We start from the raw sequence: 70,407 nt of genomic DNA on the forward strand, positions 1-70,407 counted from the left end.
AAGGTTAACTGTATCACACATTGCCATGTAGGCCCCAGAATACTTGGGTGCAGTCTCATGTTTTTCCTTAAAGACATTTTGGCTGGCCTTTAGGCCTTTCTTATGACCCAGTAGCTCAGGCCCATTGCCAGAAACCTGATGGGAAACAAACGTTGCACCATATCACCCCCTAATTTTTCTCAAAGTACAAGTGACCCCTACCTCTATGAAACCCCCCTCTTCTCTTCTGTTCCTCAGTTTCCCTGTGAGACCTCCCAGCAATCCTATACGATCATTCAGTTTGGATTCTGGGAATGGAGGCAGTTGTCTGCACCCCAGGCCAGCTAACCCCCACTGAGATCTTGCTTTGTCATGTCCATACCTGCATAATCAAAGACTGGACAGCATCTATGAGCCATTGCATTGCAACACTATAATGAAGCAAGAGAATGGCCCTTTGGAATCATATTTCCTGGATTTTATGGTCTTGACAGGTCTAAGTAAGCACACCTGGTTAGGACCTATGTTCTGAACTCTCTCCTGTAATGATGGGAAATTCACCCCTTCCCTAATAGCAGACAGAATCCTGGGTGGAAAGACAAGACCCTAAAATTTCAGAGAGGGAAAACAAGGGACAGAAAAACAATCATTAGCAAGAGTTCTCACAAGAAAGTCTGGAAGCTGGTGAACAATGGAATACTGACTCCAAAATTCTGAAGAAATCAAGTGGCCAACTCAGAATTCTATAGTATTCCAACCCTTACTCTAGAGGCAGCTTTCAGATACACTCTATTTCATAATTCCACTTTTGGGGGGCAGTGGGGGTGGGTTGAGGGGTTCGGCCACACCTGGTGGAGCTCGGGGGCTGCTCCAGGCTCTGCTCAGGGATCACTACTGGCAGTGCTCAGGGGCCACGCAATGCTAGCGGTCAAATTGGTTAACCACACTCAAGGCAAACCCCTTAACCCCTGTGCTAGTTCTCTGGCCTCCACAACTTCAGTTCTCGTGCCAGCTTGCTTCCCTGCCCCTCCATATCCACTCTCTCTGCTTCACCTTGTGGAGTGTCCCCCGTGGCCCCACAGTGCACAGGCTGCAGCAAACTTCGTCCCCTGCACACTGTCGCAAGTGGGAAACCAGAGGGTCGGAGTGCAGAGAAGCTAAGGTACTATGTTCTCCCTCAACTGACAGTGTGATGTGGGCAACCCTCGCTCACAGCTACGTCTCACTGGGCCTGTAGGTCCCATCTCCTAGCCCGAGCGGTCTCTGCTACTGCTACCTCTGGGGATCTCATGTCCCGGTGGGGTTGTTTTTTGACCCTGCCTCTACAATGTAAAGTGGCCCCTTTTTCATCACTTGTCACTTGCTACTTTCACGTTGGCAGAATGTTCTCTATTGGAACTCTAACTCCCCACCCATGTGACTTTGTCAAAAAGACATCCCGAATTAGAAAAAAAAGAAATCGCTGATCTAGAAAACAGATCACCGACACAGCAAAAGATGAAGATGATTCCCAGTGTGGTGGTGAAGGGGTAATTCTAAGCAGCAAAATGAAATACTCAGATGAGCAGCAGACACACTGGAACAGAAAGAGCCCGGAGAAAGGAAACTTCCTGTTTAGCTGATATATTGGAACTAAGCGGAGATTCTCTTCTGTCCAGGGTGGGGGATTGGAGTCATCCTAGAAAATGAAGCAAATTTAAAAAAAACTCCAAGGAGGAAAAACAGTTTGACCAGGAGAAAAAGGCAAACAAGAAATGCCAGACTTGCGTGTCAATAATGCTTAGTAATCATTTTAAAGATATCGAGTACTCAGTAAACAAAATATTGTTTTGTAGCTATATTGGAGGGGGTAGGTGGTATGGTGTGAGAAAATATTTATCTTAAAAGGAATCTAAATTCTCTTCTTCCCTAGCAGAAAGGTAACAAGCACAGCTAAGAAGGTCAGTAACCATAATAGAAGCAAGTCCTGTGGGTAAAGTTGTCAATTCCATAGGAAGCAACTACAAGAGTTCAAAAGGGTTATTTCAGAGGAGGGGGCAGAGCAATGGGACAGCGGGTAGGATGCTGGCCTTGCACACAGCCAACCTGCATCCTGTCCCCGGCATCCAGTACGGTCCCTGAGCACCATCAGGAGTAACTACTGTAGAGCCAGGAGTAAGCCCTGAGCATTGCTGGGTGTGCCCCAAAAACTAGAGAGAGAGGGGCTGGAGTAATAGCACAGCAGGTAGGGCGTTTGCCTTGCACGCGGCTGACCCGGGTTCGATCCCCAGCATCACATATGGTTCCTTGAGAACCGCCAGGAGTAATTCCTGAGTGCAGAACCAGGAGGAACCCCTGTGCATTGCCGGGTGTGACCCAAAAAGAAAAAAAAACAAAAATGAGAGAGAGAGAGAGAGAGAGAGAGAGAATACAATCCCCTGAGCATTTCCAGGTGTGACCTAAAAACAAACAACAGCAACAACAAAATGAAAATGGTTACGTCAGAGGAACAGGATTGGGGGGAGCAGGGGTGAGACAGAGCATTGCCATTTGTCATCTTAAACCTTGTATAATAACTTGAAATTTCAAAACATGTACATTATTTATTTTGGTAAAAAAATACTTTGAATGACGCTAAATACAAAAGGAGTCTACGATTTTACTATTATTGACACCCACCGATTCCAAGAGATGAGCCAAAACATTTGGTGAGGCAGCTTTTGGTCCATCTAAGTTAGTTTAGGATAAGCCTCTCTCTAGATTTCCCCTTTAAGTAAATTCGGATTAATTTTGAATACAAGTCATAAGAACTAACCATAGTCTGCCTCACAGTGGCGTACTTTCCAGCAGAAAAAGTCCAGAGGTGCAAGAAAGAACAAGGAGAAAGAGGAAGAGGAGTGGGGGAGAGGAGGAGAAGATAAAAGGAAGAAATCCAGAGATGGGGCTGGAGAGACAGTACAGCGGGGAGGGCATTTATTTGCCTTGCACGCAGCAGACTCCGGTTCCATTCCAGCATTCCATGTGGTCCCCTGAAACCACCAGGAGTGAGCCCTGAGTGCAAAGCCCGGAGTAAACCCTACGTCTCACCTAGCAGGCCCCTCTCTCCCCCTAAAAAATGGTGATTACAGAGGCAGTGCAGTGGTTTACATAATTCAACTGCCTGGCTAGTATATCCATAATTAGATTCAATCATTCAGCTTTGCCACATCAACCTGTTGCAGTTTTATTCTTAAGTGAGTGGATTCTCAAAGTGTGGTTCCCCACAGTGGCATCTGTGTCACCTGTAATGTATTATAAAGGCACATTGCCGGGATCTGTCTAGGACCAGGAATGAGAAATCGTGGGTTTGGGCACAGCAGACTGTGTTTCAAGACCTCAGCAGATCTGTGCTGGGTCAACTCAGGGAAGTCTAATCAACATGCTTTTGGCTAGAGAGCTGCTACATCTGTCTTTAGAAGAGGAAGGCAAGAGAAAGAAAAAGAAACCGCTAGTTCAAAGTACAAATTCTGATTTTCTGAATGTAAAAATGTCCAGGCTGCTAGCAGAGTCACGTGGCTTTCAGCCTGACTCAGATGGTGGTTCTCTGTGCAGGTTGTCTCGAGGTGTTGTGCCAGCCAGCAGAAGGAACGGCCAGATTCACTGCTGTTCACTTAGAAGGAAGAAAACTAGGGCTGGAGCGATAGCACAGCAGGTAGAATGTTTGCCCTGCATGAGGCTAAACCCGGTTCTATCCCCAGCACCCCATATGCCTGCCCTGGGAGCCCTGCCAGGAATGATCCCTGGGAGCAGAGCCAGGAGGAAGTCCTGAGCATTGTCTGACCAGTTTGGCATTATTTACTTTGGTAAAAACAACAATAACAACTTTCAATTAAGCTAAATTGAAAAGGAGTCTACAATTTTACTATTATTAACATCCATCGGTTCCAAGAGGTGAGCCGAAACATTTGGGGAGGAAGCTTTAAGTCCATGCTAAGTTAGTTTAGGATAAGCCTCTCTCTGAATTTCTGTCTTTTTGCTTTCCCCTTTGAGTAAATTTGGATTGATTTTTAATACAAGTCATAAAAAACAAAGAGGAGGAGAAAGAGGAGGAGGAAAAAAAGGAGGAGGAGGAGGAGGAGGAGGAGGAGGAGGAAGAGGAGGAGGAGGCGTGGCCCAAAAATCAAGAAAGAGGAGGGGGGAGAGCAGGAAGAGGAGAAGAAAGCAAACTAATCACACAGCTTCCTAAGTTCGTGTTATAATGCAAAGGACATAATCAGGCTTCATTTTGTGGTGTATAGCAGTGCTTTTCCATCTCAGTACTACTTTTCAAAAGAGTTTTGGTTATGGGCAAAAGTTTAGTTCTGAGTCTGGAGGAGCAGTGCCATGATGCGATGGCTTAGAGCCACGTGCCCCGTGTTCCGCACACCCAGTGCAATCCCAGCGGTGCTGCTGTGTGAGCCAGCAGCTTGGCTCTCTGCAGTCTCGGGGCCAAACATTTTGTCTGATCCAGACCAGGTGTGAATAAGCACCACCTAAAGGGGTGCAAGCCCCGGTGAGCACTACAGATTGAAAAATAGAAAGTTCGAGAGGCAAGGCCAGGAAGTGTGACTCCTGGAGAGCCCCTATGTGAGCACTGCAGTGACCCCCACCATCAGTTCCATAACTGTGTGCCTCAACTAAAGGATAAGTGCGAGCACCCTGACTAAAAGGGGCCCAAAATCTTGGCGAGCACATCCAAGTATGCAACTACCAACACCTGATGTCCCAACCCTGCCCAGCACCACGGCTTAAAGCTGCCAGAGCCACAGCCAGGCATGTGTGGAATCCGGGTCGCTGCGGCAACAGCATCTGCAACAACAAAGGGGGTGGTGAGAGAGAGGAAGTAAAAGAAATAATAATGGGCGGGGAAGACCTGCGCTGTGCTCAGGGAGCACTCCCAGCTCTGTGTTCAGGGACTACCTGTGGTACTCAGGGAACCATTTGCCGGGGATTGAACTGGATCAGCTGCATGCAAGGCAAGCCCTATATCACCTCTCCCCACAAAAATAATAATTTTAGATTTAAAAAAAACCAATCAGGCTTTTCTGCTGCTGCACGAGCACGCTCCCGGAGGCAACTGAACTACTTTGGACACGAGCAGCTCGCAGAAATGCCTCCAGACTGTGATCGGAGCCGCTGGCCCATGCGGCACCAGCGGGGCAGGGTTTTTCTCTCTCAACCCTTCCTTATTGGGCACAGCGTGTTGATTGCCTGTTTTTAGAACACAGAATGCAGGTACCAGCGGGATGCCCAGGAGATCCCAGGGGGTGGGATTGCTGGAACTGCCCTTTGCCAATATTTAAGCACAGCTCCACACAGGTACCGTCTTTTCCGCTGCAGCACGAGCATGATCCCGATCTCTCTCCACGCTTCTCCATCATATGAGCAACACAAAAGGGAAGTAAAAGCTTGCAGTGATGCAATTACTGGCAGAATTTTCCCTGGACTTCATACAAAAATCCAAAACCTAATATTAAGGTTAAGACCTAATATCTCTTAATTGTCAGTAATGTGAAATGGTTCCTTTTTAGCAGGTCTGATTGTGGGGGGAAACTCCAAACAATAATACTGAGTTTTTTGTTGAAATATTGAAAGTAATCAAAGTAGTAGTCATTTCTCTAGACTGTGAACTAAGCCATAGCCCAATGCCGGCCGAGGAGAGGAAATATCCTCCTTTCTCGGTTCTTTTCCCTTTTCGGGGAGAAACGTGGTGTGGCGTCCACCATATTATGAAGTCTATTAAGCAGGCACAAACTTAGAGGCTCAGGAATGGGAGGGAAAAAAAATTATATACTTGGAACAGTGGAACGCTTGGGCAGTCTCGGGCCAATACCAGCACATGCTCCGCCGAGATTCGGCCCGGGTAGCCACACTTTTGTGTGACGCATTGCTGCTGATCAACCAGAATCCGGAGGCCAACTAGACTACTTTTGGTTCCAGAAACTGCTTGCAGCCATATCTCTAGACTGTGAACTAAGCCATAGCCCCACACAGGCCGAGGACGGGAAATATCCTTTTTTCTAGTTGGGCGGCGTGGTGTCAGCCATAGTATGAGGACTATTTATTAAGCAGGCATGAACTATTTATTAAGCAGGCACAGAAAGGAGGAAAAAAAATTCTATGTACTTGAAACAGCGGGATGTCATATCTCTCCATTCTCAGCAATGGAAAACTAATTATCAAATGCTTCCTTGGCAGTAGGGCTGTCTTTCTTGGGGGAAAACTCCAACAATAGTGAGTTTTGTGTTGAAATATGGAATGTAATCAATGTAAAGAGAAAATGAAGTGAAATTTATCAATTACGCAGGCGGGGATGGGGGTGGGGGGGGCGGGAGTTGGGAGGTATACTGGGATCTTTGGTGGTGGAATATGGGCACTGGTGAAGAGATGGGTGTTTGAGTATTGTATAACTGAGACATAAGCCTGAGAACTTTGAAACTTTCCACATGGTGATTCAATAAAATAAATAAATTAAAAAAAACAATCAGGCTGTGGAGGGCATGGTCTTGAGGAAGTGGATCCCGAGCTGGGCTGGGTGCCGACTGACACCAAAGCTGCCGGAGAATGGACAGTGAGGTACAGAGAGATGGAAGGATCTTGGGTTTGATTGACGATGCTTGGCGAGAAGACAACTGCCTTATGAGGATGCTGCAATTCCACTGAATGAGCTTCCCGAAACTGAACAGGACAACAGGGGCACCACGGTATCAGTTAAGGAACAAGAAATGAAGTGGACAAATCTAGCCTTACAGTACCTCCACGAGAATGTCTCCCCTCACCTCCCCGGGTAACTAAGAGCTGGGCTTCCTCCCCTCCATTAGCCATCTTTCAGAAAAATATGGGTACAAAAAAAAAAAAAACAATCAGGAGTCAGAGCAATAGCACAGCGGATAGGGTGCTGGCCTTGAATGCTGCCCACTGGGGTTCGATCCCCAGCATCCCATATGGTCCCCCTTGAGCACCACTAGGACTAATTTCTGAGTGCAGAGCCAAGAGTAACCCCTGAGAACCATGAGGTGTGCCCCTAAAACCAAAAATTAAAATTGTAAAAGTTTTATTATTTATAAGTAAATGAACAAGTCCCTCTGGGTGATAGTGAAGTGCTCAAGTTTGAGAATCAGTGCTCACACTTAACACCTCATGGTTACAAAATGGTCACCATGGCTCTAACCATCACATCATCATTGCAGATAGGAGAAGGGGGAAAGAGTGTCTTTAATTTGGCTACTCTTTGTATTAGAAAGGCAAAATATCTCCCAGAGTTCCCAGAAGAGTTTCCTCTAAGACTCCTTATTTTTGAGTTGCATGGTGTGTCCTGGTTTTCTAGCCACTACAGTGAGCGGCACGTGTAGTGAAGGGGGGTGGCTGTGGCTGTAGGCAGGTAACACACAACATCTGCCACGGGGTCCACGATCATCAGGACCACTGATCATCGTGGTTTACATATCGTTCATGACCCCATTCTAAGAAAACAGCAGAAGATCATGACACTCATCTGCAGAAACATCCTGGGAACATCCATATTCTTTAGCTAGGAGAACTATAAGTTATAGAAGCCTCACTCATAAACTTCACATTTGCCTCTTGTGGAATGGCAGTTCTGGTCACAATCCTTTTTCATTAAACATAGCAGGGGGAGAAACAAGATGGAACAAAGAGAACAGTAGTCCTGTCCTTTCTCACTGGCTGAATGCCTCTTCTACACTTGAATACGGAGTTTGGGCACTGGCTGCTTTCAGACCATTGACCAAATGGTCCGTCAAAATGCCTTATTTTGGCACCCATCACAAAAAGAAATGCTTACCTCTGCCTTAATGAAATCAGTTCCTGGGAAATGAAGAAAGAGAAAAACCCAGACAGGGACTGGTGTGTGTGAAAATGCAGAAGTGGGAAGAGAACTGCAAATTTTACGCAGCAAGTATTAAGAGACGTTGGAGAAGTAGCAAAGAAGTAGCAAAGGAGGTTGGGCTTTGCCTATTTTCGTATAACTAAAACGTGAAAGGGAAGGGGAGAGGTCACAGTGCCATTCAACTCCCATTTCTCTTGAAACTCCACGGCTCAGGCCCTACCTTAGGGACTGGAGTTGGCAGCTACACCTGGTTTTAGTGGGTGCAAGTTATGCCTCAATCCCAAGCTTTCCTCACGGAAAACTAGTACTGGTGAAACTTATCAGGAGCAGAATATGAGCGCTCCCTGATGTCTGCAGAAGTGATATGAACACACAGCTTGCAAATGCAGTAGAACCACAGGTGGAGCACTGTCTGGATAGCCAGGTGAGGTGTTTTTTTTTTTTTTTTTTTTGCTTTTTTGGGTCACACCCAGCGATGCACAGGGGTCACTCCTGGCTCATGCACTCAGGAATTACTCCTGGCAGTGTGCTTGGGGGACCATATGGGATGCTGGGATTCGAACCCGGGTCGGCCGCGTGCAAGGCAAACGCCCTACCCGCTGTGCTATCACTCCAGCCCCTGGGTGAGGTTTTAATAAGGTGCACTTTTGTATCAGTGATGTTGAAGAAGAGGAAGATGGGTTTGGGGGCCACACCTAGCAATTCTCGGGGATCACTTCTGGCTCTCTGCTCAGGGATCACTCCTGGCAATTCTGGGAGGACCATATGGTGTGTCTGGAATCAAACCCGGGTCAGTCACATGCAAGGCAAGCCTTCTTACCCTCTTTGACTAATATATCTCTGGCTCCCAGAAATGAAAGAAGATGAACTTTGAAGAGCACATTTTATTTATTTATTTATTTATTTTTGCTTTTTGGGTCACACCTGGCAATGCTCAGGGATTACTCCTGGCTCTGCACTCAGGAATTACCCCTGGCGGTGCTCAGGGGACCAGACAGGATGCTGGGAATTGAACCTGGGTCGGCCGCGTGCAAGGCAAACGCCCTACCCGCCATGCTATCGCTCCAGCCCCCACGAAGAGCACATTTTGTTTGGATTTACATATCCGCACAATGAAAGTGTGGTTCTCTGTGACAAGAGAGAGTATCAAAGGGGAAAAATTCTTGGCCCTAGATTATAGAAACAAAAATGCCAGAAAAGGAGAGAAATAGGGGAGCTAGGAACTAGGGGAGAAGAGGCGGTCTGGAGGAAATATAGGAGCAAAAGTCAGGGGTCTGGACTCTTCTGAGTTGCAGAGTACAAGTAGCTGTTTATGTCTAAACCCTAGAGCCAACATGTGGTAAGCATGGGACCCAAACTACAATAACTAAACTTAAAAATATGTCTAGAAAGGAGATGTGGGGGGGGGGGAGTGTGGGGCAAGAGAGAACCCAGAATGCAGACACACCTGATGGGATCGAAGTTGGAACATGTATGCTGGACCTTCATTTTCAACAATTCTAAAAATTAAGGTGCCAAAAAAAAATTTATTTGTTTTTTTTAAAAAAACTGCCTTGGAGGGCATCTTAACTTGAATCCACACATATATTTCAGCCTTGCAAAGCCTCTGAAATTTCATAACAAATTTCAACTTGTCTTGGAGCATGTGTGCTTCTCTGGGGAGTGGACAGCCAGCACCCAGATGAGCAAAGCTCATTACACCTGGCGCTCAGCCTGGAACTCAGCTGCTTCTGGGAGGGCTCCTGCCTCCTCTCACTGGTCAGAGAGTCCTGTTGACTCAGGGGTGACAGACCTTAATCCCAGCCAGCAAGAAGGATCGTGTCACCGAGCTGCGTTCCAAGCTTTCACCCTATTCTCTTCCATTGCTCACAAAGTTCCTTCTACCTAAAATAAATATCCGAAGAGTCCTGGGCACCATGTTAAGCATCTTTCTTAACACCCAGCAGTGCTCGGGAGCCATTCCTAGTACACCAGGTAGGGCCAGGGAACCATGCCAGGGCCATGGTTTCTTCTCCACTCCGCAGAGAAGCACACATGCTCCAAGACAAGTTGAAATTTATTATGAAATTTCAGAGGCTTTGCAAGGCTGAAATATATTGTGGATTCAAGTTAAGATGCCCTACAAGGTAGTTTTAAAAAAAATAAATAAAACAAGGGCTGGAGCGATAGCACAGCGGGTAAGGCCCTTGCCTTGCACGCGGCCGACCCGGGTTCGATTCCCAGCATCCCATATGGTCCCCTGAGCACTGCTAGGGGTAATTCCTGAGTGCAAAGCCAGGAGTGACCCCTGTGCATCTCGGGTGTGGCCCAAAAAGAAAAAAAATAATAATAAATTTTTTTTTGGCACCTTAACTTTTAGAGTTGTTGAAAATGAAGGTGCTCAGCCTGTAAGCAGTTTCCCTGACTGCTAAGCACGTTTGAAACATCCGAAGGAAGGAAATAAGTAGGAAGCAGAGGGCCTTCCAATCACTGCTTCCAATCACCGGGGGTGGGGGGCTTGGAGGTCCTCCAAGTATCACACATGAAGCTGGCACTCTGGACCTCTGTGCAAAACATCACCAGGACTGGCCTCTGGGTTTTTGTGGGTTTTTTTTTCAAATAGGGGAACTGAAACTCGAAAGGCAAAGGAACTTGCCTAGGGGTGACAGTTGGCATGGGGTAAAATCACAATTCAATTCTCCAATTCCAACTGATTATAATTTTTTTTTATAAAACTGGACCACGTCCAGCAGTGTCCAGGTGTTACTCCTGGCTCTGTGCTCAGGAGTGAATCCTGGTGGTGGTCAGGGGGGGCCCTCTGTGGTGGCAGGAGGGAACTGAACCAGGTCGTCAGGCAGTGAGGGAAGAGCCTTAACTCCTCTACTACTCCATTCCTATAACTCGAATTTAAGGCTACAAGACGAGGGCTGGGGTAAATGGTGGGATTCGACCCTTGCTTTGGTAGAGGGAAGGGAGTTGTGGACTGAAAACCTCAAAGAAAAGGACCTCTGCAGAAGGAAACTGCGGAGCGGCTGGTCATGGTCACAGACGTCCCCTAGAAGAGAGGTCCCAATGGAAGTGGTGGCTCCGGAGGAGGAGGGGAGGCGGAAGGGCGGGGGAGCGTCATGCATGGCCTATCGGGAGCAGTACTGGAAACCGCAGTGCCTCTCTGAGGCTGTGTGGGAGGGGAAACTGGGGGCATTGCTGTGTCCTAGTGGAAGTGGACTCTGGTGAGGGAATTGGAGCTCTCCCTCTCCAGGATTTTTTCATGGCTCTGCACTTAGGTATCACTCCTGGGGGACGGGGATCTACATGGGATATTGGGGATGGGATCAGCTGCATGCCAGGCAAGCGCCCACTGTACTACCGCTACAGCACCCTGGAACATTTAATTGATTTGGGATTCTGTGGTTTACAATACTACTAATATCGGTATCTCGTTTGGTGTTGGAGCGTTGTATACCCAAAACAGAATCATGAAAAACTCTGTAATTGACGAAATTTTAAAAAATAAAAATTTTACAGAAGTCCCATTGACAATGAAGTGTGTTGCCTCTATTGACCACTCGGTGGCGCCAGAGTACCAGCTAGTTTGACTTAGAACTGACCTCCAGTTGGCAGGTGAGCGACCAGGAGAAGCGGGTGGGGAGAGGGGTGGGCCTTTTCTTCCACCCCTTCATGCCCACCCCTCAAACTTTCCTATCTATCCGAGTTGGGAAGACGGTGTCAGGAAATAGGAAGGCTAGAGATGAGAAATTTGGGGATTGTAAAGCAGAGGGACTCAGACCTCAAGTCAAAGAGAAAACTTAAGAATTAGTCTCCAGGGGCTGGAGCAATAGAACAGCCGGTAGGGCGTTTGCCTTGCATGCGGCCGACCTGGGCTCGATTCCCAGCATCCCATATGGTCCTCTGAGCACCGCCAGGGGTGATTCCTGAGTGCAGAGCCAGGAGTAACCCCTGTGCATTGCCAGATGTGACCCATAAAGCAAAAAAAAAAGAATTAGTCTCTAAAAGCGCGGCCAGCAAATAAAAGCTTGCGTTGTGGCCTGGATTTCCATTGCACTTCCCCCACTGTTAGCCATTTTTGTGCAGATTCCAAACTGCTGCGGTCTTATTGGAAAGGGGGGATGCACATTGTTAGTATCCACCACCAACGGGAGACAGTGGAATGACTTGGGTATCTCTGGGAAAATAATTTCGTGCCTCTAAGTCTCAGTGTTGTATGGAAAATAGGGATAATCAGAGCATTTGCCCCACTGAGTGGTTGTGAAGGCTGAACTACAAAATGCACAGACCATGCTAGTACATAGGTGTCTAGAGAAAGATTTGTCTATACAAATATAGAATTATACATAATCATATAGACCAGGGCTTTGTTATTAATAAGTACTGGTTCCTAGCTTCCCTTTTCATAATTGTGCTATTCAATTACTCACCCGTTTTTAATTATTCTCTGTGTTCAGACCTGACATATATTAAGTTCTTGAGATGTATTGAAATTAAAAGTTCTCTGTAATCAGAATGACTGACGAAGAGGAGGGAGCTGCTTGGGACACCAGCAGCCCACCAGCAACCTGCAGTATGTGACTTGAGAGTTTCCGCCAGGTCCCCCGAGCGGGGGACCGGCGTTTCTCTTTTTTTTTCTTTAATCTCTCTCTCTTTCCCTCAACTTCTCCTGGGCACAGTACAGCATCTACCCCACTTCTCTGAGCACAAAATGGAGAGACTCACCCAAATGCGCAGCGCGGCTGGTGGGGGATCGAGGTCGGGGAAGTACCGGTCTCCGCCCACATCGGACACTTAAAGAGAGTGCAGCCACGTGGGCTTTCCCATTTCTCCGCGCCCGCACCCCCAGAATGACTGACGAAGAGGAGGGAGCTGCTTGGGACACCAGCAGCCCACCAGCAACCTGCAGTATGTGACTTGAGAGTTTCCGCCAGGTCCCCCGTGCGGAAATCTCTCTCTCTCTCCTTCAACTTTTTCCCTGGACTTTAGACAGAAACCCAAAACCGCGCGGCCGCTGCCGCGGCCGTGCGACCTAATGTCATCTTAATATCAGCAATATGTAATGGTTCCTTCTTAATGGGTCGGACTTTTGTGGGTGATCCTAACAAGAATAGTAAGTATTTTGTTGAAATATTGAAGGCAATCAAAATGGTAGCCATCTCTCTAGACTGAACTAAGCTATATCCCCACGCCGGCTGAGAAGAAATATCCTTCTTTCTCGGGAAGAAACGTGGTGTGGTGTCAAACATAGTGTGATGTCCATTAAGCAAACAGACCTGGTGGCGTGGGAATGGGAAATAAGGGGAAAAATTAGGTACATGGACCAGCGGGACGCTGGTGGTATCTCGAGCCGGAGCCGATATCAGCGCAAGAGCTTTGGTTCCAGAAACTGCTTCCAGACACTCTACTAGACTATCAACTAAGCCAGAGCCCCACGCCGGCTGATGACGGGAAATAATCATCCTCTTCGTTTTTTTTCCCTTTGTCAGACAGCGTGGCGATTACTAAACAGGCGTGAACTCGGTGGCGCGGGGCAAGGGGGAAAAAGAAAAGTTATGTAACAAACAGCAGGACTTAATATCTCTATATTCTTAGTAATGGAGAACTATCAAATGCCTCATTGGCAATAGGACTGTCTTTTTCTTTTTGGGGGGAAACCCCAGCAACGGTAGTGAGTTGTGTGTTGAAACATGGAATGTAATCGAGATAAGCGTAAATGAAGTGAAACTTATCACGTTCAAGGGTGGGGACTAGGGAGGTGGGAGGGGGCGGCAGATATACTGGGGGGGTTGGTGATGGAAGATGGGCACTGGTGAAGGGAAGGGTGTTTGAATATTGTATAACTGACATAATCCTGAGAACTTTGTAACCCTCCACTTGGTGATTCAATAAAAAAAAAAAAGTTCTCTGTAATGAGCTTGAGTTCTCTGGGCTATCAGTAGCAGGTGGTAGGTCCACAGTTTCTAGAAGTCTAGTCCTAAGGGCAAACCAAGAATAACTCTGCCTTAGAACAGTGTATAGGATAAAATGCGCGGTACTTTAGAAAGAAGAGAAGATCAAGAAAAGAAGGGAAGAAGAAAGCTATTAAGAGAAGACCAAGGATGGTTTTTAGCTGGGCAGAGGAGCACTGAGCAGGGTCTCTAGCAAAATACTCATTAGAAATTTTACATCAATATATCCTACATCCCCTCCCAACTCTCAATTTCCCCTAACATAGCCCTCAGCATAGATTTTTTGTTTTTTTGCTTTTTGGGTCACACCCAGCAATGCTCAGGGGTTACTCCTGGCTCTGCACTCAGGAATTACTCCTGGTGGTGCTTGGGGGACCATTATGGGATGCTGGGAATTGAACCCGGGTTGGTCTCGTGCAAGGCAAACACCCTACCCGCTGTGCTATTGCTCCAGCCCCATCAGCATAGATTTTTTTAAAAAAAATTTACACTTCATTTTTTTAATGCTCCACAAGGTAAGGACCACATATTAGACATTTTTATCCCAGAGTCTACATTTCACGTACCAGAGAGCTTTGGGCAATATTGTCTAGCAGTAACAAGAACAATCTTTCTCCATTTTCCATTAAGTACTGTATTGGATAAACGTCCCATTCTGTGAACTTACTTCTTACCTGAAGCTTCTCCTCCAAGCCAAGCTCTGTGAAGGCAGGAACTGTGTCGTTCACATTCAAAGTGGTCCAAACCTGGGATAAAGGATGTGATGCTTTGCATGCAGGAGACCTGGGTCCAATCCCCAGCCCTGCAAAAGAAAAGGAGAAAAAGATCTTTGGTATAAAGCAGTTGTTTACTGAAGAGTTTTTGCATTCCGACATTGGGCTGAGCTCTGGTGATAAATGTAGTAGATTTCCAAACTATTTCACAAAAACTGAGGCAAGGGGCCAGGGAAACACCTCAATGTACTTAAAGCACCTGCCTCGCAAATGACAGGCTAAGAGTCCCATCCCTGGTACCACTATGTGAACCAACAGCAACTCTAGCAGCTCAGCTGTCTGTGCTGCCTGGCACTGAGTCATTCCCAGCCTGGGGTCAGTGAGACCACTACTCGGGTGGTACAATCCCTGGCAAGTGCCACAATTGAAAAGGTACATGAACACATGGCCAGGGAGTGCAGGTCCTAGGGACACATCTGTGAGCCCTGCAGTAATGCCTGGGACGCAGCACAACCTGAACGTGCATGAGCACAACAAAGAGTGCAGTCCCCAGAGCGGAAGTGCGCAAGAATGAGAATATCAGGAGCACAGGCCGGAGGGCCAGGACAGGAGGGAAGACTCAGGCTTTGCACAGGGCTAGTTTGGAATCCCAGGCACCCCTCTGGTCCCCTGAAACCACTAGGGGGCACAGCTGAGCACAGAGGCAAGAATAACCCCTGAGCACTGCAAAAGTGTCGCCACCAGGCCCTCCGGGCCCCCCCCCCCCTGAAAAAAAACTAAAAGGAGTGCAAATCTCAGCCTACACCAAGTGTGGAGTGTAGCAACGTGTGGTGTGACCCCAGCAAGCAACACAGTTCCAGCGAGCAGGAGACTCAGACATGCCACCACCAGGTCACCACAGCAACACCACAATGAAAGGAACAGGAAATAATACAATAACAAAAACATGCAAATGAAGGGGAAATGCCCAGAATCAGAAAGAAAAAAAAAAGTAAAAAGTAGGCATGGCTAAAAATCTGCACACCAACACCCAGGATGGCTAAAAATCTGCACACCAACACCCAGTAAATCTTCAGCTGAATCCTGAACTGTGCAGGTCCAAACACCTCAGTACAGCTCATGGAGGAACCAATAGCTGGAGGAGCGAAAGAACTGAACAAAGATTTGAGCTGCCCACAGTAGGCAGCGTGGAGTTTCAATCCTGCCACGGCAGAATTGTTTGGTAAAGACTCAGGGTGTTCTATTAAAATCCCAGGAGCAGTACACCTTTGAAAGAAGCTTCATACTCTGAAACTAAGGGGTATCCCTAGAAATCAGAGGAAGCCAAAAGTAGACTCATACTAATGAAGAGTAAAGCCAGGCAGTCACAAGATCAAGACTATCGACCAGGAATTTAGCTGTGGATGGGGGAGAGTAGGGGGGATGACTCTTCAGAGCAACACAACAGAATTCAGCCTCTAGTATGTACATATTCAGTGGACAATCACTGTATCACTGTCATCCCATTGCTCATCGATTTGCTCGAGTGGGCACCAGTAATGTCTCCATTGTGAGACTTGTTGTTACCACTTTTGGCATATCGAATACGCCACGGGTAGCTTGCCAGGCTCTGCCATGTGGGCGGGATACCCTTGGTAGCTTGCCAGGCTCTCCGAGAGGGGCGAAGGAATTGAACCCGGGTCAGTTGAGTGCAAGGCAAACACCCTACCCGCTGTGCTATCACTCCAGCCCTTGGTGAACAATAAAAGCCAATAAACATGCAAAGCAAATAAAGGAAAATGGATCCATAACCAAAGTGAAAAATAAATAAATAGAAACAGAGTCAAAGGAGCCCAGGCATTAGACTTAGCAGTCAGGGATTTCTCTAAGTCCATGTTAGAGAAATTTTACAGGAAAGGGCAGGATGGAAGCTTGTCTTGCATATGGCTGACCCAGACACCCCATATGCCCCCCCCCCAGCCTGCTGAGTCCATGAGGCGTGATCCCTGAGCCCAGAGCCTGGAGTAAACTCTGAGCACCGCTGGGAATAGTTCATAATCCTGAAAAAAAAAAAAAAACAAGCCAGAGCTTAAGAGTTTATAGGAATGATAGATTATATTTGAGTTAAGAGAAAGGAATTAGAGGAATTTGGAGATGTTGAAAAAGAAATGAATGGGGGCTGGAGTGATAGCACAGCAGGTAGGGCGTTTGCCTTGCGTGCGGCCGACCTGGGTTCGATTCCCAGCATCCCATGTGGTCCCTTGAGCACCGCCAGGAGTGATTCCTGACTGCATGAGCCAGGAGTGACCCCTGTGCATCGCCAGGTGTGACCCAAAACGAAAAAAAAAAAAAAAAAGAGAGAGAGAGAGAGAGAGCGCATTATCTGGAAAGTTTGGCAAATCATATATGAAACGGTATGGTAAGCCTGCAATCTATGTTTTAAAGATGCCTGGAACTCTGTAGTAAGGACATTTTAAAAGGGAGTCACAGAGAATAAAGACGATAGGAATCGGGTACTGGTGGCCCTGGGCTGGGAGGACTCTGGGACAGAGAGGCCACAGGCGGGTCCAAGGCCCCCAGTCCCTGTCTGCAGGACTGCAGGGGAGTTGGCCTCACTGGGACCTTCCTGTGGACAGCGGTCACGGTCACGCTGGGAGCGGTCTGCAGGCCACCGCACCGAGGAGAAAGTGGAAAGTCGGTGGAAAGGACCTTGGGGTGTTCTACACGGGCTGCAGATCAGCGCTGGGGCGTTTTAGAGAGGCGCGGGGACTGCACAGAGGCCCCCCGGGAGACTGCGGACTCAAGCGTGGACTCGCAGGCCGAGGAGGCCAGGTAGATGTGTTTCAGGTGATACGACTAGGACGGTGCGGGGGTGGAGGAGGGACCCTAGAACAGGGGTCTCTGCCTCCCCGCAGGGTAGCGGGAGCTTGGTCTCTGGCCGGAACCCCGACAGCTGCTCAAATTCCGTATTCCCTCCCCAGCCTGGGCCTCGCAGGGCTTGGCAGCCTGGCGCGGGGTGGGCTCGGCGGTCCGAGGGGGAGGAGCTGGACGCAGGGCCCGGGCCTCCCTCCCCGGACGGTCTCAGGTGACGGCCCCCGCCGGCCCCCGCCCCGCCCCGCCCCGCCGCTTCTTCTGGAGGCCCGGCCCGCAGAGCCCGAGAGCTGCCCGCGCCGCGAGCCTCTGCCGTCGGGGCGCGCGTCCCCGGCCCCGTCCAGCGCCCAGCCGCCGTCCCCATGGCCGCCCCCCGCAGCCTCCTCGTACTTCTCCCGGTGCTCGCGCTCGCCCAGGCGCAGATCGTAAGTGCCCCCCGTGCGCGGGGAGCCGGGGTGCGGGGTACAGGGCTCGGCGGGTGTCCCACCCGGGGCGCAAATTGGGACAGTGGCCCCTGCATAGGCGCACGCGTGGGGCTCCCTCCCGCACGCAGAATCAGGCCCGGGGAGCGGGAGGGCCCGTGTCCCGAGATGCTCGGCCCTGCCCCCGACAGGCATCGGGACAGGAGCTGGCGCCGCGTCCTGGCAGCGCGGCGGACCCAGGTGGCCGGCACACAATGGTGACCATTCACCGGGCGCGGGGGCCTCCGCCCCGCCGGCTCCCAGGGGCGCCCGCTGCAGCCGCCGCCGCATCCTTGCTCGCTGCGCGCCAGCCTCGGGGGTGGGGGTCGGGGGCGCGTGGGGGACCCCAGGCTGGGCCAGCCCAGAAACACAGCGCCCGAAGTCCAGGACCGAGGAGCGGCCCTGGGAGAGGGGTGCTCTGAGAGAGGAGAGGACAGGCCCCCGCGGTCGGTGCCCCCCTCATTCTGCGCGGGCCCCTCTTTCCCTTCGGGGTTCACCCGCGCCAGGCGCAGGGAGAGGCGCAGACCCTCTCTCGGCTACCCTGCATCTGTGTCTGTTGTTCGTCTGATAATCACACGAGCGGGCGTTCCCCGACGGCCACCCTCTTCCCGCAGCCCCTGCCCTTTCTCGGGCCCCCCAGGCATCTCCATCTGCGCCTGCCCCTTCTCGAGGGTTCAGAGCCCGAGGGTCTCCCAGGGCCCGCAGCCCGGTTCCGGGCCGTTGGGATGAGGCTGATGGGGACACGGTGGGTGCGCTGGGCTCAGTGGGTGCCCAGCGGGGGTCCGTGCGGAGGGGCAGCGCACCTGGGACGCACAGCCCCCCGCGCTGTCTGAGCTGCGCCCCTGTGTGTTTGCAGAGAGGCCCGCCAGGAGAGCCTGGACCCCCGGGACCCCCGGGGCCGCCGGGAGTGCCCGGATCGGACGGAATCGACGTGAGTCTCCAACCAGGACCGGCGGCAGGGGAGGAGGGGGCTGGCGGCAGGGGGCAGGCTTCGAACAGAGGGGCCCTTTGTGAGTTTGCGGGGGTGGGAGGGGGTGTGACCGAGAGGTGGGCGCCGGGGCGTGCAGCGCCCCCTGTTGCCCGCAGGCGGCGCGGCGGGCTTCACAAGGAGCCTTTTTGTTGCCCTGCGGGGCCGAGCCCCTTAGAGCCGACCGGGACAAGGGGCCGCTGTGGCCGAGTCCGCCGCGGCGCACAGCGATTCCTTATCCGTCTCCTGCTCTCCGGGTTTGGAGGGTGGGCGACGCCTCAACCCCTCTCTTGGCCCTCCCCGCCTGGCACGTCTCAAGGCTTCTTCAGGGGAGCCTGGGCCAAACCGCGGTCCTCCCGGGCCCACGCCTGTCCCCGACTCCCCACAATGCGTTTTTCTCCTGGTTTAGACTCAGCGGGGTTAGTGCCCTGCTCCCCCCAGCACGCTGAGGGTTAAGCACCTCACTCCGAGCTTGGGGCAAGCCCCGCGTTTCTCCATCTGGATTCACTTTTCTGCTCAGCCGGTGCCCTCACCTCCAGCACCCCACGCCGCCCCCACCCTCGGATCCCCTCCCCCACCTCCCCCCCTCCCCGCCCCCCAGGCTCTGGCTGCTGCAGAAACTGCCTGGAACGCCTGGCCAGCCAACAGAGGGACGCTGCTGTCCCCTGCCCTGCCCCCGCCCTGGCCTAGCCCCAATCTCCTTGTCCCGAAGAGAACTCAGTAGAGAGCACTGCTGGAGAATGAACCCCTCTCCCGACCCCCCCCCCCACACACACACGCATATACACACTCATGCTTCCTTTTCACACTTGCCAGATCCAAGAGGCACCATCTCTTGGAGCTCGCTCGGAGCCTGCGGTCCTCTTTGCAGTGGCATAGCTGGCACCCCACACTGGCATGTCTCGAACCCACTGTCCTGCATGCGCCGCCCTGGGCAGTCTGGCTAAGGCAGGCCGCACTATGGGGCGTGAGTGCTGTGTAAAGGACCTTTTCTTTCTTAAGTGCAAGGCTGGGGGTGGGGGTGCTCCCAAGACCACCGAGAAAGCGCATGAAGAGAGGAGTGAATGGGAGCAGCCCCCCGCCCTTCGTGATCCCTCGGGGTCTTCTCACCACCTGACTCTTGCAGGGCGACAAGGGCCCCCCAGGGAAGGCTGGACCACCGGTGAGTGCTGGGTCCCTGTCTCCCCTTTGGCCCCTGCGGGTCTGGCCCCTTCTTCGGGCTGACATCAGCTCTGCTTCTACTTTCAAGGGCCCTAAGGGAGAGCCGGGCCTAGCTGGGCCAGACGGCGCAGATGGGCGGCCCGGCACGGACGTGAGTAGCCGCCTGTGGGGGTCGGGCACCCTAGGGCTCACCCTCTCGCCTCCAGACCTGGGTCTGGCATCTTCCTTGCTCTCTGGTGCCCAGCAGGGCAGTGGGACAGAGCTGTGAGTGCTCCCGCCCGCTTACTAGGTAGGGCTTGTGACCTCAGCAAACCTCTCACCCATCCCTAGGGAAATGGGGTCCTGGGAGTTCACTTTGGCTCAGCCAAGAGCTAGTCTCACTTCTCTGCCCCCCAGGGACCAATCTGAACCCTCTAGGCGCCATGAGCTTACAGCTCCTTCTGTTCCCCTGTCTTCCCTGTGCCAGCCCTGACCCAGCTCAGAGAGGAACAGGATTTGGTTCCATTGCAGAGTCCCTGGGGGGTCTGAGGTCAGGGGCCTGGATGCAGCCATTGGGACAGTCTTCTAAAGGAGGGATCCCCAGGGTCCATCACTGAAAGAGGGAGGAGGAAGTTGTCCCCTGTTTTCCCCTACTGGTTCTGGGGTACCCCTGAGTTCCTCCAAGCATAACCACACCTTGTAAAGCTGACCTGGGTTCTCACATTCACCAGGGGGGGATGAATGTGACTATGAGCCCATTTTACACATTGAAAAACCAAGGTTCAGAAAAAGATGCCAAGGGCAGACAGGAAGGGTATAGCCACCCCAGGCCTCCATCTCATCTGAACTGGGAGGCACGAGGCTGGGGATGAACAATATTCCAGCTTCCAGTGTAGCTTCTCATCTTTCAAATGAGGGAAATTCTGCTGGCCTGTTCCCTGGGGTTCCTGAGGGACAGGGTGGGGCAAAATGAGGTGTGAGGCTCCTTTCTGGAAGGCAGCCGGAGCCGGGCAGGGTAGCCCCTGTACTGCCCTGCTGTGGGGGCTGGGGGCCAGGCACGGGCTGCCTCTCCTGGCTCCTACCTTCTCTTTCTTCCCCAGGGCCTAACAGGAGCCAAGGGGGAGCCTGGCCCCATGGGGACCCCTGGAGTCAAGGTATGGGGCCTGCTGGGACTCTGCTTGGCGAGTCCATAGGTGGGGAGGGGCTCAGGTTGAGAAGACCTCACTGCTGAGCTGTCCCCATTTCTCTTTCAGGGACAACCTGGGCTCCCAGGCCCCCCTGGCCTGCCGGTGAGTGTCACCTGCAAGAGAGTGTGTGTGTGGTGGTGGGGGGGTCTGATGGAGGAGGCCTGAACCCATCTTCCCCTCTGGGATGGTGTGTGCAGGTCTGATGGAGGAGGCTTGAACCCCATCTTCCCCTCTGGGACCGTGTATGTGTATAGTCTGATGGAGGAGGCCTGAACCCCATCTTCCCCTCTGGGACCGTGTATGTGTATAGTCTGATGGAGGAGGCCTGAACCCCATCTTCCCCTCTGGGACCGTCTATGTGTATAGTCTAATGAAGGAGGCCTGAACCCCATCTTCCCCTCTGGGACCGTGTATGTGTACAGTCTGATGGAGGAGGCCTGAACCCCATCTTCCCCTCTGTTCCAGGGCCCTGGCTTTGCTGGACCTCCTGTAAGTCCTCAGGGGAGGGGAAGGGTCTGGGGAGTGCCAGGGAGGGGTGGGGACAAGGACTGAGGTGGGTATAGGCCCACCCTTGAGGCCTGGCCACTGGCCTAGAAGTGTCTGGCCCTTTGAATGCTGGTCCCCTGGGTAACTATGGGATATCCTGGTACCTGCCCCTATCTCTACTTGGCATGGGCAGTCCTCTGGACACTGGCCAGTGACCACTCTGCTCCTAGGGACCCCCTGGACCTGTTGGCCTCCCTGGTGAGATGGGACTGACAGGCCCCAAGGTAAGCCCACACCGTTGGGGCTGGTAGCTGGTATCTGCAGGAGTTGTGGGGCCCATTTCTGGCCTGGGCAGAAACCTCGTTTGGAGGTGGGTGGGTCTCGCAGGGAAGCACAGGTAGTGGCTGAAGCCACCTCCCCTGAACAGGCCCTGGTCTGCCCTGAGAGTCCAGCTCTCAGGTGGGGAGGGGGCAGGGACCCGAGGGGAGCAGGAACTGGGGGAGAGGGCAGGGGTGAGCCAGGTTGGTCTAGATATAGGTATCATTTGAGCCACTCTTACCACCAGGGAGATCCTGGACCAGAGGGACCAGAGGGCCCCCCAGGGCCCCCCGGGAAACCGGTAAGTGAGCTCCCACCTGCCTATGCAGCTGGGAAATTCTTGGTGGTTGTGAGCCCAGGATGGGGAGGGCTTATAACCCTGTCCACCTTTGTCCATCTCCTCTCAGGGCCGGCCTGGAACCATCCAGGGCCTGGAAGGCAGTGCAGATTTCCTGGTAAGAGGCGGAGGTGGGGGCATCCATGGGAGGATGATGATCAGGGAGATGATATGCCCAGGGAGAGAGGTGGTCCAGGGAGAGAGGTGGTCCTGGGAGAGAGGTGGCCCAGGGAGAGAGGTTCCCAGGGAGAGAGGTGGCCCAGGGAGAGAGGTGGTTCAGGGAGTGAGGTTCCTCAGGGAGAGAGGTGGCCCAGGGAGAGAGGTGGCCCAGGGAGATAGGTGGCCCAGGGAGAGAGGTGGTCCAGGGAGAGAGGTGGTCCAGGGAGAGAGGTGGTCCGGGGAGAGAGGTGGCCCATGGAGTGAGGTGGCCCAGGGAGAGAGGTGGCCCAGGGAGAGAGGTGGCCCAGGGTGTGAGGTTGCCCAGGGAGAGAGGTGGTCCGGGGAGAGAGGTGGCCCAGGGAGAGAGGTGGCCCAGGGAGAGAGGTGGCCCAGGGTGTGAGGTTGCCCAGGGAGAGAGGTGGTCCGGGGAGAGAGGTGGCCTGCAGATAAAGATTCCTCATAGCATGTCAGTGGGAGGAGAGGGGCCATGGCTGGGAGGGCGGGGCCAAGGTGGTACACACTGCCCAGTGGGTCTGGGGCAGGCCAATGACCATGGATCGTGGGGGATTTTCTTTCCAGTGTCCAACCAACTGTCCCGCGGGTGTGAAAGGCCCTCCAGGGCTGCAGGGAGTGAAGGTGAGAGTCTCCTCACCTCCCGGAGTCAGAGGAGGGGGAGCAGGTGATGGGGGCAGGACTGCACTGAGCTTCCCCCTTCCCTTCAGGGCCACCCCGGCAAACGTGGCGTTCTGGGAGATTCTGGCCACCAGGGAAAGCCGGTGAGTGATGACTAGGAGCAATTCAGGGCTAATGGGGGAGCCTCAGGGGTCCCGTCCTCACCCCTGCCGCTCCCCTGGGGCGTCTCTGGAGATGGAGGCCAGAGCTGGAGGCAGGGGCCTCGGCTCCAGGTCTTCGTGTCCCTGGGCATGGCTGTGGCGCATGACTGTGTGGCTCTTGGGTCCTCCCTGTCGGGGCTGGCTTGGTGACCTCACTCACCTGCAGCCTCTGACCTATGACCTCTTTTTCCCACCCCTTAGGGCGCCAAGGGAGATGTGGGTGCCTCTGGAGAACAAGGCATCCCTGGGCCACCGGTAAGGGGGTTTGCCTCTCCTCATCCCAGGAGTCCCCTCTCTGGCCTTGGACCTGTCTCGCGCCCAGCTGGCATGCCTCTGGGTGGTGGCAGACCTGACAGAGGCTCAGCTCCCATCGCTGTCCCTCTGGGTGACCCTGGCAAGTCCCTGCTCAGCACCCCTCAGGGGACGGAGGCTGAATGTGGAGGGGGGGAGGAGGTTCCATAGGGGCAGTCTGGCAGGGGCTTTCCTGTCTTCACAGGGTCCCCCGGGGGTCAGGGGCTACCCAGGCGTGGCAGGACCTAAAGGAGAAACGGTGAGTCTGGTGGCCTGTGCCCCAAGCCAGCCCTGAGACCCTGGCACAGCCGGGACTGACTGGCACCTCTCCTCCCCTAGGGTCCTCGTGGATACAAAGGCATGGTGGGCTCCATCGGTGCCGCCGGGGCCCCGGTAAGTCTGCTGCTCACCCCCATTCCTCCCTCCAGGCCGGGCCCCGCCCCTGCCAAGGGGGTGCTGCTCCCCTGAGCCCCTGACACCTGGATCATGGTTTGTCCTTACTAGGGCGAGGAAGGTCCACGGGGGCCGCCGGGCCGCGCTGGGGAGAAGGGTGATGTGGTAAGTCCTCGGCACCCCTGGGCCAGTGGGGGGGCCTTTGGGGGCACAGGGCAGGGCTTAGCTCTGCCCCAACTCTTGTGTATGGCTGTGGGGGCCTGTTCCCGTGTCCGTGTATCACCCCGGGCCTGTGTCTGTGTGTGTTACTGTGTTGCCGTGTCTCTGCATGAGGTCCCTGGATGCGTCTGTATGTCAGTGGCTATGCTGTCACTGTGTGTGTTGGGGGGTAGATTCTGGGCAGCTGTGCCCAGAGCCCAGTCAGCTTGGGTCCCCCACAGCCTCACCATCTGCTGTGGATGCAGTGGGGACTTCAGGAGAGGCTGGGGGGGGGGGGGTCCCCACCGCCGCTGGGGCCAGACAATGAAATGCCAGCATATCAGTCACAGAGACCCTGGGGCTTGCCCCCAAAGCTCACTTTTAAACCCCTTTTCTTTTTTTCACTCGTCAATCCTTTTGAACAATTTTGAGTTTATAGGGGGAAAATGGTACTACATGATGCCAGGCTTTAAACATGCACAACAGGAAGAATGTGATACACCTCAAAGATCTTCCTGAATTAGTGTTTTGCCCAAGTCACCTCCGTCTTCCTCTTTGCCCCCTCCCTCCGTTAGTGATTGTTTTCCTGGTCATTGTCACTGTCATCCCGTGGTTCATAGATTTGTTTGAGTAGGCTCCAGTAACGTGTCTCATTGAGAGACTTATTGTTACTGTTTTTGGCATATCCAATACGCACAGGTAGCTTGCCAGGCTCTGCCACGCGGGCTCAATACTCTTAGTAGCTTGCCGGGCTCTCCGAGAGGGGCGGAGGAATCGAACTTGGGTCCGCCGTGTGAAAGGCAAATGCCCAACCACTGTGCTATCGCTCCTTCATGCAAATCCTTAACCTCCTGTCATTTCAGCCCTGAATAGTTCTGTATGTGTCACATGTTGCTTACAAATAAGCCCGTCTCCTCACAGAATCACAGCATCATTATCACCCCAGCAAAATGACCAACCATTCCTTGACACTGTCCAGTAACTGTCTGTGTTCAGTTTTCCCATCATCTCAAAAACGCCTCTTCAGGCTCTTGTGCCAACACAGCCCAGCGTCCTCCCGCCGCCTTTGAGTGTTTCTTCCTTTGGAGCTGAGTTTGCTGGGGGTCCACTGGCCACTGCCCCCTTCCCTGGCCCATCCAGGGTCTGCTTGGTGCGGACCCTGCCCGCTTCCTGCTGGCTCCAGGGTGAATGCAGCTCCCCTGGGCCCCTCCTGGGCCCTTGACAGTCTGGCCTGTGCCATGGGGACCCCAGGCGGGGGTGCTGTTTCCGGCCTGTTCCCTCGAAATGGCGCTCAGCCACCTACAGTGGTCTCTTCTCCGTCCACTCTCAGGGCAGCCAAGGAGCTCGAGGCCCCCAGGGCAACACAGGACCCAAGGGAGCAGCTGTAAGTGGCACTGGGCCCCGGACAGAGAGCAGGTCCAGGGTTTCCCAAGGCCCCGGGAGAGGGCAGCCCGTGGGCTGGCTCTGTGGCCTCAGGAAGTGCCTCTTCTGGGCCTTTGTTTGGGGTACCTGTAAGTAGGGGGGAACAAGAGGGGCTCAGAGAAACTCCCAGCCCTCGGGAAACCGTCACCATACAAGGGCAAGGCTGGCCTGTCCCCCACCCCCCTGTCCACTTCTGCTCCCTCTCTCCCTGGGGCTTCCCACCACGGGCAGCCCAGCCCCAGTCTGTACCCCACGGTCATTCTAGATGGGGACCTGGCCCGAGCCTGGGCCTCTCCCCGGTGAGTCTCCCTTCCAACCCTCCTATGCAGGGCCCCCCAGGCATCGACGGCAAGGACGGGACCCCCGGCACTCCTGGCATGAAGGTAGGCATGGGAGGACCTGCTGGGGGTGCCCAGTGCAGCCCTGTCCTCGGGCCTGACCTGGTGCAAAGAGCTGGCCCCAGGTGTGCCTGACACCCCCATCCCAGGCGTTTCTGACACCCCCTCTACCTCCAGGCGTGTATGACACCCCCTTCTGCCTCCAGGCGTGTCTGATCCCCCCACCCAACTCACCCCCACAGACCTTTGAGGCACCTGTTCCCTGCCTGCACGGGGAGGGGGGTAAAGCCGTGCCCCTTGGCTGGAGCTCTGATTGGGACCTTTGCTCCTCTCCCCCAGGGCAGCTCGGGGCAGGCAGGGCGGCCGGGGAGCCCAGGCCACCAGGGCCTCGCGGTGAGTACTGGGTGGATCCTTGGGGGTTGCCCGCCTTGGCACGAGTGGCTGATGAGGTCAGAGTCCACCCCTCAGAGGCCTCTGCACCCTCCCAGGCCAGTGGCCTGGCTGATGCGTCGTTGTGTGCAGGGTGGGTCCAGCCGTGTCTTCGCCCCTTCCCAGCCTCATTCCCGTCCTCATTCCCGTCCTCCATGATGGCTGAGTGGAGCCACATTTCCCCACCCGAGCACTGGCCAGGCCCCCCTGGCCTCCAGGGAAGAAAGTTCTGGCCAGCAGGTTGGGGAGGTTTTGCAGGCCCAGGACACGGGGAAGCAAGAGGGCAGCTGCTGCCACGTCATCGAGCACTGCCCGCCAGGCCCCGGCCTGCCCCTCTCTGCCCAGCTGTGCGCCTTCTCAGCACCCGTGGGGGACAGTCCGTGGGGGCCCTTTCCCCCGTCAGGAGGAGCTGGGCCCAGCGCTGACGAGCAGCACGGGGAAGATCTTCCCCTCTGTACCCCCCTCCCTCTCGGGGGTACAGAAGTGACCAGTGACCTTCTGCTGGTCACTCCCACGGGGAGAATCTGGTCTGGGGGGTTCAGCAGCAGATTCAGCAGCGCTGAATTCAGCCCCAGGCCTGGGGCACAAACTCATGTCAGCTTCTTTCTCCAGGGGGTGCCAGGCCAGCCCGGATCGAAAGGAGGCCCAGGAGACAAGGTGAGGTGCCCCCCACACTGGGACGTGGTTAAATGCGGGGCAGAGCCTCAGCCACGATCAGAAAGACACCAGCCCCACCTAAACAGCCTCCCCCTCTCCCCACGCTTCCTGCCTGGTGGGCACCGCGTGGCCTGGCCCTGGTCCCAGAGAAGAAGAAACAAACAGGAAAGTGCCCAGGCCCAGGGACCAGGCCAAGACGCCTCACTCTCCCCCTGCCCCAGCTCACGCGGCCGCGGGCCTCTAGGGATCACCACACCTAGCCAGGCCTCAGACTCGTGCTCCCCCACAGGGCGAGCCAGGACCCAGGGGCCTTCCCGGAGTGTCTGGTCCCCCCGGAAAGGAGGTAAGTCCCGCCTTGATCTACGCTCTTGCGTTAGCTTCCTTCGGCCCGAGAATCCTGTCTTCAGCACCAGGGGCCTGGGTGAGGCTGTGGGGTGTAGCCTTAGCCTGCCTGGGGGTCCCCTGGGTGCCACTCTGGGCTCTGCCACCAACCCACCGACCCACAGATGCAGGGAAACTGCCTTCTCTCTGGATCTGTTTTCTGAAGTGTGGTGGTGTGAGGGCGGAGGCTAGCTCCAGCTTGGGGTATGCACTTCCGGTTTGATGGCCACTGAATGAATGGCCATCCCTGCTTCGTTCATTCATTGATACCCACACTGTGTCCATCCATCCATTCTTCATGCATTCTACAGTCACCAGATAGCCACACTGTGGTCATTCATTCATTCATTCATTTATTCATTTATTCATATCTACACAGTCAGATACGCACACTTGTCATTCATTCATTCCACACATACCCAGATCCCCGCACTGTGCTAGACCCTAAGCCCTTCCCTCTCCCACGGAGACTGAGGTTCGGTTGAAGAGACGTTCGTGAAGGACCCGTGACCAGTGGACACAGTTGCGCAGGGTCTATGAAGGCAAAGAGCAGGGATCCAGAGAAGAGCGGGGAAGAGGAAGACTTCCCCGACAGTGCAGGAGCGCTGAGCCTCGGGTGGGAGTTAGCCAGATGGCAACGTGCCTGCCGCTCACCCCTATTCTGTGCCCCAGGGAGAAGCAGGGCCTAGAGGAGAGATCGGCCCACAGGGCATCCCGGGGCAGAAGGTAAGACTTGAGGAGTGGCCCCTTCCAAGCATCCGTGTCACTCTGCGTCCTCGTCAGGCCCTGCCCATCAGGCCCACCTGGTGAAGCACCTCCAGGCAGGGCCAGGGGGCCTGGCAGGGCGAGGCTGCCCTGTTCGCTCCTGGGTGAGACCCCGCCTTTCCATTTCAGGGGGACCAGGGCGAGAGGGGACCAGTGGGGCAGCCGGGCCCTCTGGGACGGCAGGTGAGTGCTGACTGGGGGTGGGGGGTGGGGGCTGCCTGTGAGCCCAAGTGCTCGGGCTTACTCACCTCTCTGGTTTCTCATCAGGGTCCCAAGGGGGAGCAGGGCCCCCCCGGGATCCCGGGGCCCCAAGGCTTGCCTGGCGTGAAGGGAGACAAGGTACCGAATGGGGCTAAAAGCCGAGAAAGCTGTGGGGTGTGGGGCAGAGCTCCCCAGGACCCTGGTGGGGGGGGTAGAGGGGGATTGTGTCCAGAGCTGGGGTGGGGTCTCACCATGCCCTGCTTTCTCTAGGGATCCCCAGGCAAGACCGGACCTCGTGGGGGAGTGGTGAGTCCACTTCCCCCACCTTCTGCACCTAGGGCTGGGGGTCACAGCCTCACCTGGGGTGGGGTGGGGTGAAGGGTGCTCCCCACTGGGGGTCACAGCCTCAGCTTGGGGGGGAAGGGTGCTCCCCACTGATTCCAGGTCTCCATCTGCAGGGTGACACAGGGGTGGCCGGCCTCCCTGGAGAGAAGGGGGAGAAGGTGAGTGGGATGTGGGGGGGCGTGAGGGGTCGCCCAGGTCCCTGCACCCTAGCTTCTGGTGACTGTGCTTCCTTGTACCTGCAGGGCGAGTCTGGGGCACCAGGACCCAAAGGGCAGGTGAGTCGGCCCTTGTCACCGACCTTCCCCACGACCTTCCCCTTTCACCCCGCTTCTTCCAGCTACATCCCTCCAACGCCCCCCTTAGTTTCTTCCCCCCTCCTGGCCTTGCACCCATGGGCTCTGTAACCATCATCCTGGCAGCAAGGAATCCGCGGAGAGCCCGGCTATCCCGGCCCCAGTGGGGATGCAGGCGCACCAGGGGTGCAGGGCTACCCCGGCCCCCCCGGCCCCCGAGGACTCGCTGGAAACCGAGGCCTTCCGGGCAGGCCTGGCAGACAGGGCGTGGCGGTGAGTGGCCCTGTGGGAAGAACGTTCCCCTGGGAAGGTCCTCTCTGGGTGCCGGGTGAACCCCACTGACTTCCCTGGGCCATATCCGAGGATGCGTGTGGGTGTGGGTGCAGCAGGAGGCTGGGGATGCCCAGGGGGCCCCGGGGGAAGAGGCCCGCCTGGGCGCCCACGGCTTCCTGAAAGGCCTCACTTTCTCTGCTGCCAGGGCCGGGATGCCAGTAACCAGCACATCATAGATGTGGTGCTGAAGATGATGCAAGGTCAGGCGTTCCTGTGCCTCTTCTTGTCCCGTGGGGGCTGGGGGGCTCCATCCAGTGACGCCTGGGACCGCCCCTCAGCCCTGCCCTCTGAAGCTTTTCGCCCTTGACTTCTACCAACGAAGGCTGGCCAAACCCCGAGGGCTAGTGTGCATTCTGTGTGCAGAGGCGCCCCCAAACAAACTGGGTCTTTTTTTTTTTTTTTGCTTTTTGGGTCACACTCGGTGACGCTCAGGGGTTACTCCTGGCTCTGCACTCAGGAATTACCCCTGGAGGTGCTCAGGGGACCATATGGGATGCTGGGAATCGAACCCAGGTCGGCTGCGTGCAAGGCAAACGCCCTACCCGCTGTGCTATCACTCTAGCCCCACAAACTGGGTCTTCACAGTGGGGCCAGGGTCCTCCTGGCACTCTGCCCTTCCTCCAGCTTGACCAGCCCCCCAACCCCACGTCTCAAACCATGTCCCTTGGGCCAGAATGATAGTACAGCAGGTAGGGCACTCACCTTGCACAGGGCACATCTGGGTTTGATCCCAGGCATCCCATATGGTCCCCTGAGCTCAGGGGAATCACCAGGAGTGATTCCTGAGCACAGATCCAGGAGTAACCCCTGAACATCACCACGTGTGGCCCCAAACCAAAACCAGAACAAAACAAAAACCCGTGTTCCTCCTGTCCCCTTCCAGAGCAGCTGGCGGAGGTGACTGTGAGTGCCAAGAGGGAGGCCCTGGGTGCGGCCGGGATGATGGGCCTCCCGGGCCCCCCAGGCCCTCCCGGGTATCCAGGCCAGCAAGGACCCCATGGGCACCCCGGCCCTCGGGGCATCCCTGGCATCGTGGGAGCTGTGGGTCAGATCGGCAACACGGGGCCCAAGGGTGAGTGCTGGTCAGGGGGGCATGGGATGGCTGATGGGGACCCGTCCCCATTGCCCCATCACTCAGCCCCTCCCCCCATTTCTCTTCATCAGTCCTGTCCCTGGGGGCTGGCTGTGGCTGATGTCCTATTCCCTAGCCCAGATTTCTAGAAGATACCCCTAAGCTTGGGTTCCCAGAGGCTGCTGATGGAAGTGAATGTGCCACTTGGTAACTTGGATTGGGGTGTCGTTCTTAGGGCTACTTAGTGACACCTCATTAAGGGAAGAGGCAGATCGGCCAGGTGGAGGTGAGGCCAGCAGGCTCTGTGGTCACTAGACAGGTGTAAGTGCCTTCCTGAGGGGACCCAGACCAGATCACTCTCCCTGGGCTGGAACTGCCGGGGGGTTGTTAACGGCTCTTCCCAGGACTCATGCCAGGTTCCCTCGGCTGCGCCTGCTGTCCAGTGTCAGCTGCTGCCTTCTGCCCTCTGTCTCGACATGCCCATGGGCATCTGTAGTTTTGCCCTGCTACAGACCAGCACCAACAGGAGTAACCGCTGCACGTGCAGAGAATAGAGAGCGAAGGAAAAGCCACCTCCCAGTCCTGAAAAGTCTTTTTTCTCTGCAGGAAAACGTGGAGAGAAAGGGGATCGGGGAGAAGTGGGGCGTGGCCATCCCGGAATGCCGGGGCCCCCGGGGATCCCAGGTACGACCTTGGTGCTGCTAAGGACACACAGAACATGGAGCTCTCCTAGGGCTCATCCAGCCTGGCCCCCGAGTTCCTCACCTCCAGCTTCTGCACCCCTTGGAGCGGCAGGGGCCCCGGGGGGTGGGGTCTTACTGGGAATTGGGACCCAAGCAGGGATTCTGAGATCTAGCTTCCTGGGGGTGCCAACCCTGCACCTGGAGGGAAAGGAAGGACATTTTCTCCAACACCAGCTAGCAGTGGGGAGTAGCGGACGCGCACATGTGGCCCTCAGGACTCTGGGGCACAGTCCCTTCCTCCTGGGGTTTCCTGGCCTCGTTTCTCCAGCTGGGACCAGAGTTATGACTGGGAGATCCAGTGCCTGGCTCCCCTCGGGAAGCCCTAGGGGACAAGGGCGGACACAGGAGACCTGACGTCTTGGCTTCCCTTTCCCAGGACTCCCTGGCCGGCCTGGCCAGGCAATCAACGGCAAGGATGGAGACCGAGGGGCGCCCGGGGCCCCCGGAGAGGCCGGCCGCCCTGGCCTGCCTGGCCCGGTGGGGCTGCCAGGCTTCTGTGAGCCAGTGGCCTGCCTTGCAGCCTCGGCCTACGCCTCAGCACGCCTCACTGAGCCTGGGTCCATCAAGGGTCCATGAACACGAGGACCTGAATAGAGGCTGTAAGCACCTGGGGGACGGCATGGAACCCAGACCGTCCCTCAGCCCAGAAAATCGGCTCTCCCAGGATCTTCTGGCCGGGACTGAGGAAAAGGAAATTCTAAAACGTGGGAAAGAAAAAGGCCTGGAAATAAGACGAGGCCGATCCACCCTCTGGGGGCCCAGCTCTGAAGGGAAGCAGGTGTCATGCCTGCTCAGTGCGTGCCGTGTGGCTGTTGGGAGACAAATGTCACCTTCAGCTGCACACCCCCCACTTGTGGTCTCGTCCCGAGGTGGGGGATGAGGTGTCTGCCAGCATCAGCTCCCCCATCTGCCCTCTGGATTTACCAGTGGGGTGACTGCTAAGGTGACCAGCCTTAAGCCAATCCCCCAACTCTTCCCTCTCCCATCAAAGTATTTAAACACCCGGCATTTCCCCTCCACACCACTCCTCTACACACCCCCAGGTTCTTTTGTAAATAAAGTGCCCACTGGGTCCAAACCAGGACAGGAGTTGTTGGGTGTAACAGGATGGGGACTTGTTGCTGGGCTTCCACTGCCTGGACAGGACAGTTGGGGGTGCTGGGGAAGGGAACGCCCATCATACCCCACCCTGACTCCTTCCTGGGCCCCAGGGCATGCACATTCAAGCACAGACAAGCACAGACAGCCCACTGATGCTACCTCGGCCCCGAGCCCCCAAACACCCTCACACCTGCTGAAGCCATCTCAGTCACACACACACACACACACACACACACACACACACACACACACACACACACACACACACACAATGCCACCTCAGTCCCTTTCCCAAGACAGCACGTACATCCCATCAATGCCATCTCAGCCACATACCTCAAACTTCACGCACATAAACCCCTGACTGATGCCATTTCTGTCCCTTACCTAGTCCCAGGACAGGCAGGAAGAACAGGAGTTGTCACTGTGTCCTGAATCCCATGGGGACCCTGGGGAGGTAGGGCTGTGAGGGCAGGACGACATTCCTCACCATCAGAGGGGCCGCCCCTTCCCTCGACTGAATCACCTGTCCCCATACAGGAAACCTGAGCTCAGGCGCCCTCTCCTTCCTGGCTGCTTCCGTGAGACCTGGGCTCTCTCCCTACGCTCTGACCCCCCAGCCCTAGGTGGAGTGAGTGATACCCGAATGAATCAGGTCTTGGAAAGGGGTGCACAGGGCCTGATTCCTACAACTGTCTTATCAGGTGAATTACACTAGGAAAACCCCACATCCATCCTGTGATCTGTAATCTCCCATGAGCCTCTTGGACCCCATGAGTCTCATGTCGATATCTGGATCTGGTACATTCCGCTCCAGCTATACCCCATGGCCTGGCCCTCATCTGCGCTTGAAATGCTCTTTTCCCAGACATCATGGCCTGCAACTTCGTCTCAGGCCTTTGCTTAGGAAGTAGCCTTCCTAGGGCAGCATCTGGCTTTGTTGTGGCGCACAGGCCTTGTGTGTGGGAGGTGCTGGATTGGGTCCCTTGCACTGTCACCACACAGCGTGGGATCCTGGGATGGGCCCTTGCACTGCACACACAAAGCAGCCTCATCCGACCCAGTATTCCAGATAATGCCTGTTGTGTTTTATTATTTGTCCTTAGCACTAACTGTTCAACATTTAACAACAGATAAGCAGTCCGGACCTCACAGGACCTTAGAGCATGCTGGGGGCATTTCTGGTCTCTGGTCCACTTGCTCAGGAGATCCTCTTCCCTGGAAGTCAATCTTCAATCCAGAAGTCCGAAGTTTTCTGTCCCCGCTGCTCATGACTGATTCTGCCTTCCCAGCCAGCCGTGTGGAGCTTAGCACACAAATTATTGGCTCACATCATAGTGGTCTTGTTTTATTTTTTTGGCCACCCCTAATGGTGCTCAAGGCTGATTCCTGGCTCTGCGTTCAGGGCTCACTCCTGGCAAGTTCAGGGGACCATATGGGGTGCTGCAGATCACACTGGGTCAGCTGTGTGCAAGTGCCCTACCCCTGTACTACTGCTCTGGTCTGACATTAATCACTTTGTGGTGGTGGGGGGTTGGGTCACACCCAGCTGTGCTCAGGGGTTACTTACACTCAGGGATCACTCCTGGTGGGTTCAGGGGGTGTCAGGAATCCAACCAGACCATACGGGGTGCCAGGGCTCCAAGCAGGGTCGACCATGTGCAAGGGAAGTTCCCTATCTGCCGCACTCTCTCCAGCCCTTACAATGGCCTTTCAGCTGAAGTGTGGGTACAACTTCTCCATAATGTTCCTTTTAATACCTAGGCAGAGTGTAAGGCCCTCAAATGGAATTTAGTAAGCTCTTAGCCAATGATAAAACTCAAAACTGGCAGAGGTACACCATATGTACAAAAATGTGGAACAGTCTAACAAAGACGAGCAAATGGACGAAGGCTTCCCCAGGAAGGGGAATGCTATGTAAAAGATTATAGGTAACTGAGACGCTAATGGGTCTGTTGGCAAACATCTTTGGTAGTGAAGTCACTAACCAATCCCAGGAATTCGGCTACTCTCCTGCACAGGTGGAGACTTTATAGAGATTCTTCAGGGAGCCAGATAAGGGCAGCATGAATGCCCAGCAGAGACTCTGCCCCCGTTTAGAGACCCACCGAGCATCTTAGAGAGAGATTAGCATGTTTTTAAAGGCCTTGTCCTGCTTGACGCTGTGCCCTGTCTGGCTTTGAGTATTCCTGGTAGAGTGCACCTCACTTCCTCCCGGCTTGGCCTCTCTACTCCTTTCTCTTAACCAGTCAGTATCTCAGGAAACTACCAGGACTCTCTGGCCATCTCCATGCCACAAACTAGAGGGATTAGGTCCAAAGAATCACATTTTGGGCTGGAGAGATAATATAGGGGGTAATATATGAGAGATGATATTGGGGGAGAAAGGGCTTGCCTTGCATGTGGCCAACACTGGTTTGATCCTCAACACTGCCAGAAATGATCCCTGAGTGCCACCAGGTGTCGCCCAAAATGACACCCCTCCCCAGTGGCTAGGCAGGTGGCACTATGGAATTTTGGGTTTGATCTCTGGCACTAGCAGCTCCTGGGCACTGCCAGTGTTACCCTCAAACAAAAAGTTCATCACACATATAAGGACTGGACAAGACAGCTGGCCAGACCAAACAGGCCAGAGACAATATGAGACTATGACATGAACGTGGAATGATGGGAATGAAGCTCATGGACGATCTGAGGCTCTGGAGAGGAGCACGAGGAAGTAGTGACAGGGCTCTATGGCACAGCTCACAAATTAAGACAAAGCACATCAGTCTGCATTGGCAATTTTTAATGTTTCATTTGTGCAGAACTGAAATTTGTATTTAAAGGCACAGAAGGAAGAAAAGGCAGTTGTCACAGCATGAATACACAGATAACGAATGCTGGGTAAAATCATAAGCCTTGGGAAAGCAAATAATGCAATACCACATTCACGTTTATTTTATTGTATTTCCATGTAAAGGCATCACCCAAACATCAGACAAGCAGAAGTCTCTGCCGGATATAGAGGGTGACAGCTCATCCCACTGGGATCAGTGCCCAGTACATAAACATTACCAGCAGGTGGGGGCCCCAGGCACAAAGTAAGTTTCAGAAAGTGGATAAAGATTTGAAGAAAACATTCAGCTTCAAAGTGGTGAAAGACACATTGCATGACACTCGTTTGGGAAATAAAATTATCTGCATATCAAGAACTGTTTCAAAACCACTCTCAGGCCTGATTAAACAGTATTTCTGATTAAGCTGCTGAAAATTACAAAAATAAAAATGGAAACTCTTCGGTCCTTTAAGCAATAGAAAACTATATTTTCCCTGTAATATCATAGGAAAATCATCAATATTTCACCCTTATGCCTCTTAAAATGTCACTTCTTTTTTACATTATCACTTTTAAAATAGCAAAACCCATAAAAGATGGCAATTTCTGGATACAGTTTATAAGATAAAAGAGTGAGAAAAAGTTGAATGTTTTTTTAAAAAAAAGGTACTAGTCTAGCCCTAAATATGCAGAGGTGGAAAAGAAGCCTAAGATTTTCTTTAGAAGCAGAAACAAACCCACAAGAGTTCAAACATCTGATACATAATTTTTCCTCATTTCAAAGCACTCCTAGAAACCCTGATCAGTACATTGTAAGAGAGGAAATGGAGAAATTTGGTAGAGCAGACAGTATAATAGTGAGTTCCGATGGAATAAATATTAGCCTTTGTAAATGATCTTTCTTCCTTATTTAAAACACTGATTGGTCAAGTTAAACCATGACAGCATGGCAGTAAGAGCAAGCCTCATCCCCAGAGTGAGCACAAAGCCTGGGGCAAGGGTCCCGCCACCAGCCAGTGTCAGAGAAGCGTGTGCCACTCACCATGCCCTCCAGCACCTCATATGCAGACTCCGTATAGGCGTGGGAGTAAAAAAAAAGCTCTGAATTTTCTCAAATCACTTGACAAGTTGATGGTAAAACAGATGTTAAAGATAAAACTATGCCTTTAAAAGCATTAAGCCTGAAAATTTCATCTAATATTTTCTTTAAGAAATGGATCATTAAATTCATTTTTGAAATGAGATACTAAATGTATTTAAATCTGGACCTTTCTTAATAATTTTTCTTTAAAAAAAAAAAAGTTAAAAAACATCAAGAGCCGGAACATGCTGCCAGGACACAGATAATCACCAATGTCTTCGGCTGCAGACCCTGGGCAACTCAATCTTCTTTTGACGTTTTCAAAGCCTGAAGTCTCTCGAGGAGCGGAGGGTGAGAGTAATGCCACATCGAAAAGAGCCAGTCAGAAACGGGGAATCCCAGATTGTCTTTGTTTAGTTTGATTAAAGCAGAATATAAGTCTTTGGCCTTCCCAAGTTTCTTGGCAAATGCATCCGCTTGAAACTCAAATCTGCGGCTCAAGACTGTTAGGCTAAAAGAAAGAACCTGAAAAAGTAAAGAGAAGGGTGTTAACCTCTTCCACCTCTGTGATCTCGCTGGAGGTCTTATGAACCGAGACTGCAGAGGAAGTTAGGCTGGGGTTGGAGAAACAGGAAAGATCAGCAGTAGAAAGGGAACCTCAAGGGGGGCATTATTAGAAACTGAGACTTGCTTAGAACTTTCTCTCAAGCAAAGTCTCTCTCTCCATCCCTTCTCCTGACTTTAGGTATACCAGGAAAACTTCTGGTTTGGGCTTAGTTTGGCTTTCTGAGTGGGGGTCTCCTAAGCAATACTCCAGGGGTCCGAGCTTCTCCTGTGATACTTCGCTAACCAGGTCAGGGGCTCAATGCTCAGTCACTGCAGTGGTGGTTTTGGTTGTGGGGCCTCCAGAGGCACACAGCACGCATCACCCTGGAGGAAGAGGGTGCCCTGAACCCATGTGCTAACTAATGAGCCTTGCAGCCTTTTCTCTGAAGTCATTTTAACACAAAATTAAAACAGAATCTGGGGGCATGGTGCTGCTAGCAGGTCAACCTGTACCTGTGGGGCGAGTGCATCAGCGGCCTAATGGTACCTTCAGACTTCCAGGTACCCCAAAATTGCTGCTGTGCCTTTGGCCAGACCCCAACAACTTGGGGCCAAGTTTACCAAGAAATTAAATGGCCAGAAGTTAGGTATGTGGGAGACACACCCACAAACCACCTCCGGCTCAGCTATATAAGCTCATTTATTGGCCTTATTTTAGAGACCCATAAATCTCAAAAGAGATCAAAAGACTCAGTTAGAGCCTGTAGCGCAGAGGTAGGCGGGAACCCGTGACTGAGAGTTCCAGGCCCGCTTGGATTGAGACTGGGCCTCCTCCCCCCAGGTCCCCAGTTTTCCAGCAGCTTGGCAGTCACACCCACAAACTGCCCCCCCCTCTACCCTGCACCATGTAATCTCATCAACAGCCAAGACCCAGGGACCATAAACTAAAAGTTCTGAAAGGAGCACTGCAGAAATGTCCTGATTGGCGCCAGGCTGTCTTCACAGGGGTGCCTCAGAGGGAGGCGGGTTAGAGCTCTCCGCACCCCAAGAGACCCAGCTCCGGCAGCCAAAAACCTCCACGCCTAACCACCGCCACGCTGAAGGTAGCTCCCATGAGCTCGGGCCAAGCCTCACGCATGAGTAAAGTCCTGTGGAACCCAGGTAATGCGGAACTTTGTAAACTTGGACTCTGGGCTCTCCACTCACATATGAGCAAATATATTCCTGGACACATCATAAAACACTCCCTACCCATTCTCCGTAATTACCACACCACATCTGATGGGGTTCAGATAGTAGGGAACAAATCACAGTGGGAAATATATATATACATTTATATATACATTTATACATAAAATATATATATTTTATATATATATAAAAAAGAAAAAAAAAGTAATGTGGAACTCATGCCCAATTCAACCAGCTTAATCAATGAATAAATAGCAGTGCTCCTACATTATAATTAAAAAAAAAATTAAAACAGAATCTGACATTACTTGGCTCCAATGTTGTGTTTGTAGGTTTCTTAACTGGTCAATTTTCCCATTTTCTTTCAAGTATCTTTTTGTTTCAGGGGTCCATACCAGAATGAGCTCAGGAGTTACTCCTGACACTGTGCTCAGAGATCACTTGGTGGTGCTGGGGGAACCATACGGGGTTCCAGAGATCAAACCTGGGCTGGCTGAGTGCAAGGCAAAAGCCTTAACCCTTGTACTACCCAGAAAATATCTTTAATTATCACAACCACTTAAGTACTAATAATAACTACAGGTTTTTGTTAAAAATTTTTTTTTTCTTTTTGGGTCACACCTGGTGATGCACAGGGGTGACTCCTGGCTTTGCACTCAGGAATTACTCCTAGCAGTGCTCGGGGGACCATATGGGATGCTGGGGATCGAACCCGGGTTGGCCGCGTGCGAGGCAAACACTCTACCCGCTATAGTATCGCTCCAGCCCCTTTGTTAAAATTTTTGTTCTGTTTTTTCCTTTGTGTGATACTAGGGATAGAACCCAAGACCTCACATATATAAAACACGTATTCTACCACTAACTCACATCCTTAAGTCCTTTCCAGTTTTCTGTTTCTGGGTGACATCTGGCAATACTCAGGACTTACTCCTGGCTCTGTGCTCACTGATCACTCCTGGCAGGGTTGGGGGACTAGATGGGGTGCCAGGGATCAAAACCAGGTCAATCACCAGACCCACTGTTCTACCTCTTCAGCCCCTCCTTTCTAGTTTTTTTTTTTTTAAAAAAACTAAATCTCCAGTTCTTCAAGCTTTTTAAAACAGCTGCTATTATCTCTGTGAATTAACCCCATTTCAAATTCCACTAACACCTCCAATTTATTTAGGTATTTCTGAAGTGAACTCACTCCAAGCAAGCAAGCCAGTGAAAAGCAAACCCTCCTAACAGGCGGCCCATGGCTCACCGCTAACTAGGCCCCTCACCTTGCCTGCCAGGATGCCCTGCTACTCGGGGACAGTCTCCACTCTCGGGGTCAGAATAGCTTAATAATGGCAATGGACATTGATCGCAAGAATGATCTGCCTGACAGTGAGTGAAGATACAAGAAAACTCAAAAACAGTACAGGCGCTTAAGAAAACAGAGCAGTCTATCGTCATTTAGTATGTGTGTGTGAAATTCTGATCACGGCCACAATTATCGCTGATATACTCTGGATAACAGTTAATCTTTATCTGCCAAGTCTCTCAAGTACATGTCATACCAAAGGACTTAACAGTAAGAATGTGACAGAGCAGAAAGGACAAGGTCATTAAAAGGTATTCTGTAACCTCTTATAGGGGGGAAGACCCGGTGAAGCTACTCCTGGATCTGTGGCTCAGGGGCCACATGAGGGGCCAGGGATAAAACCAGGGCCAGCCACTTGCAGAGCAAACACCTTAATCCGGTACTTTCTCTGGTCTTCTATAATCTAATGCATTGTAGCAGTAGATAAGGTACTTAATAACTATTTTCAATTAAAAAAAATTTAGTTTAAAGATAATAAATTTCAGTTCTCTTAAAAATGTTTAGTCTGTGTGGCCAATGCTATCTACATATGATCTAGTCCTCTCCACTTTCCTTCCCTAATGCCCCTTCCTATGAAGAAATGCAACTCATCTAATTTATCTTAAAATCTTAATCTTACAAAAACATGTCAAAGAAAAATTCTTCTTGGAGATATTTCAAGATCTCCCTATTACTTCATTTAACTTGGAAGCCATATCAAATATCTGACATGCTACCACCATTACACACACACAAGCGCGCGCTCTCGCGCGCACACACGCACACACACACACACACACACACACACACACACCTCTTCAATCCTGTCATACACGGAGTCTCCTCACTGACCCCTGAGCAGTGGTTTCCAGAACTTCACTTACTGTGACCCACCAGCTCTGACTCAGAGAGTCTTGGTGCTGCCTCAGGTGACACTGCAGCACTGTCATGCGGCACCTCACCGTTACTTACACACACTCTCACCCAGGATTTCACTCCCACACTGGTGGAAGTGTGGTCTGGACAGTCCACAGAGACAGTGGACTATCACTATCTGAGGATGAGAATTATGGCAAGGTTTTCACTACTAACATCTAATTTTTCTCCCTTAACAGTAAACAAAGCATTCATTTATTTGGGCTCAGGCCTTTCTGCTACTTTCTTGGACGAGTCAGTAAATCAGGGACTTGGTTAATACTATTGTTTTCTTTCTGTTTTTTGAGAGGGCGGGCAAGGGGAGCTCTCCGAAGTGGTCCAGAATGGGGCGTTGGTCCACTCTCAGAAATACTTGCTTATTAGAGCTGGTAGTTCAGTGCTACCACACCCAAGGATGTGCTATTGCTTGGACTTCTAATGACAGGGATGCAAGGGCCACCCCACTGGTGCTTGGGGCCCTCACGGCCATACCCGGTGGCTCATGGGAGGCCATTTGGGATTCGAACCCAGATCAGGCTCATGCAGGCTTAATGTGTGCCTTAACCCCTGTACTCTTGCCAGGTCCCGTTTCTTCCATTTTACTTAAGTTGTAATTTCAGATTTGAAGCAGGCAAGGGCACATGTAAAGCATGTATGTTAAAGATATACAATACCTCATTGTAAGGCGAAAAAATGAACTGGAAGATGATCAAGAGACCAATTAGAGTCGGCTGACTGTCATAAAAACCAAACGCAGCAAAAAGCTCCTTTCGACCGATTAATACAGCAAACAAGAAAAAACACAGGAAAGAATTCATCTAGAAAAACAGACACAAGATTCCCGAGTTATTACTAAGATGATTTCCCTCTGGGATCAGAAGACCAAAAAAGCAGAACAATACATTGTAGTATGATTTTAAGAATGGAAACAGTGGGATCATGGGGAAAAGTTAGCCTTTAAACAGTACAAATCCAACTGCAGTTTTTTATTCCAGGGAGAACAATAAAACTTACCCAAACTTAGAAATGATAAAGACAGACTTTGGTGCAGCCACCTGTGATTCAGGGTTTAAAGTAGTGAAGAGTCTCTGTAAAATGTAAAACCCAGGGGCTGGAGCAACAGAACAGTGGGTAGGGTGCTTGCCTAGTGTGCAGCCAACCCAGATTCGATCTCTGGTATCCCATATGGTCCCCTGAGCCCACCAGGAGTGGTTCTTGAGTGCAGAGTCTGGAGTAACCTCTGAGCATTGCCTTGCATGGTCCAAATCCAAAACGAAATAAAAGGTAAAGACCTAGGCCGGGGAGGCAATACCCAAGTAGGACATCTGCCTTACATGCAAGGGACCTGAGTCAATCTCTGGCACCAAATATGGTCCTCTGAACCCTGCCAGCAGGAAGCCTAGGCACCGCTGGGTGTGGCGCTGTGAAGTAAGTGAAGACTCAGAATGGCCGCTGGCTTGCTGGCATCAGACTATTAGTGGACACAAGTCTGACAGCTGCCCCGATGTAGAGATACCAAAGAAACAGGCTTTTCTTGAATTCTCTCCAGGACCACTAGAACTATACTTAGAATAAGAAAGGCCCAAGGAAACTATCTTTAACAGTAAGACGGGGGGGGGGGGGGGGGGGAGAGGGGATCAAAACTCTACACCAATAACAACCCACTGAAAGTCACTAGGAAACAAATACCACTCTTTTAAAAACATTATCATTTTTATATCTGGTCACATTTGACGGTGCTCAGGAGCTCCTGCTGGCCCAGTGCTTGGGGAACCATGCAGCATGGAAGATTGGACCTGGGTTCCCTGCATGCAAAGCATGTGCTCTAGCCTGCTGAGCTCTCTTCAGGGCAACAAGTATCTTCTTGTCCCTTAGAGGACTGAAATTTTGGAGGTCACATACACTATGCTGTTTCAAACCATTCATCAGATGATTCTAAAAAGCTGCTAACAGCAACAACAAAAAACTAATAACAAAAAAAAAAGGGAGCCAGGATGTGGCTCAGAAGTAAAATATAGTGCCTGCATGTATGAAAATTGGGTTTGATTTCTGGCACCAGAAAAGGAAAAAACAAAAAGCTGCCAGCTTGAGCCAGGAATTCGGTTGATCCCTCAGCTTGGTATGCTGGTACCTCCCAAACCCCCTCCCAGCCCCTCCTCACCTGAAGCCACTGGGTGTGGTCTCCACATAAAGGTGCCAGCTTAGAGGGCTGCTCAGAAGAGGAGAAGTCACGGGATTTCCTCCTTCAATAAAGGGGCAGGATTTCCCTTAAGAGGCTGAAAATTTACACTGGACTGGATTTGGGATTTCTTGAATGTCTTATTTGCAGCTATACATGCATACATAGCTTCAGGCCAAGAAATTCATTTAATAACTACAGGTCTGAGCAGGAAAGTGCAGACAGGGTTGCCAAGTCTTCCCCTACAAACTGTTCCAACACTACCAGGTCTTCAGGAATTTAGAGACTGACTGGAGACTCAGCCTGTCAGCAGCACAGGCTGGTTCCCTGGTACTCAAAACTGTGGCCACCACTGGTTTAGAGGAAGTTATTCAAAGGGAGACAGAACTACTGTTAATTTCCTTATATTTATCAGATTTCCCCATTTCTTTTCAAGAATGTAGAGGACTTTTCAATGAGAAAGATTTTTTCCCCCAGTTTTTGGGCTAACTCAGTGGTCCTCAGGGCTCATTCCTGGCTGCGTTCCAGGGACAATATTGGTACCAGGGATTGACCTTGGGTCGGCTGTGTGCAAGGCAAACACCCTACCTATTCCACTATCTCTTGAGCCTGAGGGAGAATTTCATGTTTTTGGGTTACACCCAGCTGTGCTCGGGGCCTTCTCCTGGCTCTGTGCTCAGAAATCACTCCTGGTGATACCGGGGATGGAACTGGGATCAGTCACATGCAAGGCAAGCACCTTAACCCTGGTGCTATCTCTCCAGTGTCAAGAAATCGTTGTTGTTTATTAAAATGGCATTTTAATGTCCAACTTATCAAGATTTACTCATTTTCATCTTCACTGTTCCCATAGCCAATGGAGGTCATGATAACAAAGGTGATAATAAAAAACATTTACATAGTACTGAGCACATCCCAGATACTACTCCAAATCTTTACATACATTATTGTACCAATCCTAGGAGGAATTTTCATTCAATACGGGAAGGGAGACACTGAGGCTCCGGAGCTGCTGAGGTCATGCAGATAGTGAGGAGCCATGATGGGTAGCCAGGCGTGGCTGTTTTAGCATCCTTGTTACTGGCTCCTATGCCTGCTGTACTTCTGACTGAAAGAGAAGAGTTGCTTCAAACTTACCTGGCTAATAATTATATTTTTGACCGTGTGTCCCAACTTCCAGTGCCCCAGCTCGTGACCGAGTACAGCAAGCACCTCCTCATTTTTGCACCCTTGCTTCTTATTCTAATCAAAGAACAAAATGAAAAGAAACGATCAAGTCCTTAGAAAAAAAGTATGCCTTTTATCCCAGTAAGACCCTTGATACCATCCAACCTGATTAGAGGCTTCCAAACTTATTTGGCTACTGCTCCATTTTCAGAAGAAAAAAATTACTTGGTGTCCACCCTAAATATCTACCAAGTACAAGGCACCCCCAATGGCAACTGAGACTACAGCTGTCACCCTCCATGGGTACAGAAAGCTCCGTACTGGCAACTTTGGGAAATACTAGTCCAAATTATGAAAACAGAATCTTAAAATGATTGATTCATTTAATTGCAATGAAGGTAGAATGATGAAGACAGATTGTCATGAAGCTTACAGTCTATTTTAGATTGAGGAGTGGGAAAAACAATCAGACCTTTTTCTGTAGACTAGTGACAAAGTCACTACAGTGGCACTATAAGCTCATTACAAGTTTTGTTTCCAAAGAATATGTTGTGACATCGGTGCAAATATCCCGACCAGAAGTGCAACCCTGGTGAGCACGTGAGTGAGCACCTCAACTGAAGTGTTCAACTCCCTGTAAACACTCCAACAGGCGCTAAAGAGTGTGACTCCTAGCATATGTGTGATGTAACCTTTGGTCATCATTTGAGAGATAGGAGGGGTGGGAGGTAAAGACCCACCGTAGTCTGAATAAAGAATAAAACAGATCTAAAGAAATATTCAGTAACCTAGAATGTAGAGCAGAGAAAATGACCAGAGCTGGAAAATATATGTGTGCTCAGTACTTTGGGGAAAGAGAATGAGAAGGCATGTATTCATCTAACTGGAATTTCAGAAAGATGAATGGAGAGAATGGAAAAGAAGCAAAACCCAAAGATATAATACTGAAGAATTTTTAAAAATACAAGAAAGATGTAAGTTTAGATATCAGTACCACAATGTATTATAAGCAGGACCAAGAAAAATAAAATCTATTTCTACACAACATGAAAATCTCAATCTCACTAACTACTAAAATCCATAGCTGTCAGCCCACCGCCAAGATGTGATCCTGGAGGCCGCACGTGTGTGCGGCCTCTCCGCAGCTGCACGAGCGTGAATCCAGACCCAGAAAAACCTCTTTCGGCATGGGCAACTCCTCGCAGAATGTCTCCAGCCTGAGAACTAAGCCGAGGCCCCGTGCCCGCCCAGGAGGGGAAAGGTATTTCTCTCTCTCTCTCTCTCTCTCTCTCTCTCTCTCTCTCTCTCTCTCTCTCTCTCTCTCTCTCTCTCTCTCTCTCTCGCCTCTTTCTCTCCGGGGATGAAGGGTGCGGTGTCTGCCATATTAAGACAACCACAGATGAGGTTTACAAGCTTGCAATGATCCAATATCTGGAAGAAATCTCCCTGGTCTTAGTTGTTAAAGTACAGAAATTCAAAACCGTGCGGCCGCTACTCACTTTTCTTCACAGTAGGTCTGACTCTAGTGGGGTACTCCTAACAACAATAGTGAGGTTTGTGTTGAAATATTGATTGTAACCAAAGTAAACAGAAAGTAAAATGAAACTTATCAGTTACAAGGCGGTGGGTGGGGGGGGCGGGATGGGAGGTGTATTTTTTTTTTTTTTGGTGGTGGTATATGGGCACTGGTGAAGGGATGGTTGTTTCAGCATTGTATAACTGAGACCTAAGCCTGAAAGCATTGTAATCTTCCACATGGTGATTTAATAAAATAAAATTTTTATTTAAAAAAAAATCCATAGCTGTCAATCTTAAATTCATACCTAAGAATGAGGGTGAAAAAAAAAAAGAATGAGGGTGAAACAAAGACATTTGTTATTAAGAAACTTACTTGTTTTGTTTTTGGATCATACCTGGAGATATTCAGGAGTTACTCCTGACTCTACACTCACGAATTACTCCTGGCAGTGCTCGGGAGACCATATGGGATGCTGGAACTGAATCCGGGTCGGCCACATGCAAGGCAAAAGCTCTACCCACTGTACTATCTCTCCAGACTCCATTTACTAAGAAATTTCTAAAACACACTTTCAGGAGAATGTGATTTTTTCTTTTTTTCTTTTTGGGTCACACCCGGTGATGCACAAAGGTTACTCCTGGCTCAGGCACTCAGGAATTATTCCTGGTGGTGCTTGGGGAACCACATGGGATGCCGGGAATCAAACCCGGGTCAGCCGTGTGCAAGGCAAATGCCCTAACCACTGTGCTATCGCTCCAGCCCCGAGAGAATGTGATTTCTAAAAGGCTGATGTGTCTTGAGGATGTAGCTCAGTGGCAGAGAGTAAGCTTTGTATGTAAAGCCCTAGGTTTGAATCCCCAGCACCCCAAAACAACAACAACAAAATAAGATGCAAGATGAAAAGAAATAGCAAAGAAAAAAGTTCAAATGTATATAAACCTAAAATGTTTAAGGAAATCATTTAAAATCAGACTGTTATTATTTTAGTAATAAGCAGAAATGATTGCTTTTGCTCCACAGTATAATAATAATTATAGATACCACTCATTAATGACTTATGTACCAGACAAAATACACAGCAGGTATTTTACAAATAGTTCATTAGTTTTCCCTATTATAAATAGGTGTACTAGCCCTGTTTTATATAAAGAAACTTTTTTTTTTTTACCGCTCTTTTGGGTCACACTCAGCAATGCACAGGGGTTACTTCTGGCTCTGCACTCAGGAATTACTCCTGGTGGTGCTTGGGGGACCATATGGGATGCTGGGAATCGAACTCGGGTCGGCCACATGCAAGACACACACCTTACCAGCTGTGCTATTACTCCAGCCCCCCAAAGAAACACTCTTTAGGCTTCTGTTCTCATCTTATTTGTGCTCCACTATGAACTATAGATTATCTCTTAAAAACAATCAGCTAGTCAGGAACTGGAGAAATGGCACAGGAGTTTAAGCAGTTTTAATCTCCAACACTCTGAACCCTAAGTACCACCAAAGGTCAATCCTGAGCACAGAGCCAGAAATAGCCTCTGACAGCAGCTGGGTGTGGTCTGATCCTTTCTCTCAAAAACACAAAGCAAACAACCAGTTCTTCATTAGGTAACTTAGGCTCCTGTCTCTAGAGCTTGTCGTCTAGGTTTAGGATATTATCGAGTGTAGGATAACACAGCCTCTGATAGTTTAGGTTTATTGGGTAACTCCCGTCACAGTGCTCCCATTCCTCTGTGTTTATTTGTAACTTCTTTCTTTGTGTTCTGTTGACTTGTAAATATCATTTTTCTCTTCTCCTTGAGTCCTCTGCATAGTTTATTCAGAGCCATGTCCTTTTTGTATGGACACAGGACGACTTAGCAAATGCTATGCTTTTGTAACCTGGGAGTCTTGCAAGCTTCAATGTATCTCTTGTTATGTCCATACACAGATCACTAGTATTAAGATGTGAATATGTTCTGGGACTAAGGAAAGGAAAAAGATCTTTAGAGGTATTATGCCTGCTGACAGTCTGGAAGGGCTTTGGAATGCCCTTAGGTGTGTTCCCTTTGAACCTGATGGCCCTCAGGAAGGGCCTTCTTATGTTGATTTTGCTACCTGGCTGTGTGTAGCCTAGAGGGCAAGGTGGGAGAGACTAGTAGGGGGAGAGACTAGTAGTAGAGACAGTGAAAGAGAATCCAGAGATGCGGCAGTAGATCCAGAGAGAGGACGGAGCTAGGAGTGTGGGAGATGAGAAAGATGGAAGATTGAATAAATGGTAACTAATCAGCAACCAGCTTGGTCCTCGTTCTTCCTTCCGTCGCCTGCCATTGACTAACGGCCACACACAGCGGTTCCAGAGCACCGAACACGGGCGGGCGGTGAGACAGAGCGGCTCGGAGGGCCCGCGAGTGCACACGCCCTTCGGCATGCAGTTTTTTACAATCAAGAACTGCTTCAGCGTCACATTCAAAGACCACACGCCACAAAAGAGTCTGCGTAACTATGGCGGACTCTTGGACAGAGTCAGATTTTCTTGTCTTTTCATATCAGTACCATACGGGAACAGGAACATCTTTTACTTTATGAGAGCATTCCCCATCCCGTTTTTTTTTTTTTTTGCTTTTTTTTGGGGAGGTCACACCTGGCGATGCACAGGGGTTACTCCTAGCTCTGCACTCAGGAATTACCCCTGGCAGTGCTCAGGGGACCATAAGCGATGCTGGGAATCAAACACGGGTCGGCCGCATGCAAGGCAAATGCCCTACCCGCTGTGCTATCACTCCAGTCCCCCACCCTGTTTTTTAAGTTTTTTAATCAAATTCAGACTGACTTATTTGATCCTTGTAACATCAAGCTGGACCAGATGAGAAGTATTATCCTTACTTTATGTATTTTTTAAAAAAAGAAGCAAAAAAATTAAAACGTTTTGCTTAAGATGACCTAAGTACTAGGTAAAACCCTAATGCACATCTGTAGAGCCTGGATACTCTCCACACACAAACCACACGCAAGACTGTCAAAGAACCTTAACAATGGCTGTCTTCCTCTGTAAAAGAACAACTTTTATGTACAGCTTTAAGATATTTCTAATTTTCCTTTTAAACTACTTTTGAGACAGGTTATTCCAATTAAGCTATTTGTTTTCCAAAAAATAAAATTCCAGGTATCTTTTAAACTGTAAATAGCTGGGCAGCCAGTGGTAGTACAGTGGGGAGTGCAACTGCGCGTGGCCGACCTGGGTTGAGTAATCCCTGGGTACAAAGTTAGAAGCCCTAAGCACCACAGCACAAACCAAAAAGTTATCTCTAAGTGGAGGGATTTTATTTTTATTACAATTGTTTTTAATAATGTTTATTTATTTAGCTTTTTGTAACCCTCAGGTGATGCTCAGGGGTTACTCCTGGTGGTGCATGGAGTGGAGGGTCATATGAGATGCCGGGGATCGAACAGGAGTCGGCCCCATGCAAGGCAAACACGCTACCAGCTATGCTACCAGTTCTGGCACCTGAATAGGGTGGGATTTTAGATTACTTCTTTAAATTTCTTTTTTTTTTCTTTTTGGATCACACCTGGCGATGCACTGGGGTTACTCCTGGCTCTGCACTCAGGAATCACCCCTGGTGGTGCTCATGGGACCATATGGGATGCTGGGAATCGAACCCGGGTCGGCTGCATGCAAGGCAAACGCTCTACCCGCTGTGCTATTGCTCCAGCCCCTACTTCTTTAAATTTCTGTGAAGGATAAAATGTGTCACTCAAGGGGCTGGAGTGATAGCACAGCGGGTAGGGCATTTGCCTTGCACTCGGCCGACCCGGGTTCGAATCCCAGCATCCCATGTGGTCCCCTGAGCACCGCCAGGGGTAATTACTGAGTGCAGAGCCAGGAGTAACCCCTGTGCATCACCGGGCGTGACCCCCCAAAAAAAAAAAATATGTCACTCAAAATCACCTTTGCATTCTCCTCGGTTGTTCATAGAAAATATGCAGTGGCAGAAGCTGATTAAATCAGTTCCCTAAACTTTTTCCATACTGCTCTCTTTGATTACTGACTTAATGTCACTGTCATCCCGTTGCTCATCGATTTGTTCGAGCGGGCACCAGTAAAGTCTTTCATTGAGAGACTTATTATTACTGGTTTTGGCATATCCAATATGCACGGGTAGTTTGCCAGGCTCTGCTGCACAGGCTCGATACTCTCGGTAGCTTGCTGGGCTCTCCGAGAGGGGCGGAGGAATCGAACTCGGGTCGGCCGCCTGACAGGCGAACACCCAACCGCTGTGCTATCGCTCCAGCCCACTGACTTAATATCTTTCTTTAAATCAATTCACTTTTTTTTATTTATTTAGCTTTTTATTTAGCTTATTTATTTAGCTTTTTAGTAAAAAAAAGCTTTTTTGAGGGGGGCCACACCTAACAGTTCTCAGGGTTTACTTCTGGCTCTATGAAGTTTGGGAATCCATAAAGGGTGCTAGGGATTGAACCACCATCAGGATCATGCAAAGCACATACTTATTGCAACACTATCTCTCCATTCCCAAGACCCTAGCTTCTTAAACTGTGGTCATGTAGCACTGTTTTTGTGTGCATGTGTGTTTAGGGGGTGGGCGGAGGGTCCAAGAAAAATTTTAAAACATTGTTGTACAATAATTTCTATTTGGGCCAGAGAGATAGTCTAGGAGTATGCTTTGCATGCAGCAGATCCTGCTTCTATTACTGGCATCACGTATGGTCTCCTGAATACCACCAGAAGTGATCCCTTAGCACCACCAGTTGTGGACCCAAAACAAAACAAAACAAAATAAATTTTATAACTGATTATCATTAAGTTTTTAATTTATGTAACTGTTTTATATATATGCCTGGGATCATGTACAAGCTTCTCAGGAGAAAAGGAGTTGCAAGTGAAAAAGTTTTAAAATGCATGGGTCTAGGACCAGAGCGATAGTACAGTGAGGAGAGCGTTTGCTTTGAATGCAGCTGATTCGCGCTCAATCCCTGTCATCCCATATGATCCCTCAAGCACCACCAGGAGTAATTCTTGAGTTAAGAGCCAGGAGTAACCCCTGAGCACTGACGAGTGTGACATTGACATAAATACACACATACACATACACACACACACACACACACACACCCCTGAATTTTAACGTAGTTGCAAAAAGATTTAGCTTCTACCTAAGTCGATCTAAGCTTTACAGCCAGTTGGAAAAAAAACACTCTGTGGCTTCTAGAAGTCCTTTCCTACCTTTCTACTCCGATCTACAAGAATGCATTTAGTCACAGACCTCAAAATGGACATTATTTAGCCTTTTTGCCTCCAGTTTTATTCATTCATTTATTCACTTAAAAAGTCCCATCTATCCCCATGTCAAAATACTGCCTAATCCAAACAGGCTTTCCTTTAAGAATTTGTCTGGGGGCCAGCGAGATAGTACAGCAAGAAGCTTGCCTTGCATATGGCTGATCTGGGATTGAGGTATCTTGCCACATGCAATGCACTCAGGAATCACTCCTGGCAGGCTTGGGGGGTGATATGGAGTGTCAAGAAATGAATCTGGGTTGGCCATGTGCAAGAAGATATGCAACTTGTACTATCTCTCAGGCGCCAAGATTTCAAAGCTTTTAGAGTCATCTTACTTGTCCAGAGTTACACTGACCCCAAGCCATCTCTGTACGCCAGCAGAGCAGAGGCACATCCCATCACTCATACAATACTGGTGAGTTTCTATTTTCTTTTGTTTTGGGGTCATGACCTGATCTGCACAGAGGGAACCATATGGAATGCCCGAGGATTGATGCGGGGGTCAGCTGCGTGCAAGGCAAGTGCCCTACCCACTGTTCAATCTTTGTAGTCGATCTGATTCAATTTGTATTATGTCTCACCATTGTCTCTTGTGCTGCCACTCAGTGTTGGTACTTCCTAATTTGCATTAGCTGACCACATTCAGGAAAGGATTCAGAAATTTTCCCACATTCTCAGGTCATATTTAAGAAACATCCAGTATATAAGGATCCAGAAGTTATATGACATTGGGACCAGAGGACCTTCTCCCATTTATTTTTTTTAATTTTTGCTTCTTGGGTCACACCCGGTGATGCACAGGGGATACTCCTGGCTCATGCACTCAGAAATTACTCCTGGTGGTGCTCGGGGGACTATATGGGATGCTGGGAATCGAACCCGGGTTGGCCATGTGCAAGGCAAACACCCTACCCACTGTGCTATCACTCCAGCGCCTACCTTCTCCCATTTAGGTCATAAACTCCTTGAGAGCAGTTTGTCTCTTATTCCTGGTGCTCAGCAAAGTAGCACAGACTATACATTTCATAAATATATGTTAAACAAACAAAAAAAAAATAGAGCAACAATTACATAATGCACCCAAGGGCACACACGACAGAACCAGGATTCAAATGCAAGTCTCTACTGTAAAGCCTATCATGACTAGCTCTCAATGATGCTAAAAACGTGATATTCATCTCCCCTCTCTCTGGTGAGAATGCTCTGCTGAAAAACATGTCAGGAACATGTCCAAAGCTCCTGCTTTGAAGATAGCTTACAATCATCAGAGCTTTCCTATTTTATGCTTCTCATCCTGATGTACATTTGTATAAGAAGCTCGCAAGGTCTAACACTATCCGAAGTGATAAACTCCGAAATCCTAGCTCTGGAAGGGGCTAGCTGTGATATTTTTAGCCGCCTAGTGTTCAGCCTCCCTAAGTTCTATACTCACTACATAAATATTGATGCTATTTTGAGTCATCACAGGAATGGTTTATAAAACTACGCCAGCATTTCAGGAAAAAACAGAACTCACTTTAACTTTAGTTTTAATTTCTTCACTGTCCCCTTCTCCATCATTGCGGGGTTCCATGCCCGACTCCTCCTGGATGTCTTTGTTTAGTACCGAATACTCTTCTAGTAGAGTGTCAAACAAAACTATTCGCTTGTTCTTGAAGAAGCCATAAAAATAAGCATTGCTGTGGGAAGAGCGTTTAGATCCTAAGGAAGAGACAGTTCAAGCATGGAAATGATTAAAAAGTTTGGGGTCCTTGGAGAGACTTCTAGAAATTGAACTGCTGGAAAGGAGAGTAACATTTAAATTGTTTAATACCTAAATATATATATGTATATATATATACATATATATATATTAACAGTGTCTGTTAGCCTGAAGTCTTGCCAATAAATCCTTATGTTCATTGCAGCTTTATAGCAATAAGGAGTAAAAGCTAAATATCCGACAAGAGTGAAATGATTACATCATAAAGTTATGAAATGCAATTCTAAACAGCCAAAAAACTGCATTTTTGAAGAATTTTAATAGGAAAAACTCAACAATATATTTCAAAAGATATAAAACTTCATGTATGTAAGATTGCATTATGCTGCAAAAAAGTACATGGAAATTGAAAAGCATAAATACAAGCCATAAAGAAACATTAACATAAGTGTTTAACACTGGGTTTTAGCATTGTCAAGATTATATTCTCCTACTTGTTAAATTTTTTCAGTCGTGACTATCTCTGTTCTCCCTGAACCCTGTAACTGCTGCTCAGTTTCTATTTCTTTTGGGTCACACCCAGCAATGCCTAGGAATTACTGCTGGCAGTGCTCGCGGGACCACATGGGATGCTGGGAATAGAACCGGGGTGGGCCGCGTGCAAGGCAAATGCCCTACCCACTGTACTATAGCTCTAGCCCCTCTATTTCTTCTGATACACAGCTTCTCACTGGTGATTTTTAAGTTTAGAAGGGAGATAGGCAAACTATGGCAACTCCAACTTTCTTACTTTTATATTCTTATCAAAGGACAGCCAATCTTGATTATACACCCTGTCTTATTTATTTTTTCTAAAATGACCATTAATTTGAATAAAAATCATATGAGCTGCATTATCTTACCATTTATACATAAAACATGTGCCAACTATGACTCAGAAATACTAAAATTCAAAATTATAGGGGGAAACTGACTTACAGAAGGTTCTACAGCTGGCAAGTAATGGAAGCAGAAACAGACTAACTTATTTACAAAAATGTTAATGTAGAGGCCAGAAAGATAGTACAGTGGATAAGGCACTTGCCTTTCACATGCCTGGGTTTGCTCCCGAGCACCCGTATGTCCCCCAAGCCCACCAGGAGTGGGTCCTTGAGGGCAGAGGACGGAGTAATCCCTGCGTACCACAGTATGTGGCCCAAACTGTCCCCTTGCCTATCTAAAAATCTAGAATTTTTAGATTCTAAAAATCATGACACCACACTATTTTTTTCTCTACAACTTTATAGGTGTTCCTGAACCTTTTAGAGTGATAATGGGCTAATAGTTAAACTTTCAAAAGCAATCATAAGAAAGGCAAAATATAGGGCTGGAGATAGTAACAGGTATAAGGTGCTTGCCTTGCATGCACTGACCAGGGTTTCATCCCTGAGCAAAGAGCCTAGATTTCGCCCTAAATACAACTAGGTATGCACCCCCCAAAAACAAAAAATATTGTATATATGTATATATATATATATATATATATATATATATATATATATATAGTGCTAAAATGAACTGACTATGCCAGGCTCTCCAAGTAAGTTATCTAAAGGAGTAACACAGGTAACAGAAGTAAATAAATCAGTCTAAAAGACATAATGTAACTAGGAGTGATAAAAGCCTTGACCAAAATTTAAATAACACTTTGAGCCAACTAAGTCTAGCTATCGCAGGTCTATGTCATTAAATCCTATATAGCATTACAAAAACAAAGTGTAAAGCCCTAAATGCTAAGTAATAAATTAAAAACAAAACCAAATACCTGATTAGTTGTCTTGGTAAAGTGTTTATTTATTATTTTATTTTTCTTTTTGGGTCACACCCAGTGATGCTCAGGGGTGACTCCCGGCTCTGTACTCAGGAATTACCCCTGGCGGTACTCGGGGGACCATATGGGATGCTGGGAATCAAACCCGTGTCAGCCACGTGCAAGGCAAATGCCCTACCCGCTGTGCATATCTCCAGCCCCTTATTTGTTTATTTTTTTCTCTTAGTAAAGTGTTAAGAATAAAATATTCAAATAGAACAAAACACTTGAAAAAACCCTTCTTACCCTGAGAGTCTTACCTTCAACAACATACACTTTAGTCAAAGGAAAATCAATGCTCTTCGCCATGACTTCAATTTCCTGTTTAAGCTTTCCCTCAGGCAGAGGTGTAAACTTGTCGAATAAAGGGGCAATATAATCAGCATAGATTGTGACGAGCACCTGAAAAAATAAGTGTCACAACAAATTGTGAATGTGTTCTTTGAAGAAAAGTACTCATTATACAGATTTAATTCTATTAAGGCAATTATGTGATCCCAGCCCCAAATCAGGGACTGCAATCTCATTTGCCCTAGTATTCCCTGTCCCAAATAGTACCAGACAGTAAGCACTTGCTATCTGTTTGATGAACTGAGTCTCTACAGTAAGAATGGAAAAGTATAATGTCCATTCAAAACTATTTCAACAGATAAAGCCAACATAACACGGAATTTTGCCTATACCCATCATAATACAGAATGATGTCATTTAAAAAGTAATCAAGGGGCTGGAGTGATAGCATAGAGGGTAGGGCGTTTGCCTTGCACTCGGCTGACCTGGGTTTGATTCCCAGCATCCCATATGGTCCCCTGAGCACTGCCAAGAGTAATTCCTTGGAGTAACCTCTGTGCCTTGCTGGGTGTGACCCAAAAAGCAAAAAAAAAAAAAAAAAAGTAATAAAGATTGGTAGGGGGAGAGAGATAGTACAGTGAGTAGCACATTTGCTTTGCATGTGGTTCGATTCCTGGCACCCATTATCATACAGTCCTCTAAGCCCACCAGTAGTGATCTCTTGAGCACAGAGCCAGAAATATACCCTGAGCAGTTGGGTGTAGCCCAAGAAACAAAACAAAAAAAGTAATCATGATGGACCTGAGGTCTGCTAAAAAATAATCACAATGGTTTGTGTACTCTGTTATTGGTTTATCTGCTAAAGCAAGTCACCTAAGATGCAAAACTGTACTCTTTAGTTCAACTAGTACTTCAGTCATTTTTAAAGCACTTCTCTGCTCTTTCATCTCATTTTTCATATAGCAGATATGTATGTTTCAATCTAATTGGCAGCCATCTTCAATCTTGATTCCATCAATGGGAATCAAGTGGGAAGTGAGTAGATGGAGAAAAACTTATCTATGGAGATGAAAGAGTTGACAAGTGATATATTTTTGAGGCTGCAAATAGAAAATTTTGATTATCCTTTGTGTGTGTTTGTAGGAGTGTAGAATAAAAAAAAAAAAAGAAAAAGAAAATGTGTTTTCAAAGCCCAAAAGGGGGAGAAGGGAGGGGGAGGAGGAGGGGGGGAGGGAGAGAGAGAGAGAGAGAGAGAGAAGGAGGGAGGGAGGGAGGGAGGGAGGAGGGGGGAGAGAGAGAGAGAGAGAGAGAGAGAGAGAGAGAGAGAGAGAGAGAGAGAGAGAGAGAGAGAGAGAGAGGCCTGCCATAGGGGCTGGTGGGTGAAGGGAGGGAAACCTGGGATCACTGGTGCTGGGAAACATACACTGGTGGAGAGATGTGTGCTGGAATACTGTATAACTGAAATCCAATCATGAACAGCTTTGTAAGGGTCTATTTCACAGTGATTTCGTTAAAAATATAATAAAATGTTACTTGCCCTTAGCAATAAATAAATAAATAAAGCAGTACCAAGAAGAAAAAGGGAAAGAAAATGTGTTTTAAGGGAGAGGGAGGGAGGTTTAAGAAGAAAAGAAGGAGACAACGAGAGAAGGGAAGCACTGGGGAGAGAAAGGGGAAAGAACAGGGAGCAGAGAAGGGAGGAGGAAGCGGAAGCGAAGGCTGGAGAAAGGCAAAAGAAACCAGCTATGTCATGCTTTCTTCTTATCCTTCTTTGGGGCAGTAATGATTTTTCAGGCACTGGAATTCCATCAAATGTCTAATGACATTATCACTCTGAGGGGGTCAAGGATGGGCTCAAACAGTAGATCATATGCCTTGCATGTGTAAGGCCTGGGTTTGATCCCTAGCACCACAGCACTGCTGGATGTGGCCCTGGTGGCCTCTGAGCACCACCACAAAGTACAACAGCAATAAAAATTATTAAACTTAAATCATTCATCCTGATGGTAACTCACAAACACAGTCCAAAACTGCCTGACCACTGGTTCATTAAAAGTGGCTAATAGTGGGTCATAGAGATGGCTCAAAGGCTGGCGCCCATTCCCTGGCATCACAAGGTCCTTGGATATCACATCAGGAAGAACCTCTGAGCACTGCTGGGAATGGCCACAGAATAACAAGTACCTAATAAGTAGTTTCTAATATCTAAAAGATACAGCATTAGGATAAGAAAGTCTATGGTTAACTCTCCTATTTCTATACCTAAAAGAAATCAAGAATTTACACAAACACTAATTTATATTTCATCTGTATTGTAAGAACTGCTCATTTGCCAATGAAGAGTACCTATTAAGAAATCATAGGTTTCTTCTTAAGGTACTTTTACAAATGAAAGTAAGACAGGTTTTACTCACCAGAGAAACTACTAATGTGAACAGCCAGGCATAAATAAAAAAATAGTCACCTCCAATTTTAATAATGTACAGTAAAAGTGAAGACACAGGCAACAAAATGCACTGGGTTACAACAAATTTCTTGACTGCATCTTTCATGAAGAATCCCAATGTCTGAAAATAAAAGACATCATCAGAAAAAAACTAAGAAAATGCTTTCAAAATAGCAAATAACAGAATGCAATGGGTATATTATCAAAGTAATTTTTAAAAATCAATAGGCTATTTTTGTATGACAGTAGGCAACCTGAGACAACAAGTAAATATCTTGGAATTTATATTTTAAACTCAGTTAAGTGTATTAACACTTAAGCTGAAGAACACTAGATATTACTGCTAATAGAGCTTATGACAAAGGCTTATGATCTTTACCATATTTGCAGTTGCTTTTTTTCTCAATTAATTATGCTCTAAAATAGCAAATTATGTTTCAATTAGAATCAGCAAACACAAAAGGCCTTCACATTTAAATGAACACTTGCAGTGTCTACTTACCTGCTGATTGAAACCATGCTTTTCTTCTATCACAAAGGTATTATAAAGACTCCATGGCAAACCAGTCAGTGCACTGAAAAGTGTAGCCAACAACAGAAACATCAAGGACTGAGTGATCTAAACACAAGGGGAAAATGGTGTTTTCATATTATAATACAATACATCTTTAAATGAATCACTAGTGAACAATTCAGTATTTGCTGAATACTTATGATCTCAAAAGAAATATACTTGATTCTACAGATATTACCAACTATGTACTATAGTACCATACTATATACTACGGATAGTACTGACAGTGACAGTAATGTCATGTGAATTTCTGCCTCAGTGAATTTCTCCCTTTGACCATATATTTTGTCGAGCTACTGAGCAGTTTTTTCCTAAAGCCTAGTCACAAACCATAGGGTTTTGAACATTTGGTTTTTTTTTTTTTTTCCCTTTTTGGGTCACACCTTGCTCTGCACTCAGGAATTACTCCTGGCGGTGCTCAGGGGACCATATGGGATGCTGGGAATCGAACCCGGGTCGGTCGCATGCAAGGCAAACGCCCTACCCGCTGTGCTATCGCTCCAGCCCCCTGAACATTTGTTTTAAAATAAATCTTTATGATTTATTATCAATAAGTGTTTAATTTGAATACTCATATACCCATGGTCACATAAAAATTTCCTGGGTGGAAAGGGGTAAGGGGTTGTAAGTGACAAAGTTTTAAAAGCCCTATTCTAAAGAAGTCCTTCTGTAAAGTTTTTTCTAAGGCATTGGGGAGACAGCCTGGAGGGGTGGCTAGAGTGCATGGAGGTTCTTAGTGTGACCCCTGCCACATGTGGAACGGCAGGCCCTACCATAGCTGCAGCTCGGCAAAGTAGGATTACGTCACTGGGTCTAGCATCAACAGGAAATGTCCCCCAACACCACTATTTTTTAAATAGGGGAGATCCCTATTAAAAAAAAAATTCTGAGTTTAACCCTCGGTGTGCTTTGCAACTGAAAGTGTGTGAGCACCACAACCCAGTGTGTCTGACCCCTAGTCACTGCAGAAACAACAAAGGGAAGGTAAGGAGGAAAAATGAAAAATAAATAAAACAAAATGGCCTTGAGATGTGGGTCAGTGCAGAGCACCTGCCCTGCATGCAAGAGGTCTCGAACCCTAAGTTTCATCTCTAGCACTGTTCCGTATCACTGAATAAGCTCTCTTCTGTTCTTTTTTTTTAAAGTCTTGGGTCACAGCTGGCAGTGCATGGGAGCCACACCCAATGGCTTAAAGGACCATCTGTTTTGATTTACATGCCCAGGATCTAACAGAGGGCTCCAGTACGGGCTGTAGCCCATTAAAGCTATCTCTCCAACACCCCCAGCACAACTACTTTAACCTCTGCCCCTCCCCCCAGGGCAGTAAAGCATGCAAGCATCACAAGAAGCACACAACCCCTGCATACTGCTACTCAAAAACAAAAAATGAAGAAAACAAAATCATCAAACTGGCAGGAAGAGAATCATAAAATTGTTGCTAATACTGCTAACTGTAAAAATGATGTCTCAACATTACATAAAATATGTATACAGCAAAGCTAAGGAAACAGAAAGAACAGAATTGTGTTCATTCTGTAAATGGTACCTGCTTGGGGCTGGCAGTCCTAAGCACTAATAACACAACAATAAAGAAAATACCCAAAGAGCTTTGCCCCTTGGGTAAGAACTCAAAACTTTTTTGTGGTGGGTAGAAAATGCGATTTGTGCTGGGTAGAAAGTGTGATTTGTGCTGGGTAGAAAGTGTGATTAAGAGACCCTGGTTTGGGGCTGGAGCAATAGTACAGCGGGTAGGGCATTTGCCTTGCACGCGGCTGACCCAGGTTCAATTCCCAGCATCCCATATGGTACCCCGAGCACCACCAGGAGTGATTCCTGAGCGCATGAGCCAGGAGTATCCCCTGTGCATCGCCGGGTGTGACCCAAAAACAAAAATAAAAAAAAGAGACCCTGGTTTGCTCTAGACCACCAAAAAAAATTTTGAAAGTTCTTGTCAGGAGATTAAAAAGTAAACAAATTTACAAGCAAGGTAGCTGGAGATGGTGGAGGAAGCCTGTATAGATGTGTATTATGTAAGTGACAGTGTTTCACTTACATTCACTTATATCTTCATTAGGACACTAGTGAATGAAAGGACACTATTTTAGATGAATTGGTTAGGGAAGGCCTCTCTAAGAAAAACTGATGTGTAAGGTGAGAAGTGACTAAGGAAGCAGGCATGATGCTTATATGAAAAGAACCTAAATAATTTTTTTTTTCTTTTTGGGTCACACCTGGCAATGGACAGGGGTTACTCCTGGCTCATGCACTCAGGAATCACTCCTGGTGGTGCTCGGGAGACCATATGGGATGCTGGGAATCGAACCCAGGTCGGCAGCATGTAAGGTAAACGCTCTACCACTGTGCTATCGCTCCGGCCCTGACCTAAATAATTTTTGAAACAATAGAGGTTACTATGTAAACTGCCTTATAACACATAATAGGCCAGCATCAAGAACCTGTGAAGATAAACAGATCTCACAGGAAGAAGAGACGGTAAAAAATACTAGCTGCTTTAGAAGAATATAAAGAAAAGGAATAAGTGATGAGCGAATTAAAACTGAAGATAGGGGGGCTGGAGTGATGGCATAGTGGGTAGGGCGTTTGCCTTGCACGCGGCCGACCTGGGTTCAAATCCCAGCATCCCATATGGTCCCCTGAGCACCGCCAGGAGTAATTCCTGAGTGCAGAGCCAGGAGTAACCCCTGTGCATTGCCAGGTGTGACCCAAAAACAAAACAAACAAACAAAAAAAAAAACTGAAGATAGGGCCAGCAACCTAGTATATGGGTTAAGGCATTTTCTTGCATGCAACTGACCCTGGTTCAATCCTGGCATAGCACTTGATCCTCCAGGGCTAGGAGTGATCCCTGAGCACAAAGCCGGAGCAAACCCTGAACACCTTGAGGAGTAGCCCAAACTTAATTTAAAATAAAACAAAACAAGGCAATTAGAGATATAAGAAATTTTAAACAACCAGAAGGGAGGAAATAGACTAAATGTAGCTGGGAGGGTCCCTTAAGCACTGCTTAGGAGGTTCCCCAAAATAATTCCAGGTCTTATTATAGCAATTAGCATTATCCTAACACAGCATGGGTGAAATGAGGCCTGTGCAAACTAACAAGCCAATGATTGCAGAAAACAAAAATGAACTTTCTACATAATGTCTGTCAGGAAAAAAAAAATCTGAAAAATACATGCTAATGAATTACATACCTCATAGTCTGATCCAAAGCCAGCATAGCCACAGAACCGTCCAGAAAGTCTCCAGAGATAAGGGATTCCTCCAAACAGAAGAATAAGCTATAAAACAAAGCATACTTAAATCAGATCTGAGCAGTAGCAGAAACTCTCATTGAGAGATGATTTTACAAAGAAAAAAAGAACAAAATAATTACTGCTAGAGAAGAGAGGCCTGGGAATATGGCTCCTGAGGCCCTAAGTTTGATCCCTGGCTCCCAAACAAACAAAAGAACAAGAAAAAAGAGACAGACCCATCTCATTTAGGACAAAAATCTGCATTTTGATGAATATATCCAACAAGAGAACCTCAAGTTTAGACTAAAAAAAAGTTTTTATCTGTGCATTTTATATTGAATAGTTGTCAATTATTAAACTTCCATAGTTGTTAAAAAGAAAACACTACTACCACCCTCAGTACAGCGGGAATAGCCCTGGTGGCCCCCAGCACCACTGGGCATGTGCAGCAGTGCACTGCCCCGTCACAGCACTGAAACAAGGACTGCACTGCTGGGCTGGTCACTGCTGGGCTGGTCACCGCAGGAAGGACCCGATTCCCAAGCACTGCTGCGGAGGCCCCTACAAATAAAATAAGTATATTTTGCTAAAAACAAAACAACCAAACAAATAACACAAAAAAACACCAGGGTTGAAGTGATAATACATCAGGCAGGGCACTTGCCTTGCATGTGGCCAACTGGGGTTCAACCTCTGGCACCCCATATGGTCCCTTGAGCATCTCCAGAAGTAATCCCTGAATGCAAAGGCAGAAGTAAGATCTGAGCACTAATGGGTGTGGGTCTCCGCTACCTTTCATTTCTCCCCCAAAAAAAACCCCAAGATAATGGCCTTTCTAAAACAGAAATAATGTTCAGAAGGTCAAGCAATTTGCCCAATATCTGATACACATTAAAATCTGAAAATTGGGCTGGAGAGATAGTACAGTGAGTAGGATGTTTGCCTTGCACATATCTAACCTGGGTTGATCCCTGGCACCCCATATGGTTTCCTGAGTCCTGCCAGGAGTGACCCCTGAGCAGAGAACCAGGAATAATTCCTGAGCACCAATGAGTGTAGCCCACACACAAAAATAAAATCAAGATTGAAAAATCGCTGTTTTAACTTACTTTTAAAAAGACTTCCTTAATTTTCTATCTAGCTAACTCCATTTTATAAGAGTCAACTCAATCTTGAATGTAAAGTCTGTTTCCTAAAAGATATGTTTGGCAGCACTGCAGACTCACTTGTTGAACTACTGGTATAGAATGATATTTTTTTCATTCTAATCCCAATACTAATATTAAAATAATGCAGAATCTAGGAGTTATGGTACTTTCAGTGAAAAGCTGAAATACATATCATTTAAAGTCTTTTAATTATCAACAGTAGTTTTAAAATGAATTTTAATTGTATCTGTGAATGAATTTAGAAAATGCTGTAGCAAACCTTGTCTAAGACATTTTGGGAAATAAGAACAATAAACAGTAAAGTTTCTCAATATTGATGTCACTCAGCATACTCCTTGGCATATTCTATAATAAAACCCCAACAATGATCCCAACACAAACAATTCCAGTACTTTTACATATGCTTATTTCACTAAGGCTTGAAAACAGGCATGGCAGGGAATACTATTGATGAGGCAACTAAAACTCAGAGAGGTTAAAGTAACTTGCCTAAAGAAATCCAATAAAGGATAAAGAAACTATGGCATAGAAGCACAATGGAATACTACAAGAAAATAGGAAAGATGCTATAAGAAAAGACGAATGCATGCAATTTGCAGCTATGTGGATGGAACTGGAGGGTATTATGGTGAGTGAAGTCAGTCAGAAGGAGAGAGACAGATGCAGAATGATATCTCCTATATGTGGTGGGCTGGAGCTATAAAAGAGCAGGTAAGATGCTTGCCTTACATGCAGTCAGGTTTGATCCCTGGCCTCCTATGGTTCCCCAAGCACCACCAGGAGTGATTCCTGGTACACAGCGAGGAGTAACTCCTGAGCATAGCTGGGTAGAGCCTCCAAACCAAGCCAACCAAACACAAAGAAACAGAGACAAGCAAGTTATATTTGCATTCAAGGAATATCCATCAGGAGTGATCCCTGAGTTCAGAGTCAGGACTAACCCCTGAGAGCACTGTTGGATGTGGTTCCCCCAGCCTTCCCTCCAACCAAAAAAAATATATATATATAAAAAATACCCAAAACCGGGCCAGAGCGATAGCACAGTGGGTAGGGCGTTTGCCTTGCACGCGGCCAACCTGGGTTCGATCCCCGGCATCCCATATGGTCCCCCAAGCACTGTCAGGAGTAGTTCCTGAGTGCAAAGCCAGGAGTAACCCCTGAGCATCACTGGGTGTGACCCAAAAAGAAGAAAAAAAAAAAACCCAAAACCAAACCAAAACAAAATCTCGTATGTGGGATATAATGAAATATAGCAAAAGAATAACAAAAAGCCAAAAGCAACAGAATTTGAGATCTGGCCTACAGAACCAAGCTTGCCATGGCCGGGTGATGGGATGGGGAGAAGGAGAGCCGATGGGGAGCCCCTGAGACAATGGTAGAGGAAATGGACACTCTGGTGTTGGGATGTTGGATACATGAAACCCTATCATTAACAAGATGATAAGTCATGGTGACTAAAATTAATTTCCAAAAAACTCAATAACTAAGATGCAGCTATACATTAAAACACTGCTCTAAGAGTTCATTACCTTAGTCTTCATAAAAAAATATCAAACATGATTTGCTATTTATTTCTCATTATTAAAGTGAAGGGAAATGAGACACAGAAGTAAACTACTGCTTCAAAAATAAGGAGGAACTAGAAGAATTTGACCCTTCCTGTCTTTTCCTACTCTGGTCCCATGCATTCCTCCCCTGAGGCAGGCTCTCTGCTGACAGCTGAGACATCACAGAGCCTCTTGGGGAGGCAGACACCTTCTCTCTGGGGACCCTGCACTCTGCCAGAACCACACACCTGCACCTCCCACACACGGTTTGCTTTGTATTTGCTCTGCCAGAAAGTAATGAACAAAGGGCCTGGAGTGGGTAGGGCACTTGCCTTGCACATAGGTGACCCGGGTTCAATCTCTGGGATCCCATATGGTTCGATGAGGAATCACCAGAGTGATTCCTGAGTGCTGAGCCAGGTGTAACCCATGAGCACTGGTAGGTGTGACCCTCCCCCCTCACAAAAAAAAAGAACTAAGATACAGAAGGCCCAGAAGGCCCAGTGGCTAGTTTGAGGCCACAGAGCTAATAACGTAGAGATACAATTATAATTCCAGCCATATGAACTCAGAGTCTGCTTAACAGTCCTCTCTATAAGTTCACCAAAAAACATTTATTTTTTTTTGGGGGGGGAGAAATTAAAAAAAAAATTATTTTTGGGTGGCAAAAATCTCTTTTTATGTATAAGCACAAGCACACATGCATATAGTACTGAAACTGATAGGTAGTTTGTTAGTAGTATTGACATTTTATAGAGCAAACAGAGTAAAAATGCCTAAACAGGCTAAAGGGACAAGGATGTGAAGATCCTAACAAAAATAAAGTGCAACACGTTCTGTACTACGCAGTCTCTCTTTTAGCATGAGAGACAGTCTGGCTACACTACGTAAAAATAATGTCACTCTTTTTCCCGGTAAATATGATTTATGTGCTTATTATATGCCAGGCACTAGTATAATATGATAAACAAGATCTTAAATTATCCTTTCTGTTAGGAACTATCAGTCTGTCAACTAAACAGGCAAATTCAATGCACTATGATAAATGCTCTGAGAAAAATAATGAAGCTGGATAGATAGTACAGAGGGTAAGGCACTTGCCTTACTGATCCAGATTCAATCTCCAGCATCAAATATGGTTCTCTGAGTACCTCGGGAGTAAGCCCTGAGCACAGCCAGGGGTAGCCCAAAACCAACAAAGGAAAAAGTAAGAAGAATAATAGGGTAGGGTGCTACTTTATCCACACCTGAGGGGCTAAAGCAGTCTGGCCTCTTAGATGTCTCTCTTTTGGATACAAATGCAGGAGTTGGGAACAGTGAGTTTCCAGAGAGTGAGGGGAGATGAGGAAGGTTGTAGGGATAGGGAGACCCCAGACAGAAAGAGCAGCAGGTGAAAAAACCCAAAGTTATAAGCTGGGTTTGAGCTGGGCAAGCGAGAACAGGAAGGGATTTGGGAAAAGAAACAAAAAAGATGAAGCTCAAGTAAGCAATGGTCAGTCAAAAGGAATCTCACAGACACTAAAGAATGGAAGAGTCTTACATTACTCTCAAGAAGAATCAGCATCAGACAGAAGGTTAAACTGGTTGTCCTGAGACTTTTTGGGATGGACGAGAACAGCACTATCAGTCACTTTCACTAGGAATGCCCTTCAGATGACTTGTGGTGCTGGAGTTTTTAAGGTCAGTCACTTTGACAGACATGGTGACAGAAGTTGTTTTGAGGTTAAATCTAGTTGTGTTCAGGGCTTATTCCTGGCAGTGTGGTCAGGATCACTCCTGGCATGGCTCAGGAGATGGTACGTGGTGCCAGGGATTGAATCTGGGTTGGCAGTGTTAAGACAGTGACCTTAACCCCAGTACTACCTCGATGGCCCACTGGCAAACACTGACTGACCTACTGTTTCAAAACACCGGAAGACAAGTAATTAACTCTACTGGTTAATTTCGGTGGCTCCTAACCCCCGAAAAAAACAACCTCATAAACGTTATCAATGGAATTGTGAACTTTACCCTAAAGGAAGCAGTGGAAGGTTTTATGTAGGAGAACATGATCAAAATTGTGCTTTAAGAATATCTTTCGCTGCAATATGGAAGATAAGTCAAGAATGAAGAGAGAGGCAAGAAGCCTGAAGTAGGCCCTGAACACTGCTGGTGAAATACTGTCCCCCGCACCCCCCTCCCAAAAAGAGACAAGCAGGGACTGTACAAAAATAACTTATAGGACCAGAGAGGTAGCTCAAAGGAATCATCGCATGTTGTGCCAGCAGGAGGCACCGGTTCAACCCTCTCATCCCCAGGATCACAGGGTAACCAGAGCAACCCCAGAAACCCCTCCAAGCACCAAACCAAGAGTAGCTCCTGAACACAGCAGAGTATGGTCCAAAAATGAAAAAGACAAAACAAAACAAAACACAACACACAGAATAACTTGCAGCATTAGGTACTTTTTTGTATCAGGTCTAAAGTGATAGTTACCATATTCTACAGTTTTCAACTGACTAAACATTAATATCATCAAGCATTTTTTAAAAACATTACCAAAAGATTTGTAGGACTGAAGAGATGGTTGGACAGGCTGAGCGCACACATTGCGTGCAGGAGGCCCAGCACTGCACGTAGCACTCCCCAACTACTGCTAGGAGTAACTCAGGGTAGGGAGGAGCCCAGAACATGGTCAGGTATGGCCCCAAAATAAAAAAGATTGAAAAAAAATTGTAGGTATGGTATCATCTTTTGTGCCACAAAAATAAGAAAATGGAGGGACAGAGGTAAGATACAGCAGGTAAGATTCTTGCCTTCCCAACCTGAGTTTGAGCCCTGGCCATAGATGTGGTCCCCAGAGCCTGCCAGGACTGATGCCTGAGTGGAGAGTCAGGAGTAAGCCCTGAGCATGGCTGGATTTGGGTTTGGCTGGGCTTGGCACGGGTGCGCGCACGCGCACTCACACACCCACACCATTGGAAACAAACATGACCCGATACACTGTTGGCTGGGCTTCATACACACACACACACACACACACAGTCGGCTGGGCTTCACACACACACACACACAACATTGGAAACATATCATTACATGACCAGATACAGTTTCCCCAGGAAGTAAATTACTTACAGTGCCTTCAATCTCTGAATAGAATCCAGACCAAAAGCTGAAAGTACTTTTATCCAGCTGGTACAGTCGAGATTTCTCAAATGTTTCTGAATCCATGATCTGTTCTAATTCCAGGGGCACATGAGTTGTAGTTTTATATATCTTCCTCTGAAATATTTGGAAGAAAATACTTTCATGAAACAAAACAAGTCATTATTACAATTGTCATGTCTGATCAAATACTGCATGACTAGCATTTTTTGGTTTGTTATTTTTGCAGTGCTGGGAATTGAACTCAGTGCCTCAAATATGTGTGACAGGTGTTCTACCACTGTATCATTTTATCCTCTACTGAACCACAAACATTACATGGTGTACAGCACAAGTTCCCATCTTACTTGGCTTCCTGTCCCCTTAAAAAAAAGAAATTTAATCAGCATCCACCTGCAATTCTACCTCCTTTAAACAAGCAAACAGAAAACACACCCCTATTTCTCCTGAGACTATTACAGCTCTCCTGGACGGTGCCAGCACCCCTACCCCAGAGGATGATACAGCCCATTTTGGGAAACACTGTTTTAGAGCACTACCTTGTCACTTAAGCCTACTGGATTTGCTTTATACGATAAACATATATTACATTTGACCAGCTACACTGACAACTAGAACAACTGATGCCAGGAAAGTAAAAACAAAACAAGATCATTTGAGGTAGGTTGACTTGGTAAAACCAAAATAAGGGGTCCAGCGGGGCCAGAGAGATAGTGCAAAGGGCAGGGCACTTGTCTTGCAACCAAACAACTCAAGTTTGATCTCTGGCATCCCATTTAGTCTCCTGAGCCCTGCCAGGAGTGATCCCTGAGCAGTCAGGAGTAAGCCCTGAGCACAGGTGGGTGTGGCCCAAAAATCAAATAAAAATCAGGATCCAGAGAGAGACCTCAAAGTGCTAGCCCTCAGTAGCAGCACATCAAAAGGCTGATGAGTGACCTGCCAGGGCATGCACTGAAAGAGCAGTTGCACAGCTCAGTGGATTATCCCTGGGTGTGGCCAGTTCCCCTCCTCACTCCCTGCCACCCCCCCCCCCCAAATCCCTCACTGCCCCAGCACTGCTTGGGAGCCTCCACCCACCCCCAACCCACCGAAAGTACAGTGCTGTCACACACTTTACTTTGTAAAGCAACTTGTAATATCACAAAGGATACTGCAATTCCTGGTATAAGCTACATCTTACAAAAAAAAAAAAACCATGAAAAGGAGAAGGAAGCAAATATTCTATATGTAATAAATGCTGTGGTCATTAAATTTGGTCCAGAAGCCAAATCAAGGGTAATTTAATAAGTGACAGATGTAAACATATCAGGTCTTCAAGAAAGATAGGCTTTGCCATTACATTAAATTCTAAAAGGTCACTTCAGCCCGTGGAACATAGAACAGTGAACAGATATCAAACAATAATGGAGACAGCATCTTCTACAATAGTTTTACAGCAAAAGGTTTCTCTATGTTGCTGTAAACTTAACCAGTCCCTCAATGAAAAGCATAACATTAAAACAAGTCAGTAAAAAAGACACTAGACAAAGATAGTTACTGTAGCAAGGCTTATTTATTAAAGAAAGACAGATCAGGGACTGGGGAGATAGTACAATGGGTAGGGTGCTTGCCTTGCACAAGGCCAATCTGGGTTACATCCCTGACACCCCATTTGGTCCCCAGAGCCAGGAGTATATAAGCCCTGAGCATCAATGGGTGTGGCCCCAAAACAAAATAAACATTTGTTTTCTTTTTAAAAGACAGATCAGGGGCTGGAGCAATAGCACAGTGGGTAGGGTGTTTGCCTTGCAAGCAGCTGACCCGGGTTTGATTCCCAGCATCCCATATGGTCCCCTGAACACCGCCAGGGGTAATTCCTGAGTGCTGAGCCAGGAGTGACCCCTGTGCATTGCCAGGTGTGACCCAAAAAGAAAAAAAAAATCAACATCCCACCTTCTGGGCCAGAACAGTAGTACAGCAGGTAGGGGGTTTGCTTTGCATGTGGCTGAACTGGGTTTGACCCTGGGCATCCTATATGCTCTCGCCTGAACGGGGCCAGGAGTAACCCTGAGTATTGTCGGTTGTGATCCAAAAAGTCAAACAACTAAAACCCATCTCCGATAAATGTGTGTTTAAGTATCTGCTCTAGGCCTTTAAGATACTCCACCAAGAAAGGTATCTAAAGAACCATGTCAGACAACCAAGTGCTCTACTGCTTACCGCTGCACTGACTAGTATGGATCAAAGGCAGAGAACAAATTGTAACCCAGTCATCGACGAAAAAAATTTTAACATTTTCAGTGTAGAATAAAAACATACAGAATGTCAACTGGGAGAAGAAACTTGCAGAGGAAAAAAGATTAACTCTCAAGAAAATGAGTCGCTACAAATAAAAAGACAAAGGTGTGAAAAGGGTAAGTACCATGGTTGACTCAATTTGGTGAGAATGAAGAGGAGGTGAAGCAAACCAAGGGCAAGACCAATTTTTTTTTCTTTTTGGGGGTCACACCCAGCAATGCTCAGGGGATACTCCTGGCTCTGCACCCATGAATTACTCCCGGCGGTGCTTAGGGGACCACATGGGATGCCCGGGATCGAACCGGGGTGTGCTATCGAACCCGCTGTGCTATCGCTCCGCCCCCGAGACCCTTTAAAGCAAACAATTCAATTTAAACTAACTTCCACGTTCAGATCCCTAATCCAACAGCTATTTCAAGTGAGGATCTTGTAATCTGTCAAATGACTCTTTTATTGCTCTAACTTTTAAAACAAAAAAACTATAAAGCTGCTTTAAAAAAAAAACTATTCAGGGATGGGGGAGAGGACGTTGGTGGATGATTTTAAGGTTAGCTAGTAGAGCCCAGGTCCACAGAGGAGGCTTCATTTTCAGAAAATGGATTCCGCGCCCCGTGGCTGTGCATGATTACACAACGCCGTGGAAGCTCGCGGCTTCAAAACCCGGAGGCTTCTGATGATGAGTCGCGCGAGGAGGCGAGCGGGACCCCAGGCCCTTAAAGGGACCTCACCCGGGCCAACCCAGCGAGCAGCCGAGGCCCCGTGCCCATCACCAGGCCCTACCGAGCGCGAGTCCCACCGTCACGCTGCGGAAACGTCCCCGATTCCCCCGAGGCCCACCCCGCTCCACCGCCCCCCACCCGACCCCCCGGCGTCGGGTCCAGGCGAGGGGGCTCCGGGAGACTCGGGGCGGGGGCGGTCACTCGGCGTCGGGATGGAGGGCGCGGCCGGCCGCGGGCTGGCCGGGGTCCGGCCCCGCGGGCCCCGGCGGGGCTCACCTGTCGCTGTGCCAGGAAGGTCTCCCACAGATACACCGTCCAAGAGAAGAGCAGCACGGCCCCGAAGATGCGCTTCTCGGCCGGCATCTCCCACACCGCCTCCAGCGACGCCCACGTCCCCATGGCCACCCGCTGCTGCCGGATCCCTCAGCGTGCCCCGGTGCCACACCGACACGAGTCCCCTCGGAGCCTCCCCGCAGTGTCACAGCAATATCCGTCCCTTCCGAGCTCCCCCGCGCCTTACACCCGCCCCCATGCCTCCGTCTCCGGGCCGCCGGCACTGTTCCGCAAACACAGCCCCGCACCGGCGCCCCCTAGGGCTGCCGAGGAGCTACCGGAAAGACGCCGCCCCGCCAGCCTCACTTCCGGCCCGGGGAGGCCTCGAGCCCGGAAACCTCAGAGTCGCGTCGCACTGATATTCCTCCCCCGCCCCTCCTCGCTGGGTCCCCGTGGAAGGTTCCGGCTCCCTTCCTGGACCCCGCAGCGCTGAGCTGTCCGTATTCTACACGAGTGCCACGTCTGTTCGGGGAGGCTGAAAAGCTGAGTTGGATCCCGCAGTTGAGCCCTGCGCTGGGAGAAACGGGGCACCGCATGGTGTGGTCCCCTCCCCCAGGTGGCATTCATTCCTTTGCCCAGAGAGATGCCCTCACTAGCCTGCGGCCTCTGCGGTGCTTCTCCCAATAGGATTTGTCTGCTGCCCTGGGAGACGGGAAGAGGCGCCGATCTCCCAGACTCTAAAACTCATTCCTGGAAAATCGTGCTATTCAGACCCTTGGCGTACTCGTCCCCGGAATACCTTAAGGGTGCGGAGTAGTTTAGAGCCAGAGAAGGCATTTTAAGAGTAGCAGTTTTAGCTGAATTTTGGGTTGCTGTTCATGTTAGAGTGGGCAGAATGATGTGAATTTTATTTAAGGTCTTAACCACTTTCACCCCAAGTGAAAGCTGAGGAGGCATTTTGCCAAATAAACTA

The 70,407-nt window shown here is 48.8% G+C and overlaps 2 protein-coding genes and 1 pseudogene across 2 annotated transcripts; 2 read left to right on the forward strand and 1 right to left on the reverse strand.

Annotated features, from left to right (window-relative positions):
• Positions 1-6,540: 6,540 nt before the first annotated feature.
• LOC101549746 (anaphase-promoting complex subunit 13-like) lies at positions 6,541-6,767 on the forward strand (annotated as a pseudogene).
• Positions 6,768-14,967: 8,200 nt separating this feature from the next.
• Positions 14,968-32,155, forward strand: COL9A2 (collagen type IX alpha 2 chain). The gene is made up of 33 exons (XM_012933995.2): positions 14,968-15,034; positions 17,592-17,749; positions 18,642-18,716; positions 19,879-19,914; positions 20,002-20,064; positions 20,993-21,046; positions 21,146-21,181; positions 21,545-21,568; positions 21,796-21,849; positions 22,131-22,184; positions 22,291-22,338; positions 22,959-23,015; positions 23,102-23,155; positions 23,414-23,467; positions 23,709-23,762; positions 23,843-23,896; positions 24,008-24,061; positions 25,425-25,478; positions 25,846-25,899; positions 26,194-26,247; positions 26,896-26,940; positions 27,230-27,283; positions 27,994-28,047; positions 28,216-28,269; positions 28,354-28,425; positions 28,558-28,593; positions 28,746-28,790; positions 28,875-28,907; positions 29,052-29,198; positions 29,404-29,458; positions 30,142-30,330; positions 30,937-31,014; positions 31,450-32,155. Exons 1-33 carry the CDS (start codon positions 14,968-14,970, stop codon positions 31,647-31,649), a joined length of 2,220 nt encoding a protein of 739 aa, XP_012789449.2. The 3' UTR covers positions 31,650-32,155.
• Positions 32,156-35,091: 2,936 nt separating this feature from the next.
• ZMPSTE24 (zinc metallopeptidase STE24) lies at positions 35,092-69,761 on the reverse strand. Its single transcript, XM_004614216.2, has 10 exons — positions 69,438-69,761; positions 66,136-66,282; positions 60,264-60,350; positions 56,980-57,096; positions 56,446-56,598; positions 54,001-54,142; positions 51,706-51,890; positions 43,366-43,470; positions 40,724-40,867; positions 35,092-36,598 (listed from the first exon to the last, which is right to left on the reverse strand). Exons 1-10 carry the CDS (start codon positions 69,558-69,560, stop codon positions 36,374-36,376), a joined length of 1,428 nt encoding a protein of 475 aa, XP_004614273.1. The 5' UTR covers positions 69,561-69,761; the 3' UTR covers positions 35,092-36,373.
• Between the last annotated feature and the right edge of the window lie 646 nt (positions 69,762-70,407).

The sequence above is a fragment of the Sorex araneus genome, chromosome 5 (assembly GCF_027595985.1).
Source record: "Sorex araneus isolate mSorAra2 chromosome 5, mSorAra2.pri, whole genome shotgun sequence".
NCBI lineage: Eukaryota > Metazoa > Chordata > Mammalia > Eulipotyphla > Soricidae > Sorex > Sorex araneus.

Excerpts from the sequence above, each read along its gene's own strand:
- ZMPSTE24 (XM_004614216.2), bottom strand. The coding sequence starts at position 69,560 with ATGGGGACGTGGGCGTCGCTGGAGGCGGTGTGGGAGATGCCGGCCGAG. Across the intron at positions 60,351-66,135 it reads ATTCAGAGATTGAAGGCACT|CTTATTCTTCTGTTTGGAGG; the intron begins GTAAGTAATTTA and ends TTTGTTTTATAG. Across the intron at positions 40,868-43,365 it reads AAAATATAATTATTAGCCAG|ATGAATTCTTTCCTGTGTTT; the intron begins GTAAGTTTGAAG and ends CTGTTTTTCTAG.
- COL9A2 (XM_012933995.2), top strand. The coding sequence starts at position 14,968 with ATGCCTGGGACGCAGCACAACCTGAACGTGCATGAGCACAACAAAGAG. Across the intron at positions 28,270-28,353 it reads CGGGCCCTCTGGGACGGCAG|GGTCCCAAGGGGGAGCAGGG; the intron begins GTGAGTGCTGAC and ends GTTTCTCATCAG. Across the intron at positions 29,459-30,141 it reads GGTGCTGAAGATGATGCAAG|AGCAGCTGGCGGAGGTGACT; the intron begins GTCAGGCGTTCC and ends GTCCCCTTCCAG.